At 42.4% G+C, this 61,700-nt stretch overlaps 3 protein-coding genes and 1 long non-coding RNA gene across 7 annotated transcripts; 2 read left to right on the top strand and 2 right to left on the bottom strand.

Annotated features, from left to right (window-relative positions):
- Window positions 1-15,438: 15,438 nt before the first annotated feature.
- LOC144327522 (uncharacterized) lies at window positions 15,439-20,047 on the bottom strand. Its single transcript, XR_013392623.1, has 2 exons — window positions 19,509-20,047; window positions 15,439-16,202 (listed from the first exon to the last, which is right to left on the bottom strand). It is a non-coding gene; the product is annotated as an uncharacterized LOC144327522 (long non-coding RNA).
- A 2,116-nt stretch (window positions 20,048-22,163) lies between these two features.
- On the top strand, window positions 22,164-29,837 carry PRDX4 (peroxiredoxin 4). Of its 2 annotated transcripts, XM_028727495.2 has the most exons (8): window positions 22,164-22,544; window positions 24,563-24,680; window positions 25,958-26,074; window positions 26,422-26,544; window positions 27,721-27,851; window positions 28,201-28,235; window positions 29,503-29,549; window positions 29,725-29,837. In XM_028727495.2, the coding sequence occupies exons 1-8, from the start codon at window positions 22,289-22,291 to the stop codon at window positions 29,726-29,728; spliced, it is 831 nt and encodes a 276-aa protein (XP_028583328.1). In that variant the 5' UTR covers window positions 22,164-22,288; the 3' UTR covers window positions 29,729-29,837. The 2 variants fall into 2 exon arrangements, with proteins under 2 accessions (XP_028583328.1, XP_028583327.1); XM_028727494.2 differs by lacking the exon at window positions 29,503-29,549 and having other exon boundaries at window positions 22,165-22,544.
- A 958-nt stretch (window positions 29,838-30,795) lies between these two features.
- On the bottom strand, window positions 30,796-48,087 carry ACOT9 (acyl-CoA thioesterase 9). 3 transcript variants are annotated; one of them, XM_077927416.1, is made up of 16 exons: window positions 47,933-48,086; window positions 46,157-46,248; window positions 44,914-44,940; window positions 41,474-41,519; window positions 40,862-41,032; window positions 40,523-40,560; window positions 39,799-39,882; window positions 38,939-39,042; window positions 38,316-38,389; window positions 37,851-37,918; window positions 37,284-37,395; window positions 35,837-35,927; window positions 33,684-33,769; window positions 32,931-33,018; window positions 32,593-32,743; window positions 30,796-31,901 (listed from the first exon to the last, which is right to left on the bottom strand). In XM_077927416.1, the coding sequence occupies exons 1-16, from the start codon at window positions 47,944-47,946 to the stop codon at window positions 31,834-31,836; spliced, it is 1,314 nt and encodes a 437-aa protein (XP_077783542.1). In that variant the 5' UTR covers window positions 47,947-48,086; the 3' UTR covers window positions 30,796-31,833. The 3 variants fall into 3 exon arrangements, with proteins under 3 accessions (XP_077783542.1, XP_077783543.1, XP_077783544.1); XM_077927417.1 differs by lacking the exon at window positions 44,914-44,940 and having other exon boundaries at window positions 47,933-48,087; XM_077927418.1 differs by lacking the exons at window positions 41,474-41,519; window positions 44,914-44,940.
- An 8,302-nt stretch (window positions 48,088-56,389) lies between these two features.
- Window positions 56,390-61,314, top strand: SAT1 (spermidine/spermine N1-acetyltransferase 1). The gene is made up of 6 exons (XM_028727488.2): window positions 56,390-56,679; window positions 58,090-58,141; window positions 58,238-58,321; window positions 59,662-59,763; window positions 59,859-59,899; window positions 60,761-61,314. The coding sequence occupies exons 1-6, from the start codon at window positions 56,614-56,616 to the stop codon at window positions 60,929-60,931; spliced, it is 516 nt and encodes a 171-aa protein (XP_028583321.1). The 5' UTR covers window positions 56,390-56,613; the 3' UTR covers window positions 60,932-61,314.
- Window positions 61,315-61,700: the final 386 nt, after the last annotated feature.

Here is a 61,700-nt window from a genome sequence, read left to right as displayed (position 1 = left end):
ATGTACTGCCATATCCATTTCTTTGGCAAGCTCAAATAAGCAGGGAGAAAAGGGCTGTGCCTTTAACGTGGTATAATGGACCATACATAAGTGAATGGCTCACCACTTCCGTGGGGGGGGGGTGGATGGAAGGTTGTAGTCCCTCACACTCCACCTTCTTCCCCAGCAGCCAAAGCATGCTCGCTCGCCCGGCTGTTGCTGGGGAATTCCCCTCAGCCGGTATTTGAGGAGAGGTCTCCCTTCTCACCAAAGAGGGCAACAATAAATAGGCCGATCAGAGGCCTCACTTTGAGGGCAGTGCCTTGCTGGCTGGCCACTGGCCCACCCCACCAGGCAGTGAGGCTTAAAAGGCCAGCTGCTTGAGGATCTCACAGCACAGCCAGGTCTTGTATTTGCAATCTGCAGTTTAAAAAAAGATGAATCAGCAGGCGCTGTGTTTCTGAGCCTAGAGAGATGCTGCCAGTCAGAGAACATGACACTAGGCTGCATAAATAAACAAATCTGACTTTGTAAAGACAGCTTTCTATAATCCTCATCCTCCTGGGATCAACACTGGTAAATATGTAGTTAAAATGTGAGATGCTTTTCCTTTACTCACTCCAGGAATCCTTTACTAATTTGAAAGGAATGGCTGAGAAACAATCTCTTAAAAAATATTAAAGGATTCCTGCAGTGAGTAGAAAAAAGTGCCTCACATGTTAACTATATGTATACCAGCATTGATTTAAAAAATGCACGACCACACATCACATAAAGGCTTCAAAAGAACAATGACACGATTTTGTTAAAAGGCTTTACAAATTCCAACATCATAACAAACAGGCTTTAGATTTCTTCCGATGAGAGACCACTGATGACTTACGTGGGTCTTTGTAATACTGGTTTTAAGGCTAATCTATAGGTTATGGTTGTTATGTAGTGTAGTTTCACCCTGGGCCAACAGGGGGATACTGTATATAGTTTTCACTCAGGTCTGTAGATAGTTTTCACTCAGGTCCGCGGCAGTTATTTTAGGCGGGAACTCTGGGCTATTGTGGTTACAATGTTGACAGCCAGCTGCCTATAAATACAGGCCGGCTGAGCTGTTCACAGTTAGTTCTATTCCAGCTTACCATAATAAAGAGCTACTTGAAGAGATCGCTGTGCCGGCTGCTATGTCAACCCACGACTTAACACTGGTCATCTTGCTTTTTGAAAAGTGTGCTTCACACGGCCACTTCAATTTGGAAGGACAAGGTGCCACTGGACCCCCAACTGACACCACACTGCTCAATCTGAAGCCCTTTTCCAATCTCCTGCCAAAAATTCCCACCAGCAGCAGCTTCCTTCTCCCCCCCCCCCCAAAAAAAGATTAGCCTATAAGTTCCAAGCTAGGCATCAGATCATGCCTCATAGCTGCTTTCCTTGCAAAATAAAAAACAACAGCTTTAAATACACTTTTTTTAAAAAAGCATAATGAACATAACAAATACTTGGAAACTTGCTTAGATATACAAATGGAGAATAGTAGAAGGACATAGCTATTTCTACACCAGGCAGCTAAACATCAAAGAAAAACCTGAGGAGCGCTGCCAAGGCTGAACTCCCTGTTTGGCTAACTCCTAACAGGGAGTTTAGACTCTCTGTTAACTCTTCCTCCCTTTTTAAGTTGTGAAAAGGGGGTTCAATGAATGTGCCTGGGAAGAGTGACATCACTGGGCCTGACCTACAAAGATTTATTATGCCTCCAGTCGCACAGAGGAAGCTCCTTGCATGAACAGGTTGAATGCAGAGGGATCACAACATAGTACATACAGCGGTACCTCAAGTTACAAACGCCTCAGGTTGCAAATGCTTCCACTAACCTGGAAGAGTTACCTCGAGTTGAGAACTTTGCCCCAGGATGGGAACGGAAATTGTGTGCTGCCAGCACAGCAGCAGCAATAGGCCCCATTCGCGAAAGCACACCTCTAGTTAAGAACAGTTTCAGGTTAAGAACGGACCTCTGGAACGAATTAAGTTCGTAACTAGAGGTACCACTGTATAATGAATGTCTGCAGTTCAGAGGTAGGGATCTCCCCTGCGATGACATTCCCACTGCCAGCCATATGTTGATTAAATCCTTTTCACAGCTGAAAAATCTCTGCTCATTCAAAATTGCCAGTGTCTGTTTCTGGGCAATATACTGATTACCTAGATCAGGGGTACAGATAGGCAAGTCTGTCAATTTTGGTTTCTCTCAGTTTCTAACCTTTTCAGTCTAGTCTTCCACATTTCCACATCTGTTTACTTTTCTTCTTCTTTTTTTCATAAATCCTCATAAAAATCCACCAGCACTTTAGTGCAAATTTCTCCAAACGTGCACAGTTGGGGAAGCGATTGTGCCTAATACGCACCTTTTTGCAAAGCACATTGTTCCCTGATATTTATAATTTCCCTAATGGGATGCATTTTGGTTTGCTACTTTCACTAATACATGCATTTTTTTTTATGCACACTTCCTCTGAGGGTGTGCATTTTTGTACGCATTACTTGGCTGGAGAAGTGCACTGCAAAATACAGAGAAGTGAAAATGTTGGCGGACGCCTGTGTGTCAGTCTGCATAGTGTTTCGGAAATGGTAAATTGGCTAGAAACACCCAAAACCAGAGGTAGTCAGCTGGGGACCCCTCAAGATGATGCTGGACTCCACCTCCCACTGGCCCCAGCCAGCATGGCCATTGGTAACACAAAGTGGCTCACTTATTTCTAAATAAATATGCCTGGGATCAGAGTATTATCTTACACTCTTTAACACTATTCCAAGGGAGGGTGCCCCATTCCATTGAGTGGAGTTTATCTCTGAGAAAACATACCTGAATTTTTTCCTTTTAGTTCTATAGACCTCAAGTGAGAGACTGGGGGGGGGGGGGGGGGCATGAGCATTCAGACTGTTAGCAGGAAGAAGAAACTCAGCTTCACTGCCAAACACACTTGCTATGAGTAAAACCCATTTAATTGAGTGGGAACTCCAAGGGAACATGCTTAGAACTATGCCATATGTCTCATTTGGTAGGTCCCCTATAAAAGGTGGTTGTTGTCACTGTCATCAGAAACACCATCATCATCCTGGGGTTTTCAGCCTGGGGCCCCCCAAAGTAATAACAGCATTTTACTTGTCTAATTTGTTTTGAGATTTCTGTACTGCCCTTCAGTAGAAATGGCCACAGGGAAGTTTGCTGGAGGATAAAGCAATATAAATCCTAATACATTACAGCGACAAACATGAAAAATGATCCTTATAAAATACGTTTCGAAATGGCTTAACCCAAAACTACAACACAAACAGCAAATAAGTAAGAATTCAAATCTTCCGATCAAAAAAAAGGTACAAAAACAGCAAAACGAGAGAATCAGAGGATTAAAACACCTTCGGTGTACAATGCATACACACCCACGCAATAGAACAGAATGTGCCCATTTACTTCTTTGCACAAATACACGCACACACACACAGAGAGAGAGAGCTTTCCATTCCCATCATTGTTTCAAAATAAGTGAAGGCTTGTTTTTTGCCATTGTTAATCTTTATCTGGTTGCTTTGTATATATTTTAATGTATGATTACTCCTCTAGGTCTAGGAATGGGGCTAAGAATAGCAACATGATCACACTCCTTTGCTCTTCTGTTTTGTTAGATTGTTAAGGGTGGAGGAAACAGAGCTGAAAATAGTTCCATCACTATGGCGTTTCCCGTAAAAACTCCTGTTGCCCCGTTACTATTGTGTAAATGAAGCAGGCAGCCAAATCAGTTCTATAAGCAAACACTGGTTCAGGTTAAACAGTTGGCTCTCAAGAAAGCTTTGTGCCACTGTTGTTTTTCAAAGAATCACACATGCTTAATTATCTATTGTTAATCATCATCTTACTATATTTGCATGACACTTTTATGCCATTGGCTTTTATTAAGGTCAGATCATGAGTGTTACATGTGGTATATTCTTCTTTTTTGTTGTTGATGTGAGCACAAAGCACCATCTTGTGTACTGATCACTTCGAAAGAATAGCTTCTTTAAACACTCAGAGCATGGACAGGCCACAATCCAGAATACACAATCAAGACTAGGCCTATCCTATGCATCTTTCTTCTAAATTAAATTCAATAATCTTACTCCCATTTAACTGTGCATTGACTCACTCCGGACAAGCCCAGGTTTGTTCTTGGTTTAGCACTCATGAGCCCAGGTTCAGATGCAATGCGTACCTACAGGACTGCCTCTCCTGGTATGCCCCACGGAGAGCCTCAAGGTTCATAAATAGCAACACCCTAGAGGTCCCGGGCCCTAAGGAAGTTAGATTAGCTTCAACCAGAGCCAGGGCCTTTTCAACACTGGCTCTGGCCTGGTGGAACGCTCTGCCTCATGAGACCAGGGCCCTGCAGGATCTGATTTCTTTCCGCAGGGCCTGTAAGACAGAGTTGTTCCACCTGGCCTTTGGCTTGGAGCCAATATGATTCCCTCCCCCCTCTTTCTTTTTCCTTTTTCCTTTCTCCTCCTGTGATGAGGCTGCATTTTAATATTTTAATGTCTCAATATTTTAATGTTGTATTTTAATCTTGTTTTTAAATTGTATTCATTCAACTTGTTTTTATTATTGCTTGTTAGCCGCCCTGAGCCCGGCCTTAGCTGGGGAGGGCGGGGCATAAATAAAAAAATATTATTATTATTATAAACAAAAACCATGGCTTTGTCCCTGGTAGCACAGCAGCAGAAGCAGAACTGGGGTGGAGCTCTTCAGGCACGTTCTGCATTCTGGGAAGCTACAAATTTGCTCATTCACACTAAACAGTGGTTTGGCTTAGTGTTACATACAAACTGAGTCATTATGGAAATAATCTCTACTGGGGGATGCTAGGGACAACAGTTCTAGGGCAAACAGCATGAGCAGGAGAAGAGATTCAGTTCCCTGTTTCCTATGCTTTCAATCACCCCTATCCCATTTTAAATGGATTCAGTAGGAGCCAAGCTGCATGTGTCATCACATCTAGTCTGACAGTACATTTTCAGATTTAAGATAGACCTGGCACTATTATACAGAAAACACAATCTATTCAAAATAAACATTTTTCTCTTATTGAGTTACAAACCTGGATAACACTCTCACACTGAAACAGGGTTTTAAAGTACTTCGCTGTGTCAAATGGAGCCAGTGTATCCTCCTTCTGTTGTACATTATGTTAACCTACAGTAACTCGCATTTTAAAAGTGGCAGATATAAGCCTTGATCTTCGGAAGTTCTTCCCTACTTGCAATATACCTAGTTGCTCATGATGGGCAGACGACCTTTCAATGACCTATAGAAGATAAAATGTAACAGCAACCCTATGCACACTTATTTGCAGTGAACTTCCAATTCCATACGAACAATCAAAGGATTGCTCGGCACAATTCTTAATAGCAATATAGAAAATCATACCAATCCCTCTTTCAGTGAAGGTTCAGCACTGTGGAGAGAGATTTTTGGTTTACAGCGGGAAGCAAACAGATTGCAAATCCAAAGTGCATGCACCACAAAATTCTGGTCATTCTAATGTGCATTACAAAGAGCATTGCTTTCAAAACTTGATAAGCAAAGGAATAATTCACAACATAGATGTAGTGTTCATGATGGATTTGTTCCTAGGAGGGTCCAAGGAGATTGACTGCAGACCAATACATACCAGGTATTCAGCCAAAGTAGTAAGCTAGAGAGTACTTCAGAGAGAAAAGGCTGTGGACCTGTATAGTATTCAGAGATGAGAAATGTCCAGTATTTGCTGACTGCTTCAGGCTTCAAGCCTGGGTATCTCTTATTTCTGAAGACCACAGTGCACAGCAAGACAGCAAGAACTCAGCTGCAGTTCAGTTTCCTGATCACATGGAATAATCTATGGGTGAATAGGCTGTCCTTTTCCCAGACTTGTGGACCCCCTTCTCCTGCTTCACACATTCTCTGAATACATGAAAGAAAGGACTGAAGGGGATCATCTCTCGTCCCATAACTCTCATCTTTGTTTTTGATCTATATTGACTTTTAATTACATTTTCTCCAAGACTTGATTCTTTTCCTTGAGTGAAGGTGTCACTAGATAGAAGTGTTGGGTCTTCTTGTCTTAGCTTGCTTCATGTGTAATGTTTCTCTCACTTACTTTTAGATAGCTATGTTCAATTTTTCAAAGACTATGTCCTCTATGACCCGGCTGCAGTGATGTTGCGTGGAAAATATTCCCAGTGCTTTTCTTTTATCCGCGAAAATGTTTTTGTTTCATAAGGTTGCTAGTAATGATGAAAGGGATGCTAATTGCAAATACTATATTAAGCAAGCTCAGCAATTTTGAAGGTTGGTTTACACAGCTCTTTCCGCCTTCGCTTTCAAGCTGATAGGACACATGGCTAAGCCTTAGTCTGTGTTTTTGCATAAGAGTATCTACATATCCACTTACTTTAGAATCAATCACATAGATGCCAACCTGTCCATCAAAAAATTGTTTTGCATCACCCCGATTTTTTCCTAAACTGAGACTCTAGTCATTTTACTTGTCCAATACAGTGGTACCTCGGGTTAAAAACTTAACTCGTTCTGGAGGTCCGTTCTTAACCTGAAACTGTTCTTAACCTGAAGCACCACTTTAGCTAATGGGGCCTCCCACAGCTGTCGCGCCGCCGCTGCGCAATTTCTGTTCTCATCCTGAAGCAAAGTTCTTAACCCGAGGTACTATTTCTGGGTTAGCGGAGTCTGTAACCTGAAGTGTCTGTAACCTGAAACATCTGTAACCTGAGGTACCACTGTAAATGGTTTCTGCCCTGTCTCCCCCTTGATCTTTATATTCTGACCTAGTTCTCCTGACATGGACGTCCATTGTTGATCTTTCTAGATATGATATAAAGGTGATTCTGCCTTCAAGAGCAAGATCTCTTAACTTGCCACAAGCCATAATGTTTAATCACAGAAGAACCAGATTCTTCCTCATGGAGATCCTACTTTATATGCTCAGGACTTAACATCTGAACATGTGATCCCATGCATACAATCTATCTCTCTCTCTCATTGGTATTTCAAGCATACAGTATTGTGTCCTTCTGTACTTCCTGTTCTGTTTACATATTTATCTCAAATATCACAATTTAGTTAAGGAGCCCATTTAAAGCATTTTGGGGAAATGCTTAAAGTGAGCAGAACTGTAAAGCCACACTTTAAATATCTTTCCTAAACTCCTTGGTATAATATAAAACACTAAATAGCCTCATGTTCAAGATAATTCATAGGCCTTAACAAATGTTGCTTGTCTTGTTAAAATGCTAAAATGTAAAGCTCTGCATGCATGTGTTTCTCTTTCTCAATTAAATAGCAAGCTATTCCCCATTTAGATGGTTCCTTCCGTGCTGTTAATGTCATTAAGAAATATTAGCACCATGTGAGTCAAACCATTTTCAGCTGCTAAGAAATGATTTTACATATGATCCCCAAAACCATGTGGCAGGTTCCAGCTGGGTAGTGGGACTCTGTTTTCCTTACAGCAGCTGTGCACACTACTTGATCAGCTACTATTGAAACTCCAGGAAGTTTTGAAAGTGATTTGTGATGCAATGTAGCTATTGCTGGGGCGGGGGGGGGGGGGTGATAAGTGACAGAACAGAAGTTGGACATCCCTCTGTGCAATGCAAAAGACTTGGTTTACACCTATGGGGGCTCTCTAGACTGCAGTCCTACTCTTTATTTTATGCCTTTGTTCATCTACAAAGTTTAATAAATAAACTGTTTGTGCTGGTCTTATATGAGCTGGTGGAAAGGGTTAGGGAGGCCACTTACACACTGGGTCTTATAACAAAAAAGAAGAGGGAGCATCAGCCTGGGGCCCGACCAAAGGCCTGTTGGAACAGCTCCGTCTTGCAGTCCCTGCAGAAAGATGTCAAATCCCGCAGGGCGCTGGTCTCTTGCGACAGAGCGTTCCACCAGGCCGGGGCCACAGCCGAAAAGGCCTTGGCCCTGGTTGAGGCCAGTCTAATCTCCTTGAGGCCTGGGACCTCCAAGATGTTATTGTTTGTGGACTGTAAGGTCCTCTGTGAGGCATACCAGGAGAGGCGGTCCCATAAGTACGAGGGTCCTAGGCTGTTTTTGCGTTAACTGTAAATATCTAGCTGTTGCTCCCATCAGTTGGTATTCAGAGGCATGCCTGACATTGGAACGTAGCGTACAGCCATTATTAGTAGTTATTGATACTTTTATTTGTTTAATCCCACTTAAAGCCATTTAAGATAATGGTTATCACCATATATTGTGACAGCAAATTCCACAATTATGTGCTATGTGTGTGGGGGTACTTATTCTGAATCCTGAATCTTAAACAATTTTGCTTCATTTAAATTACTTTTAAATTGAATTTAATTTACATTTGTAGGCCCTTAAAGATCACAGAGTGGTTTACGCTGCAGATAAAGCCATAAGATACAATTATATTGATACAATATTTAAATAAGAACATACATTAAATTTCCATATTACAAGACATAACCACAACACAGAAGCAAATGGCTCAGCACCTGACATTAAAAGGTCTTCAAAAGCCAGAGTGAATAAATACATCTAAAGCTGATCCCCCAAAAAGGTGACTACCAAAGGCACCTGGCACACCTTCAAAGGTACGGAGTTCCACAAACATGGCGCCACAACAGAGAAGTTTACGCCTGGGGTCCCAGACACACCCTGCAATATCCACTGGCAGGACCACCAAAAGGGGCTGTGAGCTCCACTCCAGCGCCCACCATAATTGTGTGGTTTTGCTTAGCCATAATTTGGCTTACCATACCGTGCAAACCAGCTCATTGTGTAGCTAAATGAATTAGAAACACCTCACATACCTGTGATAGCAGGTACTCCAAACTTCAAGTATCTAACCTCACCGTTCTTTGACTAATGTAAGCCTGAGATCCTCCATGACATTGCTTTGATTACGACAGCAGGCCATTCAACAGATTTATTCTAGAAATATTTAAGGAGCTTGCTAACATCTGTTCTAAAATCACTGAGTGTTTCTCTCTTATTTATTTCATTATATGCTCCTTTGTCTGGCCATCTGTGCTGCTTTGATAATAGTAACTCAAGCTGATGTTATGTAGTTCAGTAAATCTTCCACTCTGCAGACTTTCCCCTTATGCTAGGTACATTAAACAATCCGCTGTCTTCTTCTTCTTCTTTTTTCTAGTCATGACTCATTCTCTATTGTCTAAGGACTCTGATCATTTTCTTTACTTTTTGCGCAGACACTGTATAACGTGGCGAATTAATTTTAATTCTCCTCGTAATAAAAGCATCTTAAAAGCTGAGCGGCAAACAAAATGTTTACACGGTATTGAACAGATCCCTAGTGATAGAGATGGAACCGTCTTCTGTAATGTTGTCCACAAAGAGAGGTACCATTCAGTTTATACTCTGGAAAGTTCTTTGGGGGTAGGGGGGGTGTTTCAGCACATAACTATTTTTCCCTCTTGAAACTTATATTTTCAGGAGCATCTTCTTATCCATCTTATAGAACTTGGTTTTTACAAATCAGATCAATCCATGGAGCTTAATTCATCTACCTTTTCTCATCCTCTATTTCTAACTGACTCAAAGGGTGGGGAGAGGAACCTGAACTACTGCACTGCAAGTACCTTTGTAAGTGATTCTTAAGGATTATTTCCATTATTATCTGGCATGAGATATGAATAGGCTGAGATGGTTTCTTTTAAAAGTGACAAAAGCGTAACAAATGATGGATCAAGGTTGATTACTTAGAAGGGTCAGTTCACTAAAAATGGCTCGTGTGTCTCAGTGTGACGAGAGAGGCATGCTTTTATTTTATTGTAGTTCTCTTTCTTTTCTGCTTAGGAGTCAGACTGCTCTCCACACAACCTTTCTGGAAGGACATTCAGTCTGTACCTCTTATTCGTACCTCAGGAAAACAGCAGAACAGTCCGTCACCTGAAGTTTGGGTGGTGCCGCTGAGGCGGCTGCAACCTTCCCGTCTTGCACATCACATTGAATACCAAGGACCTAACCCTTAGGGACAGGACAATTTATAAACCAAAACGCATACCTTTGTCATTGACTGTTCGATGAAGAAAAATGAACTGAGCTACATATTTCTGTCTAAGGTAGACTGGCATATTGTTGCTGTTTTATTGGTGCCTTCTGCAACATGTTGTGGCTGCAATAATTGTGTGCTGGTGGTGGGTTTAGACTGAACCATCCACGTGCCTTTCTACTTCGTTAGTTGTTCTGCGATGCTTACCCAGTGTAAGCATATCATTACTATCTGGAGGGGCATTCTTGCACTCCCAAGCAACAAAAACAGGACAAGCAACAACAGCAAACAAATTACAGAGTTTCAGCAGGAAGCAATGGGACATACAAAAATACAGAACCATGGGACTGTCATAAACAGTATGGAAAACAAGATCATCCTGGGCCTTCATTTTTTTATGAGGCAGTGCGCATCCTTTTTTCTACCATTCTTTTAACTGCAGTATGTGACACTAATAAAGAAAAGCTATTTCCAGATTTATTATCACTATTCAGTTATACAAGTAATGCTTAGTAAAGCTTGCATAAGCAAAGTTTAATATGCTCATTCAGTCGAACTGCTTTCCCATTAGAAATTCAAATCTTTACGTCTTTACCTCCTTTAAGCAGATTGAATCAAGAAATATTACTACCCAGGATTTCACTTCCCAAAACACATCATTCCAAATCAATGAATACCATTCTGTGTATTAGCACGCTGCTCAAACAGGACTATTAAGGGCACTTAGAACTAGATCAAATTGTATGCTTTTATAATGTAGTAATACAAGTACAGACATGTTAGTACTGCAAATGTTTTCACCACTTTTCAGAATCAGCACTTTTCCAATAATTTGGTGATAGCAAGAGGGCACATTATTTGGCCAAAAAGTAGTAATTAGAATGGATGGAAGAACACATTGACTTTGTCCGGAAAAAGAAGCTGTGAATTAATTTTCCTGTCACGTTGCAGTAACATAATTACACAAATACAAAATAATCAGGAATCTTTTGGCTTTCTTAGGCTATGAACATTGGCACCTGCAATCATTGTACTTGCACTTTGGCTTGCAGCATTGTACCAGTCCACCAAGGAGGATCCTTCATTTTGTTGGAAGGCACTGGATTTTGCTTGATGTGGCTATTTTCCTGTTCTCCTCTACCATGTACACAGAGAGGTGAGGAACTTTTACCGTATTTTTCGCTCTATAAGACGCACCAGACCACAAGACGCACCTAGTTTTTGGAGGAGGAAAACAAGAAAAAAAATTATTCTGAATCTCAGAAGCCAGAACAGCAAGAGGCATTGCTGTGCAGTGAAAGCAGCAATCCCTCTTGCTGTTCTGGCTTGTGGGATAGCTGCGCAGCCTGCATTCGCTCCATAAGACGCACACACATTTCCCCTTACTTTTTAGGAGGGAAAAAGTGAGTCTTATAGAGCAAAAAATACGGTAAGTGCCTGAAGGCCACTTTCCCTCACAGGTGACCATCTGAAGGGTGCCTGCCTGTGGTGGGGCCAGAAGCAAAAAGTGGGTGGGCCTGGAGGCAAAATGGGTGGAGCAATTATTATCATTATTTATTAAATGTCATGGTTCCCTTTTTTGCCATTGCAGCTCAAAACAACCTTCAGTATCTTACAAAACAAATGCATACATACAGTTAAACCAGTATTTTTACTTTAAAAAACCCTCTAAAAGACAATTCTATTACTGTGTTTAAAAAACTAGGTAAAAACATCACACTCATTCAGAGGGCCATAGATAATTAAAAGCCAAAAGCCTGGTGGAAAAGGAAGATTTTTCCCTTGTGGCTGAAGATATCTAACAATGGTGCCTGGTGAGTCTCCCTGGGGAGAGTATTCCACAAGTGGGGAACCACCACTGAAAAGGCCCGTTCTCGTGTTACCACCCTCCATAATTCCCATGGAGGAAGCAAATGAAGAAATGCAATAAATGTGACTCCTTCCTAGCTTGGCCCTGAGTAGAGGCAGGTCATGTGACATGAGTGCCACACACTATGATTTGAATTTAGAACAGCTTACTCTGATGGTTTTTAAGTAGTGTATAATAGGGATACTGTACAGCACACATCACAAAATCATTTAAAATAAAGCTGTCTAGTGTTTGACTGGCTTGTATGTTCCATACAGTCAAAACAAGGCATAGACTGTAGTTCTATGAATATTTATTTGGGGGTTACTCTGAATGAAATAAATAGGATTTACATCTGAGTAAATTAGGAGGATTTACATCTTACATATGCAGGATCACATATTTTAGAGTATGTGTTATATTTGTGGGTAGTTAGTCTTAAGTCTAGATTTATCTTTTTCTTAAGTATCTTGTTCTTTTCAGTCTCGTGCTTTTGACCAGATTTTTTGTTTTTTCCTGATGTTTTCAGAAAGTGGAAGTATTGCTGGAGATCAGTGTTCCTCACTGTATGTGTAGACTTGGTTTCCTTCGGGCTTTTTAAAAAATCCATTCTAAAAGTCCAGGATAATTTCTGTAGCAAGGCAAAGTCTGAGTGTTACTGTCTGCTGAGACAAGATAAGGGTAAGTAATGGGTAGCTCTCTCTATCTTGTAAAGCTTTGGGTAAACCCTACATTTCATTTCCCTTCTGGAAATACAAACAGAGGTTTCCGCTTTTTCAGGCAAATTAATTTGGTTTGAAACAGTAGCGCCTTACCTACTCAATGCAGTTGACTAAAAACTCTGGCAAAGGTAATAACAGAAGGTAGACCACTGCACTATTTTAATGCCAAATTTATACTACAGTCATAAACATTTCAGTTTGATGCAAAGGCTTTGCTCATTTGTCATGGTTCAGGATACATTATTCACACATTGAAGTCTGCTAACAGACTGGCTATACAGCTAAAGAATATAAATGATTGTCAGATGCATGAATAATCATGTTCACTTGCCACTGTTGTCACTTGCCAGCATTCTCACATGAAGGGGAAAGTTGCCATTAGTCCTTCACAGCAAAAGGGTCATGTGTGTTCACTTATCCATTACCTCCACAATCCCAGTCACCAGGAGAATGTATGGAAACGTACCTAAAAAACCAACAGCTACTTTACATGTGTTCTCACAGTTTTTGGGTTGCTCCCTTCCCTAGATGCTCCAAGTGTGGGAGATTAGCAGCCAAACCTAACAAATGCATATTCTTGCTAGTTAACGTGAGAAGGGTCTAAGTCCACAGAGCTGATAGGCCATAGAAAGACAATTGGTAGAGAGGGTTCTGTGTGGTGTCATTTCCCCTCCTCTTCTGGAGAGGAAGGAGCATATAGTAATTCCTGTTCCTCTCTTCCTGTGACCTGCCATGGGGGCAGATGTGCTCTGAAGCTGGTTATATTGTAAATGTGAGTATTTTGCCTGCATAGTTTTTATTGCTGCCTTTGATGTGAACCAATGCAAGATTATAAGTAAATAGATTATATTTTTATACTTACTTCCCAGGTTGTTGTCTGAATCTTTATTAAGCAGGGTAAGAAAGGGGAGCCAGCTTACTTCATAGCTGGACTTGCTCAAAACAAGACTTTACAGCCTAATTCTTATTCTTTTCATTTTGCTGCCAAGAATGGGATTTTGTTACTCTGTTTAACCAAAACACATGGGCACCTGGAGGGATAAATTGCAATTAATATATCCTCTCCTGACCAATTAAAACGCATCCCACGCCAAGCACTTAACATTTAAAATGCCCCAGATGGTGGGTTTTGGTTTGTCTCCATTGGTTCCCTTTCTTTCTTTTCTGGCCACCTTTGCCTCTCTGCCTGTTCTAGGAAATACACAATTTTAACTCTTTTTCCTTCTTCAGATTCCACATACCCCTAATCTAGCCCCACCCTTCTGAAATAATCATTGGATAATCACATAACACAGATAGATCAAAGTACTGCTTTAGCTTGCCCTGGGGTTGGGGCATGCCCAATGCAATTTTTCAACTACTTTTCTTTGGCCTTCAGATATTTTCTGCCACCCTATGCCACATCACTTTAGAAAGTCTCCTTAGGCTGTATGTAGACATGCTGCAAAAGAAGACTGGAATGTGATGGAAGAGTCTGAAGGTGGTAGAATGAATTATAATCACATTTTTCAATGTTTCCAATGTAAAAACAACTCCGTTAGTTAAAAAAAAAAAGTTCTCAGCAGAGAAAGCGTTTGGCTAGAGCCATTCTTCCTGGTGTGCAATGTTTTTATTTTATTTTATTTGCAGGGAGTTTTTATATCAGGGGTGGGAAAACTGCCTCTCCAAATGTTGTTGGAGTCCCACTCCCAGCATCCATGGCTATTGGCTCTACTGACTGGAACTGATGGATGCTGGAGGGCTAAAGGTTCCCACTCCCATCATATCTTGGAAAGCATTATAAAAATGGTGCCTGAAGTGGTGTGGTTGGTTTTATCACCTCATCTTCCCGCCTCCTCATTCTGCTGCATTTGCAACTGTGTCTCATGTTGCAAAAGAAGTTTACTATGTTGCATTCGGCAGGGGCAGGGATGGGAGAGAAATTTAGTTCAGTTTGCATTTCAAGGCAAGCCTACTTAATCCACACTTCCCAAAACAATTTGCAAACCAAAACAAAGGCATCCTTCTAAAGTTACACATCTTTGAATTTTGTAATATTCTCCAGTCAAGTGCTGTGTACATAGATGTATATACTAAGGTAAAGTATACATAAAAATGTTAGATTAGTGAAAATAGCATACAAAAAGCAATAAATAAGAGGAAATTGCTTGCTTGTATATACAGTGGTACCTCGGGTTAAGAACTTAATTCGTTCTGGAGGCCCGTTCTTAACCTGAAACTGTTCTTAACCTGAGGTACCACTTTAGCTAATGGGGCCTCCCCCTGCCGCCACCACGCAATTTCTGTTCTCATCCTGAAGCAAAGTTCTTAACCCGAGGTACTATTTCTGGGTTAGTGGAGTCTGTAACCTGAAGCGTCTGTAACCTTAGGTACCACTGTAAAGCTATTTTTCATACAAAAAATGAGTATGAGAAGAAATTTGCACTAAAATGTGGATAAATTTTCATGAGAACTTTAAAAAAAATTGAAAATTGATTTGACAATGTGGAAAACTGAACTTAAGACCATTTGTACATGTTTTTTAACCATGACTAGCAATGGCTCACTGTCCAGAGTTTCAGGCAGGACTCTTTCCCACCTCTACCTGAAGATGCCTGGGAATGAACTTGGGCCTTCTGCATGCCAGGCCAAAGCTCTACCCCTGAGTTACAACCATTCCCTCATATACTGTATGAAAGGGGAACTTTGGCCTTCCAGATGTTGCTAAACTACAACTCCTATCAGCTTCAGCAAGCATGGCCAAAAGGACCAAAGGACTAAAAGCTCACACCACCTGCTGTATGAGAAACACATGCACACACAAAAACCCTTAAGAGTGCAGAAGTCGTTCATTTATTTCATTTATTTTTATAGCCATATCCTTCTTTTTACTCCAAATGGAGTCCCCAAAACAGGTTGTAAACAGAACAAAACAATAGCATCAATTTAAAACCACAAGTAATTTGTTTAAAAACAAAACTATATAAAAGGCATTTTTAAACAAGGCTGCTTCCCTGAAGGTTAGGAGGGAAGGGCTGAATAAACCTCTTGAGGAAGATTCCAGACCTTAGGATCCACCACTGAGAAGACTTGTCCCCCATAACCAACAAGCACACCTCAGACAGCATTGAGGTGTGGTCCAGAGTCTCCTCATAAGAGCTTAATAGATAGACAGAGCCATGTAGGAGCAACGAGACCTTTAGGTATTCCAGAGGCAAATCATTTCGCTTTGCAATGGCTCCTTCTGTGTTTCTGAGCGGAATTCAAAGTACCACTTGTTGTCTTTAAACTTTAAAGACAACCAGTAGCACTTTGATTTGGGCTGAGAAACGCACCAGGACACAAAGCAGATTAAATAGCAATGGAGTCAAATGCTCTAAATAACAGCACACGCACCACATATCAACAGTCTGGCAGCGGCATTCTAAACCAGCTATAGTTTTCAGATCTTCAAAGGCAGCTCCACCTAGAGCATATTGTAACAGAACAACACAGTTGTTATGTGGTAGTTTGGATCCAGGCCATTATCTTCATGGGGTTTTTTTCTGCTGTGAAATCTGCCATTGAGGTATGAAAGTAGGAGAACACTGCCACCTATTGAAAAAATTGATAGCGATCTGGTTACAGTATTGAGGTATCTACATCTTTCCAAAAACAACTCCAACCCACTCCTAAGCCCAAGGGACTTTCAAATAGTTACACCGATCCTTGCTTATGTAACATATGTTATTTGACGTTCTAACCAATTGTTGAATGTTCCTAGGTGTAAAGCAGGTGTCTAAGATTCAATAAGTCCTTGTTGTAAAATCCCACCACTACCAGGAACTCATTTAGTGTCTTTAGGCAAGGTGTGCTCTCTTTGCTTATGCCCTGACCCTCTTCATATGCAAGACAGGAATAATAATATTGACCTACCTCTTTGGTTTGTTGCAAGGTTTAGAAACAGGATAATATATGTGGAGTGCCTGCTTAGAAACTCAAAAGCATTGTGCAAATGCAATTATCTGAGATTTCCAAATGGAGTCAAGAGCATGTCCAATGCACACACAAGCCCACAGGTGGGCATTTCTTAAATGAAAGAGATATTTTCAGACACATGCATACACATGCATGTGCTATGAATTCAGTTCAGAATTATAAGACTCAGAGCTAATTTTGACAGATTAATTTGACAAGCATTGGGAAGTGGCAGTCAAATATTGGGAGGTCTGTTAAATCCACTCTGCAAAAACTATAGCTATAGATAGATTTTGTTGATGTTTAGTCGTGTCCGACTCTTTGTGACCCCATGGACCAGAGCACGCCAGGCATTCCTGTCTTCCACTGCCTCCTGCAATTTGGTCAAACTTATGTTCGTTCTTTCAGAATGGATAGGTTTGGTCTTCTTGCAGTCCATGGTACTTTCAAGAGTCTCCTACAGCATCATAATTCAAAAGCATCAATTATTCGGTGATCAGCCTTCTTTATGGATACACGCAGACAAATGCCACACTGGCAGTTTAGCAAGGAATTGCCTTTTTTCCACTCCCCTTTTATGGAGAAACCAGATACTATTACTCCCAGATGCTTGCACTCTGAAGTTTCTATTTCCCCCACCAAATGTGATTTGTGGGGACTTTCCCTTCTGAATCTGATACTGCATTGTTTTACTTTGAACTGGTGTTCCATTTAAATAAAGTTTTTAATTATGATTATATTTTTACCAATTTCTTCTCATCATTTTTTTACTTTTCATTTTTATATAGTGAAATACTAATCTTTTGCTTCAGAAAGAATTCAGAAAGAAAGAAAAATCTGTATTTAAAGTGCACTCCATGGAAACAGTAACTGATATTAATAGGCAATGAAGGTGACTGTTCCAGATGCAATTAACAGGCTATTCATCAGTAACCTAAAAGCCACATGGAACAGGAAGCAATAAAAGGGATAGGGAGCTTTTAATCAACATTGAAAAGAACCTTAACTGAAGAGGACAGACTTCTGAGTAAGCATTATAGAAGGATCTTAGCCATGGAGAAGGATCGCTTGATACGTATGGAACCATTACTTCAATGCCATCTCCAACTGATTGCAGGAAGCAATACCTCAGCAGTGCTAAAGAGATATACAGTGGTACCTCGGGTTCAGAACTTAATTCATTCTGGAGGTCTGTTCTTAACCTGAAACTGTTCTTAACCTGAAGCACCACTTTAGCTAATGGGGCCTCCCACTGCTGCTGCCGCTGCGCCGCCGCTGCATGATTTCTGTTCTCATCCTGAAGCAAAGTTCTTAACCCAAGGTAATATTTCTGGGTTAGCAGAGTCTGTAACCTGAAGCGTCTGTAACCTGAAGCATCTGTAACCTGAGGTACCACTGTATTATGCATGGATGGAACTGTGGTTTTAAAATAACTACTTAATGCTCATTTTCCCCCAAGGTGTATTGAACAGGTACATCATAAGTCTAATAAACTAAACACCTTTGTGAATCATATTCACCTGAATCATAACCAGACTTATACTGTTTAGAAAAGTACACTTACTTTCATCACCCAAAAGAAGGAAAGCAGTCACCAGAACAAGAATGTCTAAGCAGATGATAATAACCTGTCACCATTGTTCAATCAGCCCATGTTTGCATTGGTTTAGCTAATTGATATTGCCAGAAGTTGCTTCCAGGCAGGACTGTAAAAACAAAAGCTGCTCAGGAAGCCAAATCTTTATGTGTGCAGAATTCCTTTCTACAGGCACTTTGCAGTCCCTGCACATTACTCTACCCACCAGTCTGTCTTAGTGAGAGCCAGAACATTTCACTTTTCCAATTAGTAATTTTCATCATGTTCATTCTACTGAGCATAACACCACTTTGGAACCACGTTTCTTTTTATTCCCTGGTAGAAAATCCCCTCTCCCTCTGCTTTATAGATTTTCTCTCATATATGACAGCCAGTGCCATATATTTGTTGAAATGCCCTTTTCAGTTTGAGAAGATAAAAGGAGCTAGCTAGCAATTTCAGCAGAATATTGTTAAATATCAGCGAGTTCCTCCAAAAAGTGGCAATGAATGCCATGTTGCAGTCCGGATATTACATTTGGCATAATATTTTCCATACTGCCAAAAAAAAAAAAAAAGATATTGGAAATGTTCCATTGTATATTGCACTTAAAACACACTTAAAATGTTGTTTTTGCATATATAACTGAGTCCCTTGTCTACACACATTAGGGAGATGCACATATGCAGGAGGAAGAGTGGTCAGATCATTAGTTCAGTCACTGTGTACAAGGCAGATTACATATATATTATACTTGTACCAGAGGGAATTAGCAATCACAGTGTCAAGGAAGGTATATTACAAAAATGGAAGATTGATTGCTATGCAGTTTGTCAAAGAAACTGGCAGTATTTAAATTTGACCTTTGGATAGCGCTAAGAAGACCCTAATGCCAATTACAGAGAGGAGAAGGCAATTACCACGAAACTGGCATGCACAGAGCTGTATTAGGTTAAAGAGGGAAGTTCAATGCAAATACTCCTATCTGTGGGCTTGGGGTACTGGGTTCTGAGACCAGAAAGGGGAACCATCTGTAAGACTTGGGTATTTGCATCCTGGTCAGGTGAAGTGATATGTCCTAGACAAAGTGACATACGCTGCTTTGCGTATAAGGAATGTAGGCACATTTGTTTGGGCGCAGACAAGCAATTGCCTTGCTTTGGTGTCCATCCTGCGTCTATAAAGGCTGGGAAGCCTAGCAGGCCGCTTTGCTGCTAAGTCTACATCTTCTTTTAATAAAGCAGTAGAATTGGCCATTCTGATGTTTTTGACATCCTTCTTTGGTATCCCTGTACCCAACCCCTCCCCCGAGCCCTGCTTTGGGCCTGCAGTTCAGAACAGAGAGCAAGTGAAGTGAAAATTAATACCTTGACTGTTCCAAGATGGGAAAAGTGGAGAAGCTCTTCTTCAGAGCGTAGCAGTAAATCAGTAAGCTGTCTTTGTGTTAGGACACTGGGGGTTTCGCCATTCCTCACAAATCCTTGGCGATCAGACACTCTGGCTCTTAAAGATAGCTCTTGCTGTCAACAAACAACCACAGAAAAGGCAATGGTAGGAGGCAAAGGATAGAATGAGCCCTCATAGGTTTCCTTGAGCCCAACATTGCATGAAACTGATCTTGCAATGAATTAATATTTGTTGCTCTTGAGCCTCGACAGAAGCCCTGAGTATAAAAATAACAGATGGAAAGGAAGGTAGAAGACACTGAGGACAGAGGTAACGAAAGGGAGCCAAAATGACTAGAACCGGAGCAATCTAAGCTAGGAAAGATACCATGAAAACTAATGTTTTGAAGTTTGATTCTAAGCCACGTAAGAATAGTTTAGCACATACAGTGGTACCTCAGGTTAAGTACTTAATTCGTTCCGGAGGTCCGTACTTAACCTGAAACTGTTCTTAACCTGAAGCTAATGGGGCCTCCTGCTGTTGCTGCTGCGCCGCTGGAGCACGATTTCTGTTCTCATCCTGAAGCAAAGTTCTTAACCCGAGGTAAAATTTCTGGTTTAGCGAAGTCTGTAACCTGAAGCATATGTAACCTGAAGCGTATGTAACCCAAGGTACCACTGTACTTGAAAGCAAGTTGCACTGAAGCATTGAGACTTGCTTCCATGCCAACATGTTTAGTATCTAATGGATAATTTTATTTCATGCATGTGCATTTTAATCTGTTTTAATTTTGATATGGCAACTTTCCCTTTCAGTTAATGAACATATCACCATTATTTTCCTGCCTGAAATGTCACGTGCCTTCAGAAGGCATCTCTCCACATTCCTATCCTAAATACCAGCCAGACTGCCCTATATGTGCCTGCAATACTGCTAGTTCCTTCATGGTTTCCTCCTACTCCCCTATTTTCCTGTGAAATTGACAAAGTCAGGGGGAAACGATATCAGATTCACTTGTGCCTCTAGTTTCTTGGTTGATAAAAGTATTCCTGTGTGCAACTAGACTGGTGTGCTGTGCATACATAATTTTTGAAGTAGGAAAAAAACTGCCTGCTCTGCTGAGTAGTAACAGTAACAGCAGCAGAGAAGTGAGATGGACATGTGATGCTCTCATAGCCTCCATGAAAGTGCTAAGGTTTCCGCCTCAACATTGTTAGTTTCACAAGAGAGGGAAGAAGGGACACGGTAAAGGGAAATCTGCCTCTATAAAACTCACTTCCATGGAGAGGAAAACATTCCCAAATACATACACTTTAGTTCAATACAAGAAAAATGGTGGGTGGATTATAAATTGAGATTCAGATACATAACATGTTCGCAAGTGGCATAATAATGCAAGAAGCATGAAATGCAGCTATAAATGCCTTCCTGCACAGTCACTAATCACTTTAAAAATCAAATATTGTACAAGTACATTTAAAATTGCCTTTCTATCTTTCACACATGAACACCAACATAAGGAAAAAGCAGCACCTCTACAACAGGGGTGGGTCACCTTTTCCAGATTCTGACCTCTCCCACCACCACCCCTCAGGCCATTTTGGCAGGTGCACAGGGCCCACATAGCAACCAGCTGATGCCATTGAGTGAGGTGACAACTTCAAAAGGGCTTCCTGTCAGCAAAGTTGTATGTAGAGAAAAACTCTGTGTGCAGACACAGTTTGAGTCCAAACTTCAGTTTGGTCCTGCATGAGCTTCATTGGGCATGGCAGAACAGGATTGGCAGCAGTCGAAGTGCACACAGGAGTTGGTGGCTGCTGCTGCTTTTCACTGAATTCCCCTCTGCCCATATTTTCCAATTGCAAAAAAGTGAAAACGTGTCCTTGATAATTCAGCACAGGGTTACCATGTCCTGGATTTCATTTATTGATAATAAATACTTGATAGCAAACAATTGCAAAAAAAAAAAAAAAAAGTGAAAACATGTCCTTGATAATTCAGCATAGCGATACCATGTCCTGGATTTCATTTATTGATAATAAATCACTTTTGATTTAGCACCTGTTTCTGGTCAAGTGAATTAGACACTTTGTTAATGAGAAGCTGGCTCTTTCATTGCTTTCCCTTTACGAGAATGCAAATAGGAGCTGCTGCTGTTGTCCTTGTTATGGTAACACGTTTCTATGCTTCCTTCATGGCCAGCGATTCAGTTCCAAAAAGGAGCAAGCAGCTGTGAATCAGATGCTCTTCAGGCATCTGTGTCCTTTCCCAGAGAAAATTTTGGGGATGCAGCTTTTAATATTACTCTGGGGGAAAATGCCACACAAAGTATAACAATTCAGCTGCTGATCGGAATGCGATGCTGTGGTTATGCCACATCCGGTGTTGCACTGACACTCGAGTCACCTAAAGCAGGGAATGAGAACCCGTGTCCCTCCAGGCGCTGCTGGGATCCCCTCAGCCCAGGCCAGCATGCCCAACGGTCAGAGGCGCATCCTGGAGGGCGGCCAAGCTTCCTCCCGCGACGAGACTGCATTCCCCCTCACAGACTAGGGCGCAGTCAGCGGGACATGCGCAACTGCGCCTCAGCGGAGCACAAGCGGGGAAGAGCCGCGAGGGGAAGAGGGCGGGCGTGTCAGTGTCGGCCGTCGGGTCCCGCCCCCAGAAGCAGCCCGGGCTCCCGCGCCTGCCTCTTCCTCCCGCCGGGCCTCGGCGCTGCCATTCTCTTTCCGCCCTTCGCCGGGGGCCAGCGAGACGTGCCATGGAGCCGCCGCGCGCAGAATGCCAGGGGGCGGCGGGGAGCGCGAGGCGCCCGCGACGGTTGGCGACGCGGCCGTTGGCCGTTGGCGTGCTGCTGGTGCTGGCGGCGGTCATGACCGAGGAGGCGGCCACCGCCGAGGCTGCGCAGGGCTCGGGCGACGAGAAGTGCCACTACTATGCGGGGGGCCAGGTGTACCCGGGCGAGGCCTCGCGGGTGCCCGTCCGAGACCACTCGCTGCACCTCAGCAAGGCCAAGAGTAGGTGCCGGAGAGGCCCGGCGAGGCGAGGGAGGGAAGGAGCGAGCGGGAAGGCGGGAGGGAGAGAGACAAGAGGCGGCTGCCTCGTCGCCTCATCCTTGGCGCTAAGGGAGAAGCCGGGGCGGCGGCCAGGAGGAGCCCCTCAGCCCAGCCTTTCCCCCTCCCTGCTCCCTCTGCTTTTTTTACTATTCGTTATTGTTCATCTCGACGTTGGCATTGTGCAAAGCAAAGCAAAACCCCACACACCCACAGCCCCCGCTCCAGTTTTGTTCCCTTGCGGGGAAGAAAATTTACGGGGGTGGGGGAAACGCGGGCGCTGCTGAGACGCGCAGGACGTGCCGTGTTAGTTAGAGACGCTGCTGGGAAATTGGGGGGGGGGCGGGAAATGATGTCGCTGCCGCAACGTGGCTTCTTGTCGTTGTTGATCTCTTGCAGCAGAAGAGAGAGAGAGGCCTTCAAAGAAGAAAAGTGATTATTCCGCAATAGGCAAAACAGAATCAAGTGGCCACAGGCCTCATCCGTGTTTCTTCTTAAGCTCCCCTTCCAAAAAGGAACAGCAGGTTAAATCCAAAAAAAGTGCTCTCTGCCTGCAAATTGGGTGGAGTTTTGAAGGCTTCCCCCCCACCCAGCGCAAATGGTAGCGTGAGAATGGGTTAAATTTAAAAGAAGCACCTCCCTCTTGTTTCAAATATTTACTTTCCTTGTCGGTGCACAGTTGATTAGAGGTTGTTTTATTTTGTAAGGACACGTCAGACAAAGGCTATTGCTTTGAAAGTGCAGAGAGGTTTTTAAAAGAAGAAGTTTAAGGCTGCAATCCTACACCTACTTACTTAGGAGTTAGCCCCATTGAACACAGTACTTCAGTGAGTAGCCATGTGTTTTACAGCATTCTGAAATGATAAGAGTGGCATTCTGTACTACAGTACAATCAATATGCTGTTTTTCAAAAAAAGTTTCACCTAAGTACCTCTTGGTAAGAAAACTGCAAGACTGAATAATCTGGCAGATTTCTTGTTTGTTATTTAGACAATTTGCAAAGAAGACAAACTTTGTATCCAATAGTGACTTAGTTCCAAGAGTGGCTTGTCTATTTTTGTAAATAGTCATCATAAACTGATCTAGTAAGAAGGTGCTTTGCGTATATGTCTTTAGGTTGCAATCCTAATTCATATACATACTGTACTTACATTTAATTCAGTAGGGCTTACGTCTGAGTAGATACAGAGAGAGTTTTGTTAATCAATGGACAGTGATTCTTTAGTTTTCATACTTGGGCTGCAGTTGGGCCCATTTTTTATATAGCTCAATTATGTTTTTCATCAAGTATCTTCAGTGTCACCAAGCACTGATTACTATGATTTAGACTGCTACCTTTCACAGTGCCATTGAAGATACTGTCAGATGCAATATATTTTGAATATCAGCTGTTGGGAATCAGAACAGGGAGGGTGCTTAGTCACTCTGGTCCCATTTGCAGACTTCCCATATGTGTCTGTCTGGCTGCCACTAGAATAGGATGCTGAAGTAGCATCCTTTGGCCTGAATCCAGCTGGTTTCTTCTGATGATATCGTACTCTAACCTTGTGAAGTATGAGTTAACAAAAGTTTTGTAGAACCTCAAATCCCAATCTTCAGCACTGCACCTATCCCTTTAGCTGCCATTTCTTAGTGCACACCTTAGTACCAACATATTCCATTCACCCATCCTATGAATTTCCAAATTTGTGCTGACATAGTTCCAAACATTTGTGTTGCACACATCACCGGCAAATAAATAAATAAATAAAAATGTGTGCTATGGCATTAGTGTATGTTTGTTGGTACACCAGTTCTCAATAACTTACTGTAAGTCATAAGAACCACAACTGAAATAATTTTTCCAATATTTGAGTTCTTCCAGCATTGCTTCTTTAAAATGAACATTATATATTTTAATCTATTCAAAGAGAAATATTGCACTTATATCCCAGCACAATCAGGCAAAATGAATTAAAGTACAATGTATCCTTCATTTTTAGTTTCCGAACCAGCACCCTATTGGGAAGGAACAGCAGTCATCAATGGAGAGTTTAAAGAGCTGAAATTAACGGATTTCGAAGGAAAATACCTTGTTTTCTTCTTTTATCCACTTGACTTGTAAGCAAAACACATGATATATATGTATATTTTCACAATATAATGCTTGCTGATCATAGTAGTCTTTTCATTTTTAGGCCAAAAAAATTGCTTATTTAACAGGAATAAAGAATTAGAAAATATAAAATTATGAAAGTGGCTATGGAAATCCCACTAATTATAATCCTAAGTGTTTTCTCGGTTTACTGGGGTAATATGTGTGAAATTCACAATGATCCATGGGTGGGGGCAGGGGGGCAGCTGCCCCCCATCAAGTAAATAAAAAAAAATTACCTAACTAAGTGACCAATTGCATCGCAGATAACTCGGTTCTGCCCCACCCCCCCAACATAATTCCTGCCTCCTCCTCCCCCTCAAATAAATCCTGGCTACTCCCATGCGATGGTCATCAATCCTTCTAATTCTGAACTTGTGTGGTCTGATTTTTTTGGAGTAGGACAACAGGACAGGGCCTCCTAGAGATATGGTAGTAGTCTCTATGTAAGCTGTTAGTTTGTAAAAGGAATAACAGCCCAGCAAGGACTCAGGGCCCTTACTCTCCAGAAATGACCCACTATACATAGCAGAGCCCTGTAGCACTATGTAGCAAGCAAAAGCAAGCTCACCCAGTGGTGTGGAGCAGCAGTGTCACTTTGCTGGCCACAGGGCTACTGCTATTTACCAAGAGCAGTGAAATGGTGGGGAGGTTGATGTGGTACAGGAACACTGGTAGGAGTGCTGGATGGCTGCACCAGTGTGCCCCATCACACCAATCTTCCTGCTACTTCGTCCCTCCTCCTGGTAATTGGCATCCATCCCACTACCATATAGTTGATTGATTTTTGAAGTGAAGGACAAATAATAATGTTGAACTTGACTGCTGCTTTCAGACTGGAAATAGAATTTTCTGTCTAGTAGTTCACTCAAAATATTTGCTGTAGCACCATATAAGTATTTAGGATGTCATATATCAACAGCTATGTGAACACATCACAGAGTATGTTGTTATTCTGGCACTGCAAAATGGTTGAACAGAATACACTGCCAAAAATGTTTAGAATAGGATGCTAGAGTTTTAGAAGTTGTAATAGAGCAAAACTTGTTTTCCTACATGCATCCTTGAATCAGTGACCAATGAAGGCTATAAATGGGCTGGCATAAATAAAAGAAAATAATAAATAAATAGCTGGAAAATTGAGTGCTTTGCAGAAAGCAGTTCATTTCTATTTTAGTGATTGGTTATAAGTAGGGATCTGTTCTTTTTAGAAATTTACGTTTTGGTCTCTCTTTAAATTTAGCACATTTGTATGTCCAACGGAGATCATTGCCTTTAGTGACAGAATTGAAGAATTCAGAGCAATAGGTGCTGAAGTGGTTGCTTGCTCAGTAGACTCGCAGTTCACTCATTTAGCATGGTAAGTCCTTTTTCCCTTTCATTTACACAACTTACTGGTAGCTGTTACATTTTCTGTACAAAGTAGAAATCTTGATTGGAAACTTGGGACTGTTAAGTAACTGCAGCCATCCCATGAGTATAGCTGCCCGGTTACAGGCCTGTCAATGGCAGGAAGCATGTGTTGTCAGGAAACTTCCATTTCTGGAGAAGTGTACACAGGAGAGGGTGAGGGAGATGCAAAGACTAGATCAGGTCCATTAAATTCACCACCTATCATGTAGAGTAGATACTGTGAATGATACTAAGTTGACAGTGCAGGTATGGAATAGTTCTCACTGAAGTATTTGGTGATCTTCATTGCTATAGGATTAATACAGCTCGGAAGCAAGGAGGATTGGGACCAATAAAGATACCACTTCTTTCAGATTTGACACACCAGATCTCAAAAGATTATGGAGTTTACCTAGAGGATCAAGGACATGCTCTTAGGTATAATGTTAACTATTCCATTTCCTTCTCTGTCTGCTACTCAAATAGTTATAGATTATTGTCATATTTTTCCTACATGATGCTGTATCAAAATTCTGTTACATTCAACAAAAATCTGTGTTTAAAAAAATTGCAAGATCAGAATTGCTAATTTTACAACAGCAGTCTATTGCAGAGAAAAACTTGACTAGAACAAGAGCACAGTTCTTAAAATCTCGGTTAGCAATTACAGTGGTGCCCCGCAAGACGAATGCCTCGCAAGACGGAAAACCCGCTAGACGAAAGGGTTTTCCGTTTTGGAGGCGCTTCGCAAAACAAATTTCCCTATGGGCTTCCTTCGCAAGACGAAAGCCCATAGGGAAATCTCCGGGACAGCGGGGAAGCGCAGCGCGTCTTCCCCACTGTCCTCAAACCTCCTCCGAAGGCTGGTGGTGGGGCGGAGAGACTTCCTCCCGCCGCCAGCCTTCGGAAGGCTGCTCCGAAGGCTGGCGGCGGGAGGAGGTCTCTCCGCCTCACCACCAGCCTTCGGAAGGCTGCTCCGAAGGCTGGCGGCGGGAGGAGGTCTCTCCGCCCCACCACCAGCCTTCGGAAGGCTGCTCCGAAGGCTGGCAGTGGGGCGGAGAGACCTTCTCCCCGCGCCAGCCTTTGGATGGCTGTCCTGAAGACTTGCGGTGGGAGGAGGGTTTTCTTCCCACCGCCAACATTCAGAATGTTGTTCTGAATGTTGGCGGTGGGAAGGAAAGCCCTCCTCCCACCGCAAGCCCCGGGAACAGAGGAGAAGCGCTGCGCGCCTTCCCCTCTGTTCCCATACCTGTCCTGAAGGCTTGCGGTGGGGAGAAAAGCCCTTCTCCGCACCGCCAGCCTGGCAAGCGGTCTCCATAGGAACGCATTAATTGATTTTCAATGCATTCCTATGGGAAACCGTGCTTCGCAAGACGAAAAACTCGCAAGAAGAAAAAACTTGCGGAACAAATTAATTTCGTCTTGCGAGGCACCACTGTAGTTATTTCAGTGGATCTATGACGTGCATAGTTAGATCCCATAGTGAAATAAAATGTATTGCTTTCGGTGAAGAGTTGATACAGGTGTTTTGCAGACAGGTGTAATATATATATGCACAGAATGAGGTTATTGATATTTGTCTTGCCAATTTCTCTTATATTTATGTTTCCACAGAGGCCTGTTCATTATTGATGGCAAGAAAAATCTTCGACAAATCACAATGAATGATCTTCCTGTTGGCAGATCTGTAGATGAGACTCTTCGTCTAGTACAAGCATTCCAGTATACTGACGAACATGGAGAAGGTATTTCCTGCAGGGTTAAACATTCAGTTGCCTACACAGAAAGAAAGATTTCATCTAGATAGCAAGTAAGAAAGCTGAGACTGTTAGATATTTTGACAAATTACTGTTGGTCTTAACATTTCTAGCAGCCTTCAATACTATGATGCCTGGTTCCTGGTATTAGTTGTAAAACTAATTGAAAAGTTCTCAGTCTATGATTAAATCCTACTTCATTCAGCTACCTCATCATATATAGATTTGCAGTTGCAGAAAATGAATTATTTCTTTCATGTTCCACAGAATAAAAGGAATAGGAAGGCAGGGTTATTTTTAACCATGAGCTTAATGTCTCCTTTCCTTGTCTTCTTAGTTTGCCCTGCTGGTTGGAGACCAGGCAGTGAAACAGTAAGTTGGTGTTTATAAATATAATTGGAACATAGTTTTTCCTTGAATGCTCCATTTAAAATTTTTTATCTTATGTCATGTGGGGAATGTTATCAGCAGGCCAAAAGCAATGCATGGGCAATTTGAATGCCATTTGAAACTTTGCCTTTTACTTCTTCATCTTATCTCTATCAGCTTTTCCAGCATGCTTTTCTTGCTAAGATTTTACACAGTGAAGGAAAAATCAAGACGAATTATTTCCTTAAGGTGCTTGCATGTTAGATAACTGCTACATGAATAGCATTATAGTTGTGCAAAAACCTGCTCCAGAACTCTATAGCATTTCAGTAAGATACAAAAAATCACAAGTACTAGTTATTTTGCACTCTTAACTTATAACAGTATGTTCGTTGGTCAATAGATTTCCCAGTCTCTGAATACATCCACTTAGGCTACAGTCTTATGCACATTTAACTTGGAATAAGTCCCCTTAAATTCAATTGGAGTTAATTTTGAGTATGTATGCACAGGGCTGCAGTCTTTATAAACATTTTGTATAAGTATTTGCCATTTATTTCTACATTATAGACTTTCAGAATAAAGAAACATCAAAGTTGAGGATATTAATCTGAGTTTTTTGGCCAGTGACTTGACAAGTGCAGCAATGGAATAACATGTGGTTTATCACAAGTGCAATTGTAGACAGGTCACAAAAGAACACTGCATGCGTTCTCAAGACAGTTCTACATCCCTACAGTACTTTGTTTTATCCTGACATGTTACTGAAGGACACCGATGATTCCGATCTTCCCCCTTATGATTTTGGGTACAATCCGAAGAGCATTAGGTGCACCTTGGTACCAGAAAAATCCATGGTGCTTATCAGTGCAATCCTATGTTCACATTATGATTGGGGTGTATGTGTCACCATATCCAGTGTGTGAGGGGAAGAACACAGTCAAAAAATAGAAAATACAAAATCCATACAAGCAAGAAGCATTATCAAAGATCATGGACACATTCCAGACAAGCAAAAACACTTGTTAGAGAGCAGGGCCAGTGAGGGGAGAGGGAAAGATAAGATGCATGGAGGGCCAGGGCTACCCACCCTTGGTTTACCATATCTGAACTGGTGTAACTGTAGTTCTTACCAGGAAATGTGTGTGTTGAGCAGCAGCAGGAGAGGTAGGGCACATGAGTCGGTAGGATACTCTGTATCATCAAACTATTGTGACATGAAAACAGGAATACACTAATAGCTGTAGCCATGCCTTCTGCATGTGTTTAGATCAAACCTGAAGATGCTATGAGAATGTGGTGGCCAAGAGAAGATTTGTAAGTACCGTTGGGTATTTGAGTACCTGTGTTATCTTGGGGAACTCATTGGAGGATGGATGGGTCTAATATACATCCAATCATCAGCACAGGACTTAGTTCACTTTATACAGCAGATATATAACAAACATTAGACTATTTTGGTTTTGATTGCGACTTTTTTCTCCTTATCCAGATAATTCCAGATCCTGCAGGAAAACTGAAGTATTTTGGTAAAGTGAACTGACTGCTTTCTTCTACAATTCACAGCTAAGAATCTGCCAATAAAAGTTCCACTAATTTTGATAATTGCTTGTGTGTTGCTTCTTGGTAGAATTGTACCAGTGTTTCGTTCAGTGTGTATAAGGCTTCTTGTTCTACTAAAGTAGAATAATAGCAGTGAAGCAGTGCTAAAATATTACCATGCAAAATTACTTTCACTGTAGGAAGTCTCATGCTGCTAGACACACTAATAACTATTTCTAACCCAACTATATGCATGTTTATTCTGAAGTAAGCATTGTGTTCCATAGAATTTAGTAAGTGTGCAAATTAATCTCACACACCGAAACCAAGGGGACACACACACACACACCACCTGATTGATCAACCCTGCTTTCTACAGGGAAAGCAGCTGCCTCCCTGCCTGACATCACAGGAAGGTAGGTAGGTATGGTTTATGGAAAACAGCCTTGCAGGGCAAGCAGGAAGCCCACAGGCTGGAGGTTGCCCACTCCAATATATTGATTACATAATTCAGACTTCCCATATTCTATGATTACTATTTTGAAAACGCAGAGTCAAAACAAATGAGTGCAAGATGGGCATGAGAAGAAGGTAATCATTGTTCATTTGTGCTGCCATCTGCTTATATTCTTGCAAAGGGTATAGGACTAGATGGAACTTGTTTCCAAATTAAGCCTAAACTTCAATTATTGACTCGCAATCTATGCACACAATGTTTTTGAGAGACAGTACACAGCAAATGTGAAAAAGCCAGTGCTTTTATTCTTTAAAAAAATGTGTAGGGGTACTCTCATTTTTCTACTCATATTGAAATACTGCCCCTCAATGAGGCCAAACTTAAGATTCACAAATTGTTTAGGAGTATGCGTCCTCCTGCGTCTCCCCAGAAAAAAGCACTGGAAAAAGCTATCACAGTTACTTAAACTTTGGGGATGTATTTTTAAGTTAGATGAGTTATAGAAACTGCACAATCCAAACACTCACATTTTTACAAATTAAATGCATAATTTAAACACTAAAATACAGTGTCAAGTATCTTTATTCTCAGATGGAGGACATCCAGTAATGTGATGAGTATCTCAAGCTATTCATTGTAGAAGCATGGTTATGCGCCAAACATCCACAAGAGGGAGTTGCATTCTCAGTTTTGAATAGCCCAAAACTTCAAAATGCAACTGGCATAGAGAAATATCTATGAAAAGAAGAAAAAACAAAATGGTAAAGCTCCAAAAGGAATCGCGGGCTTCACTGATGCGTAGTTTAAAAACACAAATTGGAACACCATCTTTGCCAAATCATTTTCAATGTGAGGGTAGATCTACCATACGTGATATGAAGCGACCTGGAATATATTTTTGTAGCTTGTAATAAGATTATTTCAATCAAGCGTATGATTTTTTTTATTATAGGATATAATACATTATTCAGTAAAACATTTCCATATCTGGTAGGAGTTTATCAAAGGCTGAAATCAAGAGACGTTCTTGCTTAATTCAGGGAGTTCCACTGTGATAGGCAGGGTAATGGTCTTCATGGACCTGATGTGGCCTTGACACACCATGTAACTGCTTAATCCCTTTCAATTAGTGTGCAGGAGCTTTAGCTGCTTTTATCAGTCTGGAGTCAGTGGTAGAAAAAATTTAAGTAAAAGCATATGAATTTAAATGGTATACTGATCACCACCTCTGAGTAACAATGCAAAAGTTGTTCAGTGGCAGGATTCCACACTGCATTTCCTTCACCCTCCACCTTTCAGAGCTACCTTCGTTCACTTTGCAAAGCAAATGACCACTGTGATGGTCATGATATATAGTTTGTTCGTCTTTTGGCATTAAAAATACATAAAATATATGAAACGCCAATATGAAATACAAAAATCAATCTAAAAACTATGTATAAATAGAAATAAACAATAAATGGATAGAAAAGTAAGTGCTTTAGAGCATTTCTGCATTCATGATCATACTGTTTTTAATGGCAGAAATGCTTTGCCACCTCCTGTGGAGAAGCAATATGCTTAAAGCTTCCAAGGCGATCTCCTTCCAAAGGTGGCACACTGCTAGGGTGCTATGTTTTCTTTCATGGCGGAATCAAAGTGCCGCTTCCCATCCAGATACAGCATGGATTCTGAAAGACAAGAAAAAGCAACTACCGTAAGTCATTTATATAGATACTTCTCAAACTTCCTAAGATTATGTGGTCAATTAGTAAGACATACTCGAGTCAATTTTTCACACTTTTTCCTTACACACTCTGGGTTCTCGCTTTTAAGCCTGCCTGTTTCCAAAATTGGAATAAAAGTTTTACTCTTGTCTTCATTGAGAACACTTTCATCGTTCCTCCTTTCGTTTAGGTTACTTCACACAGCACAGACTGAATAAGTGGGCAGATTAATACCTTAAAATAACAAAACAAATGGATAGGAACTGTGGACCTAGATTCACACAGTTTGAACTGCATTAGTACAAAAAACAGAATGCACAAATTACCATGTTGGCCTGAATATAAGTCACACACTTTTCCAAATTCCGACCGTGAAAAGTTAAAAGTACAGCTTAAATTCGCGACCTTACACAAATTGGCTTTTACGATATTGCTGCTGAAACAGATATACAGCCAATATGGTAGTATACAATTCTTCTCTGGGCTACCTAAATGAACCCAGAAAGAGAGGTGATAAGAGAGGAAAAGGGGTACTGGGGTGGGGGACAACCAGAACAGGAAGGAATCCATCTTCCATGATCCTATAATACCATTACTTTTGCACTGCAGCATGCAATATCATGCACTGTGTGAAGCTTCCAAAATAGGTACTCACCGCCATATGTTCTGGGAACAATACTTGGTATCTCATTTTCTAACATAAATGTGAAGTGGAAGACATTGGTTGTATGGTGCACTCTGGTAGCTGGATCATACACCTCACTGTGTACTCGAACCTGGGCATTATTTTTTTCAGTATAGCATACCTTTAAAACAAAAAATAGCTACTATGGGCCTCCAAATTCAGAAATGAACAAGGAAGACACAACATTTTAATATTTGAAAAGGAAAGCCAGTGTTTCTCTGACTTGTTATTGCTCACTTTCAGGGACAGCCAAATGATTTATACCAGTATGATCTATTAAAATGGTTTCAGTAGAATAAATCCATTACCTGGGCAGAAAGTAGTAACAAAGATCCAATTTCAACTGGTTTTTGAAACATGATATCATCTACAGCTACCACATAAGGCCGGGAGTTTCTGGAGCGGAGGAAAATAATACATTTTTAAAAGGGAAACATAGGGAACACTGCGTTGTAAGTAACATGAAAAAACATGAGAAATCAGAAACTACATAAAAGCTGATTTTTGTGTATAGATATCACCTGCAATTAGGAAAAGGCTTTAAATAATTTTGTTTTATGAAAGAAAGGGGTAAGACCAGCTGGCAGTTCCTAAGACGTTTTTCACTGTCCAACTTAGTGATACTCATTTGTTGTATGAGATTTCACTAACTCCTACAAAATTAGCCCAAATGTCTTTGGGTGCATCACTTTACAGCTGCATTCCACAAGCTGATCTCCCCCAGATGTTGTTGAACTCCCAGCTAGCTCCTGCCATCACTCCCGATAGTGAGGGGAAATGGCAGCTGTAGTCGGGCAACATCTGGATGCACCAAGTTGGGGGAGGCTGCTGCACTGAATCTGTAAAACAAATCACTTTACAAGGTTACGTGGCCTCTTCCCTGCTCACATGGCACTGATTTGAGAGTGCAAGAGGAGAAAGGTGCTCTTCCCACTCATAGCCGGGAAGGAGGAAGTCTGGAGGGAGAACCAAGTGAACCCCGGCCCTCTTCCCCTACCCCCACCCTCCCAAAAGACTCCCCGGGCTTTAAGTCCCACAAATATTACCATCCTGCGACTTACCCATAGCTGTAGGCACAAGCCCATCCAAGTTCATATGCCTTCCTCATGAGAAATCCCCCAAAGATTCTATTGAAAATGTTGCGTTCCTACAGTCAAAAATATTCAGTGGTGAATGATGCACCCTTACAGAAAATGTTGCCTTAAAACGTCTATTTATTTCTGGTTCTCCATCAAGGTAGCCATAAAACAAGTAATTAGCAATTTGTGCTACTGGCAACATAACAAAAAGCACAAAATGAATAATTTGTGGATAGAATACAATATACTGTGTATCCCTGAATCATACCATTTGTAGAGGTGGAAGGGACTCCCAATAGTCATTGCAGTCCAACCAACTGCAATGAAGGATAGTGAGAACTACCAACTTTTTGTGCCAGTCAAATTATGCTGGCGATAGAGGAAATTTTGTCCAGTGACAGCAGGGAAATTTGGGCTGCCAACACAGTATACGTTTAAAGCAAATGCAAACAACATTCCTCACCCCCAAAGGATGCTGAGGACTGATAATTGTAACTCTGTGAGGGGTAAAATGCAGCTCCTATGATTCTTTGTACTTTAAATGTAAAGTACATATGTAGCTTTGGTGATAAAAGCATTTTGGATCAAGTGAGAAATGCAAATCAATGATTAAAACGGTGAGGAAGAAAAGGGAGCAATGGAATTATATCATCAATCTAGCTATCAATACGCCCTAATCACATGTCAATATGCAAGAGGTATTTTACATATTCCTCAGCAATTATTATCAAGCTTTACTTTGTGATTGTAACCAATTAGTGGGGACAGGAAGAGGAACGGGCACAAGACTGCAATATATACTGAGCAGCTGGTACCTTTTGCTAAAAACACATTGGCAAAGACCTGAACCTAGCCCGTAGGTTGTTGCATGCTCTTTCATGGCCGTAATACACAATGATGATGGCAGAAAGTGAAGAGGAAGTAAAGAACCTTTTAATGAGGGTGAAAGAGGAGAGCGCAAAATATGGTCTGAAGCTCAACATCAAAAAAATGAAGATCATGGCCACTGGGCCCATCACCTCTTGGCAAATAGAAGGGGAAGAAATGGAGGCAGTGAGAGATTTTACTTTCTTGGGCTCCATGATCACTGCAGATGGTGACAGCAGTCACGAAATTAAAAGACGCCTGCTCCTTGGGAGAAAGGCGATGGCAAACCTAGATAGCATCTTAAAAAGTAGAGACATCACCTTGCCAACAAAGGTCCGTATAGTTAAAGCCATGGTATTCCCAGTAGTGATGTATGGAAGTGAGAGCTGGACCATAAAGAAGGCTGATCGCCGAAGAATTGATGCTTTTGAATTATTTTGCTGGAGGAGACTCTTGAGAGTCCCATGGACTGCAAGAAGATCAAACGCATCCATTCTTAAGGAAATCAGCCCTGAGTGCTCACTGGAAGGACAGATCGTGAAGCTGAGGCTCCAATACTTTGGCCACCTCATGAGAAGAGAAGACTCTCTGGAAAAGACCCTGATGTTGGGAAAGACTGAGGGCAGAAGGAGAAGGGGACGACAGAGGACGAGACGGTTGGACAGTGTTCTCGAAGCCACAAACATGAGTCTGACCAAACTGCGGGAGGCAGTGGAAGACAGGAGTGCCTGGCGTGCTCTGGTCCATGGGGTCACGAAGAGTCGGACACGACTAAACGACTAAACAACAACAACAATACACAATGACACGGAGGTGGAGTGCCTGGAGGAGGGCAGGGATGAAAAATGGATTTCCTAAGTATGTCAACGGATGTGCTAACATTTACTGGAAAGCTGCTCAGCATCTCTGGCAAATACACTGCCAGCAGCCATGAACCAATAATGTTCACATGATATGCTTAGTGGGACCTCCTCCGCAGTGGGAAAGAGCTTCAGAATAATACAGCTAGGAAGCCTTCTTGTAATGCTACAATTAAAAATTAAGCTGACTTTTGAAGGTGACTCACAAACAATTGTGTGACTACAAAAATCTATCAAGACTACTTTATTACATGGATAGATACCTTCAGAATGAAAAAGATTGCAATTTCTATCATATAACCGAAGCACCATCAAATATCACAGCTCGGATAAGAAGTCAAACATCTGTTTACCAAGAGCAAAACAACCCCCCCCCAACACAATCATGCTATAGCTCTCTGCAAATACCTGAGGATGGCAGATTTCCAGACCTTTCAGTTTTGCATCTTCCATCCACACTGCGGTGGGTGGCAGCAGCCGACTCCGAAAACTCACCGTCCTATGAGAGGCGGAGAGTTTAGATGCTGTCTCAGCCCAACCTTACGAAGCAAAGCCCCTGCTTAACCTCCACCTGGGGTTGTCTGAATGTTACTCCCCCCCATGTCTCCCACATAGTGAGACAACAAGCAGGCCTTAGGCTCACACACATCGTCATTGCACCGTGACACGCATAGTGAATGCCCCAACCAGGATGTGTGTAATAGATGTAGTTAAATGTGCTACACTTGGAATGAAGAGGTCTGGATTGAAATATCCACTCAGCCAAAGAGTACACTGGCCTTTGTTTCTGGGGGGAATCGCCATCTACTCATTGCAACATGGCCTATGTATCCACTCCTGTGTTTTTTAAGACCCATTTTGTGGTCAGTTTTTTGCAATAAAAAAATCCAGTTGCTGGACAAAGCTGTTTAAATCTTTTCGGGACTTTAAAATAAAGCACTTCATCTTTAAAGGTTCAGATAATTTTATGGCTTCCCATCAATCCCAGGGTTTTTGGGGGGGGAGGGAATCAGTGTGTCATTTTCCCTTGAATAGCTTCTGTGTGAGTTACCTCAGGCCAGCTTTGTCACCTTGGTGGGGAGCCAGGGGGATACCTCTTAGAGCCAAAGTGGTGCAATAGTTAGAATACCAGCCTAAGATCAGGGAGAACCAGGTTCAAATCCCCACGTAGCCATGAAACTCACTGGCAGCCTCAGGTCAGCCGTATCTCTCAGCCTAACGTACTGCACAGGGTTAACTTCTCAGACTAACTTAGTGGTTCTCAAACATATAATACTGACTGTCGTTGAATCTTCCTGCCACACTTGCAATCCTCTCCTGCCACACCCTTTGAGAACCACTGATCTAACTTATTTGAGAAGGACTAGTAAGAATAATTTTGGACAATCTTGCATATGCTGCCCAGAGAAACACACAAGGGGAATAAAAATAACATTCACAAATGTCTCCTGACTGTTGATACGGACATTGCCTCCTCTAGCAGTTTCAGTATCCAGGGTTAGAAGAGAACCTAAGGTCAGAGTTAGTCACTTTGGTTTTTTAGATTTTGTTTTTTAGTAGGGCTGTAAATATTATTTTTGTACCAGTATTTTAATTATATGGTATACCTCTCTGGGTTCCCAACTGGAGTAAGAGTGATATAAAACGCAAATAAATAAATGCAGGATCTCCTGGCCTGGGCATTCACTTCTGCACAAGGCAAAAGAAGGGGAAACAACATCTGAGCAGCCCTTTTTTCAATGCCTGAAATAGGTACATGCTGAGAAATGATAGAATAACAAGTTGCCACCTTTAAGAAAATTCAGACCCGAACAGAAGTAAAGTTTGTAAAGGCATTCATTGCCCCGCCACCTACCTTGGGTCCAGTGTATTAAGAAATATGTCATGTACAATGTTTCTTTCTTCTGCAGTAGGAGCCATTTTTAGCAAGGAAGCCCTACTGGAATCAACTCTTCTGGTCTTGTTTGCTAACCGAGTAAATGAAAATGAGCAGAAAATTACTTGGTGGAAATATGTTTCCAATAACTGTATCCAACCCCCTCCTGTTTCAAAACTAATAATGACACATTGGGTCAGCAAAGGAAATTGATCAGTGGTAAGTTTGGGACAGGCAAAAGAAAGTATTTCTTCACCCAAGGCATAATTCACCTGCATAGCATAATGATGGCCACTGGCTTCCATGGCTTTAAAAGGATATTTAAGGAAGTGAAATGGAGTGGACAGGCTTGTTACAAGCCAATTGGGACAATTAAATTCCTTCCCCTATTATCTATTAATCATGTTGATCTTCCACATATTCAATACTTATAAGAGCAGAGCTGGAGGGAGAACCCTGAAAATCCATCTTTGAATGCCCTTTATGAAATGGGAGAATGGACCACAACCAGAAATTCTTCACAACCCCGAGGAATGCATTACATACCTTCGCCTTCCTTAAAGATTTTTTCCTCTTCTGGACTTTCAAGAATCAGTGGATTCACAAATGCTGGCCTGTGAATAAAGGGGAGGAAATAAATGAGGCGTGTATATGCCTGCCTGAGTGTTTGAATGCAGCAGCGTTTGACTATCACCAGAACCAGCTCTCCAGGCGGGACAGAGCTATAGTGTTAGCGTCCTGGCAGAGGCATCACTGTCACTTACCAAGAGGGAGAAGGGTGAGGAGGCTATGCAGCCCACCAGCAGAGCCAATGCAGCACTTCCACCAGTACACCGGCATAACCCTGATCTCTCCCCACTTTTCAGTAAGCAGCAGTCGTGTCAGGAAGCTAGTGTCGCAGCTCGGCCCCCACTGGGCAAGCAGCTCTCTCCTCTTTTGTCCTCCCTTCAGCAAAAGACTTTACCACTTGTCACTGTACAATTATTCCCAATGGTCTACTGAAAGCCTTACCTTTTGTTTTCTGGATCACGGGCCACCATGACAAAAGTTGCATCTAATACAGGATGATAGGCACCATCGTGAAACTAAAAGAAAACAATGGAAGGGAAATCATCTTTAGCAAACTAGTCTTGTTCCTGCTGATAACGCAAAGTTATGTTCTGCCTTCATAGTGGCTTGGTTTACACACCACATTCAACTATAGCTAAATACAAGGTATGGTTTATTGGAAACTGGGGCACACTGCGTTACTCTCTCTCTCTCTCTCTCTCTCTCTCCAGCTGCACCATCAGAAAACAAGTCAGTGTTTGGCTTGTTGTTCCGCCCAAACCCAGGCTCATGCTTTCTTTCTCCCAAAATACATGCAAGCAATAACCCAAGAACAAACCTTAATTGCCAGCTAGGGTTTGTTTGGAGAGAAACAAACCAAAAGCCCGGGGTGGGACATCACAACATGTCAGATTTCCTGGTGATGCGACAAGTGCAAAAGCAGAGCAGAGAGAACTAATGTGCACGTTCACATTAAACCAGTTTGTTTTTAACTGTGGTTTAATGCCATATGTGAACCAGGCCCTTGTTTTAGAACTCTCAGGCACTCATAAAGTGTATTACTTTTTATATGGAAAAATTACAACCTGAAGCATGTGCATCTTTACTTCCATTGATGTCCTTCCTACCCATGAAACATTCCCAACGAACTTGATATCACAGTCTGGACGAATATCCTGCTTCCATAATCCTAAAAGCAAACAAACAGGAGTCAGAGCATAGACACTAAAGATAAGTAACTTAATTTCTCTAGCTCAAGGAAGCTAACTTACCTCTGGTTATCTATTACAAGTCAGAAAAAGTGCCCATTTTAACCTTTAAAGCCCTTAATGACTTGGGACAAGGATACCTAAAAGACTGCCTTTGCCCCACACCCCTTTAGATCCTTTTTAAAGGCCTACTCTGGGTGCCACCAGCAAGAGAAGGGAGCTGGGTGGCTACTAGGGAGAGGAGCCTTCTCAGACTCCAGCTGTAGAATGCTCCCTAGAAAGGTTTGCCAGGCACCTTCTTCAGGTCAAGCAAGATGCAACAGGAAGTGAACATTTGCCACAGAAAATGGCTGCAGCACATTATGCTGCCTTTCCTCTTAGGGCAGTATCTAACTGGGGAAATGTGTGACCTGATATTTCAGCACTGCCCTGCTCCACATCACTGATTTAGTGTGGGGGAGAAGCAGAGGGGGCGGAACTCATGACATAATGGACCTAACAAGTTGTTAAAATGAAAGTAGGGGCATGGAAACACAGGTGTTGTTTTGGAAGCAAATGCACATTTACTGTAACATCTGGCAGCCTGAAGAAAGTCTTATCCAAAAGAGGTGGAGCAGTTATCTCCTGCCCTTCCCCCCAACATTTATGTCAAAATGAAGCCTAGCTCTTTTTACCCAACACAGCGAGCACTCCTAGTTCAAGCATTAAGTTTTTTAATAGATCCAACAACACCGTACCAATTTTATCCACCAGCGCTGTAACAATCGACAAAGGAGACATCTGACCAGCTTCATGCTTTGTGTGTGTATAACAAATCAGAACTGTAGAGAAAGGATAAAAGAGACTGCATGATTTATTCTCTGTAGTTATAGATTTTATGAAAGGGAGTGCAGTAAAAATTTTACAATGTGGTATTTGTGTCATTCCAAGAATAACACTTGACGAGCTCAAACAAACAAGGAACATGCATGAAAATGTCTCGTTCACAAATATACTTAAAATGGGTTCATTCAATCAGTCATGTGAAGAGCTCCAGTGGATGCAATGCACCACCAAAACACAAATCCTGGCTTGGGAAAAGGTTTCCGAGATTTTGGCAGCCCTTGTTTCCGGATAGTCGTGCTTTGCATCACAGACTGGCTGCCTTCTCTAAGGATCTGGGATAGATTAAAGAGAAATCAAGGATCCATTCTCTCTAGTCACCATCCTTGCCATGGCAAGGGAAGATTTCCCATCTAGCTCCTGCAGGTTGAGGGCATTCATGAGCAGAACTCATATAGGTCACATATGTCACTCTTCACTATTTGAGCATTTACACAGGAACTGCAAAAAAGAGGAAGCCTGAGTCACTCACATGCCTTTCACTTGCATCCCAGTTCTGTGTAATATCTGACCCCAGAATTCTGATTACCCAAATTAATCTGACTACCAGATCAATGAAACTGCATGGCTGTTACATACCTCCTAAGCTATCAAGATCTTCAAGAATTCGGCCAAACCTACCAAGGTTAAAATGATACACGGTAAGATTACTTTGCAAGATACTGGGACGAATCCAACATAGTTCTGTGGCAGTGTTGTTGCTTTTTTAAAAAAGGACAACCTGAAGTTTAAAAATGTATCATTAAACATCTCAATAGTTTGATCCTTTTGAAAATTCACATATAATAATTAGGAGAGCCAGGTTTTGGGTGGGGGGGGGTGATTTATAAGTCAAAATGGTACCTAAGATAACACTGCAAATGGTAAGGCACCAAGTTAGGAAGATATTCATTCTATTAAAAAGGCAACTGAGTTTACCTGACAGAGTTGTGCACGTTCAGATATTTTTCTCTTATTTCAGGTTGACTTCCCAAAGGCAGGATAACTTCTATATAGCTGTCTCTCATCTTCCTAGGGGGCAGGTCAGCTTGGTTTTTTGCAAGGAGGGTATGTAAAGCTTTCCTTTCATTCATTGCTTGCACATGGTCTCTGGAGGAAAACAAATCAGATGATTCCGAGTGGACACAGCTTGCAAAATGTAATACAAGTTTACTAGAGTAGAGTTACATAGCATAATGGTTAAGATCTTTGAGCTGGAAAATCACCAGTTCAAATCTTGGGCCCACCTTGAACCTGGTTACAGCCTAAGGCAAGCACTATCAGATTCAAATCATTTTTGTAATTTAGGGATAATAATAATTTACTTTCTCTGAAGGATTTTTTTTAAAGGATTACTAAGATAATGCATATAAACTATTAACATTTATGAGAAGTATTATCATAATCATCACCATCATTCCTGTAGGGGCAAAGACCCTCAGAGTTTGAAGACAGCTGGTTAAATCTCTGAAAGAGGACATTCCAATCAGCTCTGCTTTATTTTGAAATGCAACTATCAAAAAATCAAAGAAAGCTTTGCATGTGTCATACCTCCAATTGGTAGATGCTCCCACTATCTCCCTCAATCTATTTCGCACTGCAACACAACAAAATCAGAAATATTTGATGCATTAACTGACCAAAAGGGTACTACTACCCTCCCAAGAAGCAGAAGAGTAAGCAAAGTCATGCAAAAGAGAAGATGAAAAGCAACAGCTGGTGAAGTTCATTCCTGCTAACAGGGGATACACCATTATAACCACAGGAGACTATGACAGCTTCTGCCTTTTTTCAACCAAAAATATCCAACTGATCCTTGTGACTGTGTGTGTGTGTGTGTGTGTGTGTGTGTGTGAGAGAGAGAGAGAGAGAGAGAGAGAGTCAAATTTGACCCAGCAAGAAAGCCTGCACATTCTAAAATGAATGTGTAAGTTACTCAGTCTACATTCATAGATTTCTGTATTCATGTGCTCTGATATTATAAGGGAAACCCATGAACAGAGCCAAGCTTCCATGTGCATATGCAAAAAGCTGCCGCTACATATCAGAATGCTCTTTGCCACTGAACAAACTGGATGGATGACACTTTTGAGGCAGGCTACGATATGGATCCCCATGCAAGGCACCTGGCAGTTGTGCGTTACCTCAGCTGGCTCAAGGCTAATACATCTAGTCATCAGAGCAAGTAAATCTAACAGTCCAAAACACCTGCACCCCTCAAATCAATTAAAATGGTTACATGTAAACTGGATGACTTAAACAAACCCAGTCATTTTGCTCTAATTAAGTCGGCTGAGCTCAACTCACAGAGCCAGCAACAATCTTGAGCAAGGTTTTATGGCACTACATATGACTAGAATATTAATCATTTTGTATTTAATAATGTACAACCATGCCAGAAGAAGCATCAGATATGTACTTGAAACTACTGAAGGTCCAGTGCCCTTTTCTTAAAGTACAGGAGTCAGAGGACTCTTCTTCCAGGTCAACTATAATAAACACATGCAGTCCACCTAACCTACCAGGGCAAATTTCAAAATCTGTGGTCCAGACTTATTTTTCTAGCCACTCAAGAAGAATCCAGATTCCACCTGCTAATATCATATATATTCTAGAACAGGGATGGCTCACCTGTGAACCTTTAGGTATTTGTTGTACTGCAACTCCCATTGTTCCTGACCACTGGCCATGCTGGCAGGGATGATGGGAGTCAGAATTCAACAACATCTGAAGGTACTTCAGTTAGCCACCCTGTTCTAGAGCACCTCTGCTCTAGACCTATTTTCATCTTATGGTCAGATTGGTGTGCTTCATGTATACATTTTGCAATTTAAGGAGTGGCCCATTTTTGCTGCCCTCAGTTTTTCAATCCATGAGACAGTAGCTTCACTTCATCTCATGGTAAGGCCAACACTGACTTCCATCCATAGGCTGTGTTTAGGGTACATCTGTACAGCAGTGGTCAATAGTCCTGAAGGAATGTCCTTGGAAGCTGCAGGTATATTTCCTATGGATCAGTATCACCCCTCTGCAGGAATCAGCCCATACAGACTATTCTGCCATCAACCCAGTAGGACAAGCAGGGAAGCCACATCAACCAGATGTTCCTTCTGTCTGGACTGTAGGGATCAGATGTTCCCTCCCCAAGTACATTCAGTCTTCAAAAAAACAAAAAAAAAAACCCACCATTATACACGTTTGTATTTCTTTTGAGCTATAAAAGAAGTAACATTTCTTGTTAAACACTTTTCCTTTCTCAAGTGGTAGGAGATTCCAGAAGCAGCACCACAGGTTTTTGTTTCCTTTGCACAAGAGAGAATTGGAAACTGATGATCTTATTCAAGCAGGGCTTAGTGGAAACAAGCTGACCCTTAAAATGGGAAACACAATCACTAATCCTCCGGTTTCCACAGAGTAACTGTATAGAGTGGGCCCCTGTAGTTCCTTCCATGCTGCTTCTGGCACAGCTAAACTCAAGCTCAAAAACCTCCCAGTATCTCTATGATTCTTCATTGTTCCCACATTCAAACAACGGCATTTCTCTGCTACTCCACTGCCTAAATCCAAAAAAGGGAAACATTTCCAGCTATCAAGGAATATGACTTCTTTTTTTCTTGATGGCCCCAATAACACAATAATTGTCTGGTGTTGTTTATTCGCAGTAATTGGCCTAACGGTATCAAATTTTCATATCGTAAAGTGGTGTTGCTCAACTATACAAGCTGTATTGTTTGCTTTCCTTATCTTTCTGTGTGATGATATGCTACTGCTGACCACAACTCATTGACACATAGCACCAGCTCTGAAGGTTGTCCTTCAGAAAGCTATTTGCCCCTTGAGAGACAGAGATAATTCATCCTTAATCATGGATATGGCACCACTGTTGAGGAGTGAAATTGCTTCCCACCCAACACATCTGTTCTGCTTACGTCTGTCCAAATGTGGGGAAAGACTGCCTGAAAGAATAGTTACAAGCTGTATAACCCTCACACGCAAATATGGAAACAGCATTCCAAATTACTACAAATGAAGTATCTTAAGACAGTGCACAGGGAGATGCCTTGTAGAGTCACACCACTGATCCATCTAGCTTAGTACTGTCAACATTTGAGTAGCAGTGGCTCTACAGGAGTTCAGGCAGGAGTCCTTCCCAGTCCTACCTAGAGATGCCAGGAATTGAATCCAGAACATTTTGCATGCAAAACAGATATGCTATGGGGGGGGGGGGGATACGAGGCTAAACAGATATGCTATCGCTGAGCTATTGCCCTTTGTTCTGTCAAGCTCTTATTAAGGGAAGCACATATAGTAATTGGTTAGGTGTTGACTAGCAATGTCCCTATAGGCTCATCTGGTAAACTGTTAAAGGAAATGGGGGAAAGAAGTCATTGGTCTGAAGTTTGAACATTAGGAAAAAGTGGGTAGCAACAGTATGGAGCTGAGTAAGGAAAACAAAACAAAAAAGTAGGACTGAGGCAAATCCTCACACAGGGACTAGGAATAAGAGGTTGAATGTGTATGATTGGACCCATATTTATTTCAAAGTATTACAAAATGTCACGCTTACCAACCTCTCTTTTTCTTATGTTGGTCTGTAAATGACACTTTGAACCATTGGAAGGACATGGACTTAAGAAAGCTTTGGAAAACTGGATTTAAGAGGCACAGCTTGCTCACCAGTTATTTGAATACAGGGTTCTAGATTCAACATAAATTTATACAAGTCCCTGGGTACTTGTCTTCTGATTTATTGTAAACATAAATAACAGCACAAGATGCAGGCATACAGAGATGATATTTTGATTAAAAAGACATGCTTTATTTGCTTAGCAGTGTGAACCCATTTAGTGCCACCAACAACGCTAACTTGCAACCGGTGCCAGAAAATATTAATGTTTATATTTCATTAACCGTCCAACAAAGAAAGATAGAAGCAAGACAGAAGCAGATATATAGCCATATTAAAATGCATACAGGTTACCACAACACACCATTATTCACATGAATGGGTGAATGTCCTGAAAAGTAGAAAAAGCCATTTAGATTATCAGTGTCATAAAACACAAGGCAAAAACCCTAATTGCATTGTTTTCCCAGTCAATTTGCACTCAGTCACAAAATGCAGAAGTGTATGCACAAGTGTGCTAACATATGATTTAATTCTGTTGTACTGATCATTTATTTCTGTGCTAAAGTTAAGATGTCCCTCTGTTTGTTTTCCAAATGTACATAGCACTGTAGGGTACTCAATAGCTGTGTTTGCTTCCTTTATCTTCATCCTCTATTCCACGTTTCTCATAACTATTATTATAGTTACATCACACAACTTTCAGTAAGATTCCTAAAATCTAAATTAAAAAAGGTAACAAAATTGTGTATCATAGATAAAACGGAACAGAATGTCTCCCATGTGCTAGACTGGGGTATTGTAAGAGAAAGAAATTTTATTTCATCTGTGGTGGGTCTGCCTGCAAATGCAGACATTCTAGGCTGCAGTATACAGAATAATAACAGACGTGGTTAAACAACTACTTAATTCAAAACACGTGTTTACACTTTTATCTATTATGGGTCGCATAATAAAGTGTTACAAGGAACTGGTGTTGATGATGCAGGCCACTGCCTGCAAGGAACTAGCCAGTCACTGTAAATTGTGGGAAGGTTAAGATAACAAGGCTGGTTTGCTAGACTGTGTTAGACTTTGGTAATATGGCACCTTGAGCTGGGACAAAATTTGACACACAACCCTTATATATAATAGATGGGTTTTATTGTGGTTGTTGTTGTTATTATTTTGCGTCCCCTCTACTCGGTTCCCCATACAGGGGACCTGCCTGTACTGCACCCAACACTATTGAGACACCCCTCACCTAATGCAGCCATAGAGCAAGGCCATTTCATAAAAAATATAGTTTCCCTTCTTGTCACATGTAAATGTGGATGTGGGTGCAGAGAGGCCTCAAGGTCACTGAGTATCATTCTGGAGGGTCCAGTTTTCTTCCACTAAGCAATTTGGTGCTATGGAGTGATGTGCTTCTAATGACAACTCACTGTGTTCGTTACTTTTACTTTCTGTTTACTCCTGGAAAAAGTTACGCTAAGAACATATTTGTTTCGTAAACAGTTCCCACACAGAAGCCCAGTTACAGCTATTACTGCTACAGATGCCACTAAACAAACAGATCAACCTTTCTGGTCGTATTCTCACACCTGCCTGCAGCCCAGTTACATTACCTTCCTCCATAGTCTGGGAAACCTGGGAGCCACTGGGGGAGGAAGTCAGCATCCTGGCCAGGGCAGGACAGGCCTTGCTTAATGAAAACCATCTGCATCAAAAGGAGAATGAATACTGTCAAGAGTATGATATCATAGGTGGCATTAAAGGTGCATTCCTATACTTGAGATCCATGAAATGGGAGCCAGAGGATATGGCAGAAGTCCCACCTGGCTGGAAGTATGCAAGCATCACTATCAGAACAGAAATGCTAGCTGAACAGCTCAAGTGCAGGAAAGTTGTGGGCCACTGACAGCATTGCCACTGCTGGCCAAACAGACATGAACATTTTTGCCTTGCAGAATCAATGTCTGGATCCAGGAAGAATAAGGTGTCACTACACTAAGAGGGCCACTGCAACAAGGAAGGGAGAAGTATACTTGCAGTCACTCATTTCCCCCCACCCCACCCCATGAGGGAGGAGGCTGAAACACCAACTGGTTGAGCTGGTGGGACCACCCCTCCCCTTCTTTTTTACACCACCTATGGTGCATCCAGGTTCAGGAACTCTGTGCTCTGGCTGTTAACTGCTGCTCATTGCTTTGGGCTGTCCTCTGTATGCAGACCAATAGAAAGGCAGCACTAACCAGGATGCTCCTGGCTGTTTCTCAGTGGGGTTCTTAATCTACTTGCTCCAAATGGGTTCCTGTACAATTGCATGTTCCATGGCTGTTATGCAACAGGTGAAGGTTTTCCTAACTTGCAGCTGAAACCAGAAGAGATATTGCACCTGCTATCCCTGCTATGTGTCATGCCACTGACACTGCTGGGGTGACCAACTGTCTTTCCCTTTCATGATCTACCCCAGCCTGGATAATATAGGCTTTGGTACATCTGCTGGTTTCCTTTGTAGATATCACATCCTAGTATCATCTAGCTTTAGTTAGCCTCACAAGGGGGTTTTCATGGGACAGCAGGGAAGTTGAATGGGTTCAGCAGCAGTGGCCCCTCCTCTCTCAACAGGGTGTTTCTGCCAGGCACAAGCAAGGAGCACCTTGCAGGCTGGCCTGTCAGTGGTGGGAAGGCAAAAGCACAAACTGGCCAAGGCCATTGGCCCAAGCACCACCCGTCCTGTGTGCCCTGGTACTTTAAGAATACACAGTTGAGTGTAGTAGAACTTTTAACTTTCATACTTGGCCAAACGTTGCATTAAAATACTCAAAAATGGGTGGCAGAACTTCCACTCAACGACTCTGCCCAGTGACTCACTGGTGCCCAACCCCACCAAATTCTTCTCCTGAAATTAACAGTATTGCTTAATCTTCCACGTCCGCGATCCTAGTCACATTTACGCAGGTGTAAGTTCCAGGGAAACCAGGGAGGACTTTACTTCGGAGTCAGCGTGATTCAAACTGCACTGTGCGCTGCTGCCGTGGCACTTCTTGCGGCTTCCTGCTGTCACGAGGCTAGTCCTCTGGAGCCCAGAGACCGTATGCCGTGTCTAGCGCTTGTCTCCCAGGAAAAGGAGGCCCCAGACAAGGCGTACGTCCGAAAGCAATGCTTGGCTCCGGCCAGGTCTTCCCGTCCTGCCAGGGCGCAGGCCGAAGCGGAGAGAAAGGGGAAGGAGGGGCGGGCCTCCGCTCTCCCTAAACGGTCGCCTCTGCCTGGCTTTCTATTAACCGACCTCGGCGCTGCCACTCGGCCCTGGAAGTGCCGCGCGCCTGCCTGTGCGGAGCCCTCTTCCCCGCCCCGAGCCGGCTGGATGCAGACGCCGCCGCCGCCAGGAATTGCCTTACCTCGGGGACAACATTCTGCTCCTTGCACAGGCTGCAGCCCGCCTTCCTGCGGCACTTGGGAAACCGCCTTGGCAGCCCTGTGACTCACTCTACCGAGGCACGCAGCAGCCACGCCTGGAACAGGAACTCGGCCCCGCCGCCTGGATCGGCAAGCTCTTCGGAGGGCTTGCTGGTTTCTGCGGCAGAACGCGCCCCTCTTCCCCGCAGTAGTTGCTCCCAAGGCCTATCTCCGCGCTTAGGCGTCGGGTTCGTCCATTACATTCGGAGGAGCCGCTCTCGTTGACTTCGTCCCCTCTCATACTGCTAGGCTTGATTCTCCGGTGTGCTTGCGAGGTCAGGGCCGTGCGGGGAGGGATTAATGGCACAAGTGGCGAGTTTGCAGCGCAAAGCCACTCAGCGGGGACTTACTCCCAAGTCAGTGTGCTTAGAGTGCTGGGATCTACTCCAAAGTGGGCTAGATTCAAAATTAGGTGTTTTCTCACCCGTTCAACGCATGCATAAAAGCTGGAGTTGGGAGTCCAGTCCTTAAGGGAAGGCAATAGGGTGCCCTCCCATTGGACTCCAACTCCCATGAGCCCCACCCCAGACAGCATGGCCAAGAGGTTCTGGGAGTTGAAGTCCAGCAAGATCCAGAGGGCACCATATTGGTTTCAGCATTGGGCTCCTTTTATTTACTGTATTTGTTTCCCACTTTGTATACATACAGTGGTACCTTGGGTTACAGACGCTTCAGGTTACGCGTTTTTGGGTTGCGCACTGCGCTGAACCCGGAAGTACAAGTTACTTCCGGGTTTCGGTGCATGCATGCGCAGAAATGCTAAATCGTGCTATGCACATGCGCAGAAACGCCAAATTGCGGTGTGCGCAGACGTGGCACTGCGAGTTGCAAACTCTGCGGGTTGCAAATGTGCTTCCTGAACGGATCACGTTCGCAACCCGAGGTTCCACTGTATACCACTTTTCACTCCAGTGTGACTTATCAAGCAAGTTTACATATAAAATGCAGTACAATATAGTCAATAAAATCCAGTCCTTAAAACCAAATCAGAACAGCACTGGAGGAAGGATGCCTGCAAGGCTCCTTCAAATCCCAGCGGGTCTTGCTGTTAACCAGAAGGTTGGTGGTTTGAGCCCACCCATTGATGGCTGTGGACAGGAGTTCTGCATTGCAGGTGGGCGGGGTGGACTAGATTACCCTTGGGATCCCTTCCAATTCTATTAATCTAACACTGGAACACCAAAAATTGGCCAAGGAAAGGTTCATCACATAACTTTATCTCAGAAAATGGGGTGTTAGCCATAGAGGTTTTGCCCCATTGCAGTGTTATTCCCAAGAGCCATACGCCCCACATCCCAGACATAAATGGCAGCCATTTTGAGGCTGTGTACATATACCTTGAAAATACCATTGAAACACATTTGTTCCTTCAAATAATTATGGTCGTTGTCATTTGCCTCTCAGAGAGCATACCAGTCCCAAGGGGCACCAGACAACAGTGGTGTTGTCCCTTCTACTGTTCCATCCTCACAGCTTCAGAAAGGTCAAGGTTGTTGTTCTGGATTAATACAGAACACATGACATGATTTTTATATTAACGGGATTATTGTTATACATGTATTTTTAGTAGCATATTTCTTACATACCCCAACATCCATTTCTCTGGATTAACTTCCTCTGTCTCTTTACAAAGTTTCTTTCCCACGTTAACTATTTTAGGAAGGATTAGTAGCTTTATAATACAATAATTGCTTTCTTTTTCTTTTAAGTGTGTATTGGCAGCATTTGAGTCCAAACTGTATAGCAATTAATACTGGAAAAATAGTTAATCCAAAAAACTAAATTGTCACTTTTTGCTACATTTGGAAAGAAGGAGCTTTCTACAAAACACTGGGGTGGAGGATATGTTTAACATAAACACTGTTGTTGCCATTACCACAGGGAAGAAAGTTAATGGGGACGAATGATCTTACTTTGAGATTGTGAACAAAGAAAAGAGCAGAAGCCTTGCAAAGAAGTAGATGGATAAGAATTTTTAAAATACACTAGGTTGAAAATGCAGTGGTTGTACATCCTTTCATTATATATGCTTCTGACAGTGTAATGAAATAAAGTTTACCCAAATGTAGCTCAAGTTGATAATGTTTCTTTCAATATACTGTCAAAGCTCTATTTGCATGATGTGATTTAAGTTGTATCCTCACAGCCAAACCCAGAATGTTTTTATTTGAAAGTGAGGGGGTGGGGAAGGCCACAGCAGACAATACATCAAACATGGGAGTAAAATCCCAAGGAACTATATGTGGGAGATTTAGCAACCAAATCTAACAATGCATATTTCTTGCTAATTAGCATGAGAAGGTGTTAAGACCACAGAGCTGTAGAGTGGTACCTCTGGTTAAGAGCTTAATTCGTTCCGAAGGTCCGTTCTTAACCTGAAACTGTTCTTAACCTGAAGCACCACTTTAGCTAATGGGGCCTCCCACTGCTATTTCTGTTCTCATCCTGAAGCAAAGTTCTTAACCTGAGGTACTATTTCTGGGTTAGTGGGGTCTGTAACCTGAAGCGTCTGTAACCCAAGGTACCACTGTATTGCTGACAGGCAGAGAGTCAGACCATAGAAACGTAATTGATAGAGAGGGGAAAGGAGCATATACTGTACTGTAGTAATTTCCTGTTCTCTCTCTCTCTCCCTCCCTCCCTCCCTCCCTCCCTCTCCCCCCCCCCCATTTTGACCTTTGATGGGGGCAGACATGCCTCCTGTTGCTCCAGCTCAGGCATGTGCCCAAGGCTGTTTCTATTGTAAATATAAATATTTTAGCTGTATAGTTTTTACTGCTGTTGTAGCTGAGAACCAATGCACAACTATAAGTAAGTAAATAATATTTTAAACTTTCTTCCCAATCTGTTGTCTGATTTTTTGTTAAGCGGGTTAAGAAAAGGGAGATGCAGCTTGTTTTGCAACTGGACTTGTCCAAAAGAAGACTTTGGAACCTAATTCCTGTGTTTCAATTTGCTGCTAAGGATGGGACTTTAAACTCTGTTCAACCCATGCATGTGGGTATCTGAAGAAATGTAACACGCACACAAAAGCTTATACTCAGAACTAACTTAGTTGGTCTCTGAGGTGCTACTAGAGTATTTTTTATTTTTTATTATTTATTTCAGTGGAAGCATTTTCATGATGAACTACTATGACTTAAAGCAAGCTTTCTCCTGTGGGACTCGATCCCCATTATTTCCCCATTCAGTCCAGGACCACTCCTCTTTCCATTCCAAATCATTCAATGTGCAATTTAGTTGTCCAGTTTAAACTGACATTTAGTTTGATTGTGAGCTTCAAATCCCAAATCAGACCAGTGTCCTGGCCTGCTAATAATAACCCCATTCCTCAGAACAGAGCCATGGGGTGAGTTTGCATGGGAGAATCCGATTTGAGAGAGAATAGCTCCCAGCTTTAGGGATAAGTACCACAAAAGAGATGCCTCCTGTTGCAAGCATATGTTTTCTGATATGGTGTTCGTTTGTTTGCTATGAATGATAGTTGATAAACTATGAAGATATGGGCTGGGCAGCATGTGAAGTCATCCATGGCTGCAGCCTAGCTGTGGAATGTGGATTAAGCATTAATCCTCAACATTGGCCTAATATGACACCCACACCCCAGTTCTCAAGTGCAGCTGCACTGGTTTATTTGAGTTTTTATAGCATCCAGTTTTTATAGCATGCTATTCATGAGTGTGTCCACATGTATTTCAACGTTAGCAGAAATTCCTTCATAGAATACTTGTCAGTTTTAGTGGCGACTGCCCTCATGTCGAATGGCAGTGGCCCCTTAATTGTTTGCTCACTCGGGACTGCAAGGAGGGATGGTGTCTCCGGGTTCACAGATCAAATGGGTGTTGCTGTGAAGGGCATATGAGGCAGTCACTTGCAAGGAGGGGGCAGGAAGGAAGAGATAAGGAAGGAGCAGGACAAGGCATGTTCAGTGGCTAACTCACAGGACTGGTCCATCAGGCAAAACAGGGTGAGCAGATGGTCACACGGTTTTCCAGAGGAAGGCCAAAAGGACTGGTTAGCGCCTGTACTGTTTGGTTAGCGCCAAACAATTAGTGCATACAGTACTTCTCTTAACTTGTCCCTTTCTTGTGTTGGGTAGGTCCCTCTGCATGTAAAACATGGGCTATTCCACACACCTGGCAGGTCTTGTTTCATTTACAATGCTGTTCATATTCCTAAGGCCCCATCTGCACCATAGATTTCAGTTGGTATCATACCACTTTAAACAGTCATGGCTTCCACCCGAAGAATCTTGGGAAGTATAGTTTGTTAAAGGTGCAGAGGGTTGTCAGGAGATCCCCATTTCCCTTACAGAGCTACAATTCCCAGAGTTCCCTGGGAAGAGGAATTGATTGTTAAACCACTCTGGAAAATGAAGCTCTGTGCAGGGGGGAAAAGGTCTCCTAACAACTCTCAGCACCCTTAACAGACTACACTTCCCAGGATTATTTGGAAGAAAGTGTTTAAAATGGTATGGTGCTATTTTAAATGTATACTGCAGATGGTAGAAGCAGAACTGAAAATGCACTGACCTACATAAGGTGTAGCAATTCCCCTTCCCTCTTCTCTTCCTAGAGGTAGCTGTTGGGGCAAGCTCAGCATGTAGCATTTCAGGGTAGGTGCCCTTCCGATTCCACTACTGTTCCTTTTTCGTTCTGTGCATCCTTAAGGCAATCAAGATATTTGTAGCACACAGAATGGATTTGTTGCTCTAATGGAATTGCAAAGAGATGGTTAAAGTTACTGCCATCACTTGAGTTATATAACTTATATATAATATCATTTCATATTTGCTTTCGTAGATTTTCACGGGTACAGGAATGCAGGTTTTGGTGTCCTCGGGTGTCTTCCCGTGTAAAAGTTGGGGTGTCTAGGCGACGTTTCGACGAGGTCTCACTCGTCATCTTCATGAAGACCTCGTCGAAACGTCGCCTAGACACCCCAACTTTTACACGGGAAGACACCCGAGGACACCAAAACCCGTATCATTTCATATATATATATATATGGATGATAGTGGGTTACAGTGAGGTGGCCTTTTCTTTCTTCCTATACATTCAAAAGGCAAAATGAGTCCATATTTGCCACCACCTCCTTAGTGGGGCTGAAGCTCATGTCTCATGCCCTCCTTGCTTCGTATTGTGTTGGCTCTCCTTCCTCTCCTTTGTGGCTATAGGCACACTAGGAGCTTAAAACACAGCATGGTTCTGGCATCTGTGCATATGCAGTGGCTATCTCAACATACAGATCTCAGCATAATTGTGACAGGAACGTGTTGTATTACCTTTTCAAATCAGATGGAGAGAATGAAACAGCAGTATTTGTCAAGCAACTATAGGATAGATATGGATTGTGACTAAAGTCATGTGTATTTATTTATTTATTTATTTATTTATTTATTTATTTATTTCACCGCTACAAACACCAGTGGTGGGAGCTCACTGAAGGTAGACCAGGGTAGGCAACCTAAGGCCCAGGGGCCGGATGCAGCCCAGTCGCCTTCTCAATCCGGCCTGCAGCCGGTCCAGGGATCAGTGTATTTTTACATGAGTAGAATGTGTGCCTTTAATTAAAATGCATCTCTGGGTTATTTGTGGGACATAGGAATTCATTCATTTATTCCCCAAAAATATAGTCCGGCCCACCACATGGTCTGAGGGATGGTGGACCGGCCCATGGCTGAAAAAGGTTGCTGACCCCTGAGCTAGACTAAATGGTAGCGTGTACACAGCCACAGTGTGTTGCACTCAGAAAACAGTGCTCAGGAAAAGCTTTAATGAAACTGAATCCTTGCATGAGAGGTGTCTGGAGACTGGCCACACTAGAAACTACGCCACTGCGGCTGATGGAATGGGAACACTGGCATTGTGTGCATTGTGTTTCCATTGGTGCAGGTGTATGCGCAGGGGCCACGTGCTCAGTTTTTTTCAGTTGCTTGCCTCTGTATGTGGGTGGCAGATGGGTGTGGTTGCCAGCATGGTCCCCAGTTAATGGGCTGTAGTGTTTTTTCCCAGGATACTGGGGGAAATGTCTGCTTTTTTATGCTGTTTTTGGATTTTCTGTGCTGTGTTTTCTCCTCCTCTTTTGGGCGAAGCATGCATAGGATGTGGCAGTTTATTTCTTTTTCTCTTCCCTCCCACACATGTAATTAGAAACATACAAGGTCATTTTTCCTGCTCTCTAATAAATTTTGTTCTTCTACCTATCAGGATGATCAACCTATGCGCCTCCAGATTTTGTTGAACCACCACTCCAAACACCTCAAACCACTGGTCACGCTGGCTGGGGCCGATGTGAGCTTAAAATCACAAAAAAACCCAAAAAGCTCAGTAAATTTGTGGGTGTTAGGAATTTTACTTTTTGAAATATGGCAACCCTGTTTCTCAGACCATACATTTATATATGTGGGACAGGCTAACCATAGTTAATACAATCCAGATGGTGACTGCGTCACTGGCCATAATTTCCATCTGATTTATTTGTTTATAAACCCATAAAAAGTCCTAGAGGCCCCACATCTCTGCATCTGCCTAAAAACAAAACCAAATGGCCAAGCTGCTTGTACATTTATTAGAAAGAAGATTATAACACTGATTCATCTCTGTTTGTCTCCTTAAAGCAAGGAGTTAGATGGAACAAGTCTTGAGAGCAGATGGTGTTCAACGTGTTACAACAAAGTTAAAAATTCACAAGCTTTGCAGGCAGAAGGTCCAGGGTTCTGTTCCTGGCAGCTCCAGACACGGTTGGGAAAGACTCCAGACAAAATCCCTGGAAAGCTACAGCCAGTCAGCATTGAAAATACTGAGGTAGGCAGACCAATCGCATAAGGTGGTTTCTGGAGTTCTTGTAAAATTGTAACCCCAAAGCTACTCAACTGTGGCATTCCTTTTTGAGCAGGGCTAATAGCAACCTCTGTGAGACAATTCAGACTGGGGACCTGGCATAGGTTTCTTTGCTCCCCTCCCTTTCCCCAGCACCACTTCCTTGATCAAATTGTGGTCCTTCTCTGGCAGCTACTTTGAAGTAAACGCAAAGACAATGAGAGATGTCACATAAGATATGTACCTTTAGGCAGTGCCATAGTTGGAGAGCGAGGGGCTATCTGGTTTTTTGCTCTGGGTGAAGCCTCCAGAAGGTCGCCATTGAGGCTCCCTGCCTGTGCACATGTGTATGCAAATGTGTGTGGAGTGTGTGCCAAGCAGGGTGTGTGCCAAACAAGTGTTCCGATATACCAGACTTGCACAAAGCAGATTTTTGTTTTTGTCTTAATTGTGTGGCCTGTGGCCTGTGACCAGCCCATGGAGAAGTGCCTGGCCAACAGAACTAGGTGATGTGGTGCTAGATGGCACCTAGCAAAACATTACCGCACAGCACACAGGTAGAACCAAAACCCACCCACAAAATGAACTTCAATACCCTCATAGTTGGGTAGCATGTGATTTATGTTGGATTTCCCTATTACCACATTGAGGGCTGATTGCTGTTTGTCCTGATTCCCTGGGGGAAGCGAGGGGCAAACAGAGGTATGGATAAGCCCAACTGGGGATCAGGAAGGTAAAAAGTAAAGGGACCCCTGACCATTAGGTCTAGTCGTGACCGACTCTGGGGTTGCGGCGCTCATCTCAGTTTATTGGCCAAGGGAGCCGGCGTACAGCTTCTGGGTCCTGTGGCCAGCATGACTAAGCCGCTTCTGGTGAACCAGAGCAGCGCACGGAAACGCCGTTTACCTCCCCGCCGGAGCAGTACCTATTTATCTACTTGCACTTTTGATGTGCTTTTGAACTGCTAGGTTGGCAGCAACTGGGACCAAGCAATGGGAGCTCACCCAGTCGCAGGGATTCAAACCACCGACCTTCTGATTGGCAAGTCCTAGGCTCTGTTGTTTAAGCCACAGCGCCACCTGCGTCCCCTCAGGATCAGGAAAATCCGAATTAAATATGGGGGGGGGGGGCTTGGGCTGCCGCCTGGATGAGAACTATGCTGTGCAGATGAGGTGAAAAACACGTGTGCATACGATGCTAAACTGCCATATATATTTAGTCTTCCCTTGTGAGCATATACATCAGTAGGTGGGATGTAGGTGGGATAGTAGCCTTTGTGGAAGGCTGTGCCGCAAGGGAGATTGCAAGGAGGTCAGGAAGCCTGGGACAAAGGCCCTCTCCCTGCAGGGCGCGGTGATGTGCGGGTTACTCGCTCCAGAAGGTGGCGGTCTCCGCACAGCCTTGCTTGCCTTTTGCCTCGGGCCTTGATGAGTCAGAAGTTTCCACCCGGCATCATTTCCTGGAAAGATGAGGTAAGAGGCGAAGGTGGAACGGCGGCGGCGGCGGGGGGGGGGGGCAGAATAGAGGGGCAACTTGTGATTGGCTGGGAGTCGGGATGGCGGTGGCATAAATAGGGGCTGCTCGGCGGGCACCCGGAGTAGAGTCCGCTGCGCCCTCGTTCGGTGGCTTTGCTGTTTCGCTCCGAGAGCTGCTGCGGGATGCTGGCAGCCTGACTGTGCCTGTGCCGCCGCCGCAGCTGCCCACGCCGCGCCCGGGACGCGAATGAAGAAACTGCTCCTCCTGCTCTTCAACTATCGGGGACTCACGCGAGGCGGGGGACGCAAAGGGAAACGCCGCCGAAAATGGCCTCGTTCCGTATCCGCGCCGCGCGGCCCGAGGACTGCGCCGACCTCCTGCGCCTCATAAAGGTAGATCTCGCTCTGCGCCAGGCCAGGCGCAGGCAAGGAACGAGCAGATGCAATGAACAAGAGTGGAAAAACAAAAGTCACTTCCATTGGCCTCCTTTCGTCTTAAGCCTCTTGAGAGGTTTTGTCTTTTCTTTTTTTAATATAATAAAAGTTGTTCTCTGAACTGAGCGCGCCGTCCTGGGTGGCGGAGGGGGAAGGAAGAATTGCGCGCTTTTATCTTGGCCAACCAGAGGGGCTGCTTAGCGAGGCACGCCAAAGTAGGGCATTTTTATCAGTTGCCACCACACGCCTTCCGACTTTAAAAAAAAAAAAAAGGAACGACAAAAAAATTTAGTTCAGGTGGGATAAAAGTAAGAGACTGGACGACACGGATCTCTTAGTATTTTTACCCGTAGATAAGCCTGCACCTGCTTTAGGCGGTTTGTGTAGCAAACCAAAATGCTAACGTTTGACGTGTGTATAGCGAGAGAGAAATTCCCCACGTATGTACTCGGCGACACACCAGTTTGAACTGCAATCTTAGACGTTTGGAGTGTAAACATGCCTAGAATTTCTCACCATGGCAGTTACTCTGGAAGCAAAAACGATCTTGTGTTTTCGATCTTTCAGGAGTCTCCCCCCCCCCCCCGCCCACTTCTTGTCTAGCTTAGCACATACAGTTCAAGGGCAAAGGTAGGCCACTGAGGGTGGGAACTGTTTGTTCTGCAAGCGAAATAACTTCCTTCTGGGCACAGACACCTTTGCCCTCCTGAGTTGGCAAAACATCCTCTTCCTGCTGTTGCGAAATAGGCTGCAGACAGTTTCTACCCCTCTGCACAAGTGACTGCTGTAAAGAAAAAAGGAAGCAAGGACCCAGCGCCAGAACTGCACTTGAAAGTGATTCAGCTGTTCATCTGGTCTAATTCCTTTGATGGGATGTCCCATTAGATACAAACATTGAGGAACACATATTTCACTTGGGAATTTCCCCCCCCCCCAAAGGTTTAGCATTAACTTACATTTCTTAAATACATTGGAATTATTATTAACCCTTTTGTTCCTGTCATATTAAATGCTTAAAACATGTCAAGAATGGAACAGCTCAATTCCGTGCATCCTTATTTGGAAGTAAGTCTCAAGTGTTCACTAGGGCCTGCTTTGGGGGCAGTGTGTGTAAGGGCTGCCTTCTTAATCTTTGGGCAATTCCCTCAGGTCCTTCAGGGTGTAGAATCAATACTGTACATAATCCATTAACTGTATAGTTCCCTACTGAATTTTCACTCTTCTCAGAAGAGAAGCAGATAGTATTCTATAAAATGGGTTTTTCTATATAGACTATGGTCCATGGCGCAAGAAAAAGAAGTGCAAAATATGTTAACAGAACTTGGTCCAATGAAATATAACTAAACATATATGCTTTGTTTCGGACAGGAGCTTGCTAAATATGAAGAAATGGAGGATCAAGTGGTACTGACTGAAAAAGGTAATATAAAATAAGACTACCAGGACAGTTTTATGACAATTCAACCTGGGGATAGGAAAACAGTAGCTAGATAATACATTTACTGTAATCCTGTAGATCTACTTGAGGACGGCTTTGGAGAACATCCCTTCTACCACTGCCTTGTTGCAGAAGTGCCAAAAGAACACTGGACAGCTGAAGGTGAAACTTTTTTAAAAAAATTAATTAGAAAATCACAGAATGTAAATAACAATGCTTATAATAAGTAAGACTCTAGCCATACTTCATTGCAAAGGTGAATGCTAAAACTTACTGAACTTTTCAAATTGTATCTTATTGTTCAGTTATCCTGAAGGTGATGGAGAACCAGGTATAATCGTAAAAGAACAAAACTATAATTCCACTTCGTTACATGGCTGTTTTTGTTTGACCCTAACTTATCACTATGTAATCCTGTTGAATCACATGTTTTCTTTAATTTGTCCCCAATCTTCAGGTTACAGTCTCTAGCTTCGCCATGTACATGGCCCTTCCGTGTACATGGATGGGCGGGGAGGTAACTAAAAGATCCGTTACACAATAAAGTAGATGATCATGATATATGAGGTAAGGTCTCCAGGGTCAAATCCTATTCCAAAACATGTACCTCAAAAAGAAAGAGAAAAAAGCATATACAAAACACTCGGTAGATCAGAAATCCTGTATGTAACTCTGTTCCTTGGATTACATGTAACAAGATTGAAGTTCTAAATATGAATATTGACTAGGATGTAGTAAGGATAGTGAACAATTGTTCCCTTTTCAAGCAGAAGCATAGGAGAATGACGCAAGCAATGAAACAAAGAAAACACTTGAAAGCAATCACTATTTCCTTGAAATATTCATATTGGAAAAATAATAGCTGCTGTATTTGCTCTTAGCTGTCACAAAGGCAATCCTGTAGTCTCCTCCTTTAAAAAAAAAAAGAGTGATTGCATTGTAAACAAATGGACATCAATTAACGTGGAAAACAAACTTCAGGGGCTTTTGCTTTGGGAGTTTTATGTTCCAAAATCTAGAAGGAAGCAGAGTTGAAATGTTTGCCACAATATTCTGATCTGCCGTGTAAAATTGTAGAAGCCTGAATTGTTTTCCAAAGTGGTATCAATAGGGTATGTACAGAGACTCTCCAGCAAAAGGCTATAATTATGATGTAATTGTTGACACAACTTGCCAGGTGTTGCAATTACGTAATTCCTGGGTATGTGCAAGAACAACATGAAACTGTGACCAAAAAATATGATGCTGGTCTTTGAGGGTCTTAGAACTTTCCAGGATGGCCTTAACTTGCTAGGAATTTCTATCTTACTTAAACTGCAATTCATTATAATGTATGATGAGTGCTAAACTTGGCTTATTGCAGCATAAGATTAATTTTGCATGTTCGGAGTGACTATTTTGGCACAAGCATGTGATATTTCGTATATACTAACTTGTTGCTTTATTAAAAAGGTACTCTGTATGTATGCACATGTATGTAAAGTAAATACGTTTTGTTGCAGGATACAGTGTTGTGGGCTTTGCCATGTATTACTTCACGTATGACCCATGGATTGGAAAACTGCTGTATCTTGAAGACTTCTTTGTAATGAATGAGTTCAGAGGTACTATTTAAATTTTAAGGAAACATTTTACAATTAAGTTTGATTCAACTCTTCTAAAAACGTGACTAATAAAATTGCACTTGTTTTATTTTTAGGTTTGGGCATTGGTTCAGAAATTCTAAAGAATTTAAGTCAGGTAAGAAGCTGATATGGAAAAAGTGTTCTAAAATGATCACTTAACCAAAGTCACATTTAGTTGGGAAATTATTCAATCCAGATTGTGCAGTGCCCATGGATAAGTGTGCCTTTGATTGCATTTGCATTGATACAGCATAAAAAGCAGTATCCCAATAGGTACAAGAAGTACTTTTATTTAGAACACGTCCCAACATGTAATTTTTTTACATAAATGTTTTCAACAGAGTTGTGTCATTAAAGCATTTCCTGCACCTATTGGGATATCTCTCATGCTGCTTTTAAATATCCTTCCTTGGATTAATGGTGCTGCCTTCTTTGTGACAGCCTAGCCCATGATAGAGTTCTCTGTGGTAGCACACTCTCATTGTTCTGATGATGGGAGTGTTCAGATGACCAGCCTGCCTTGGAAACATCCTCTCAAAGGAGGTATAAGTAGTAAACCGCATGACCAAATGTAGCGTGGCTCAGTACCATGTGTCTTATTTCAAGGAAATATTGTACAGCAGAAGCACACCACTATGTTTGAACTTGTGAATATTGCAATATCCACCAGGCCATTCAGATATTTAGGGTTCCCCTTCTGCTTCAGTTGCATATTGACATTATTTGTTCAAGGTTGCAAACTGCTTAAGAAGCACATTGGGGATGTTTTTTGTAACTTATCCTAAAGCTCTTCTTTTTCAAGAGATTTATAGTGGATTAGGGAACCTAGAAAATAGATCAAGTAGGGATTCAGTGAAACAACGTAACTGCTACAACATCTGGAAATTCCCTACATAGAATTTTTTAAAGAAGCAGTACCACATACCAGCACACAGAAATACTCCCTTAATTATTCCTGCCCATTTTCTTTCTCTAGGTGGCTGTCAAATGTCGTTGCAGCAGTATGCACTTCTTAGTAGCTGAGTGGAATGAGCCTTCCATCAGGTTCTACAAGAGACGGGGAGCTTCTGACCTGTCTTCTGAGGAAGGATGGAGACTTTTCAAAATAGACAAGGAGTACTTGATGAAGATGGCAGCTGAAGAGTGAGGAGCTGAGCTCTCAGGACAATAGCAATTTGCATCCAATAATTCCTTTTTGACTGTCCTTCCTGTTTCCTATCCAACCTTGTAGTAATGAAATAAGTTAATATGGACCCTAATTCAAAAGCTTTATTACCAGTGGCATAAATATGATTGTTTGCTGGAGTTTTGGGACTCTAATCCCACAGGCAGTGACAAGTTACAGAGTCAAGTTACTTGTCTGTCTCCATCCTCCCATCAGTACACCTGTGATCCTGAAATGTATATTGCATATAACTTCATTCTTGTAAGTGTCATTCAAATGTGTACAGTGTACACACTGGTAGGGTTTTTTTCTTAATTATTTGCATTCATAAGCAAATAAACTGTTTTTCATGCTAGCAACACAAACTGGTGTAATATTTTATTCAGTGGTTCTTTGATGCACTTGTTTATTATGTACTTTTAGACCCATGAAATTTCATTGATATCACTGTGGGGAGATTTGCAAAGACTTTGGTTTCTCCCCCCCCAATCAGCTGACTTCGCTGATGGTGTCATCAGTTAATGAGCTGCAGGAAAGGGTTAATGTCTGGTTTTGAGCAGTCTTTAAAAAGCTGCCACAAGACTTGTTTTTGCTGCAATGTACTAACAGTTACCCTTTTGTAAATCATAGTCCAAGTGCTGCTTAGTTATTTCTGAGTGGGAAGCAGTAAAGAAAGCAAAACAGTGCTGTGTACATACCTGTCTTTAATGGTTGCTAAAAGCCAACGTGGGTGGCGCTGTGGTGTAAACCA

The sequence above is a fragment of the Podarcis muralis genome, chromosome 4 (assembly GCF_964188315.1).
Source record: "Podarcis muralis chromosome 4, rPodMur119.hap1.1, whole genome shotgun sequence".
In the NCBI taxonomy this organism is placed as follows: domain Eukaryota; kingdom Metazoa; phylum Chordata; class Lepidosauria; order Squamata; family Lacertidae; genus Podarcis; species Podarcis muralis.
Note: the sequence above shows the minus strand (reverse complement) of the source record. Positions and strands in the feature narration are given on the sequence as shown.

Coding starts and splice junctions, on each gene's coding strand:
- SAT1 (XM_028727488.2), top strand. CDS start 56,614: ATGGCCTCGTTCCGTATCCGCGCCGCGCGGCCCGAGGACTGCGCCGAC. Junction 59,764..59,858: donor TGTAATGAATGAGTTCAGAG/GTACTATTTAAA, acceptor TTTTATTTTTAG/GTTTGGGCATTGGTTCAGAA. Junction 59,900..60,760: donor TTCTAAAGAATTTAAGTCAG/GTAAGAAGCTGA, acceptor TTCTTTCTCTAG/GTGGCTGTCAAATGTCGTTG.
- PRDX4 (XM_028727495.2), top strand. CDS start 22,289: ATGGAGCCGCCGCGCGCAGAATGCCAGGGGGCGGCGGGGAGCGCGAGG. Junction 22,545..24,562: donor GCACCTCAGCAAGGCCAAGA/GTAGGTGCCGGA, acceptor CTTCATTTTTAG/TTTCCGAACCAGCACCCTAT. Junction 27,852..28,200: donor TACTGACGAACATGGAGAAG/GTATTTCCTGCA, acceptor TTGTCTTCTTAG/TTTGCCCTGCTGGTTGGAGA.
- ACOT9 (XM_077927416.1), bottom strand. Junction 40,561..40,861: donor AACGTGCACAACTCTGTCAG/GTAAACTCAGTT, acceptor TAACCTTGGTAG/GTTTGGCCGAATTCTTGAAG. Junction 39,883..40,522: donor AGATCTTGATAGCTTAGGAG/GTATGTAACAGC, acceptor CTTTCTCTACAG/TTCTGATTTGTTATACACAC.